At 47.0% G+C, this 72089-nt stretch overlaps 1 protein-coding gene and 1 pseudogene across 1 annotated transcript; one reads left to right on the top strand and one right to left on the bottom strand.

The window, feature by feature from the left end:
• The first annotated feature begins 20958 nt into the window (after window positions 1-20958).
• Window positions 20959-22221, top strand: LOC119304984 (probable aquaporin TIP3-1). Its single transcript, XM_037581640.1, has 3 exons — window positions 20959-21216; window positions 21357-21604; window positions 21704-22221. The coding sequence occupies exons 1-3, from the start codon at window positions 21063-21065 to the stop codon at window positions 22091-22093; spliced, it is 792 nt and encodes a 263-aa protein (XP_037437537.1). The 5' UTR covers window positions 20959-21062; the 3' UTR covers window positions 22094-22221.
• A 22820-nt stretch (window positions 22222-45041) lies between these two features.
• Window positions 45042-47736, bottom strand: LOC119350365 (annotated as a pseudogene).
• Between the last annotated feature and the right edge of the window lie 24353 nt (window positions 47737-72089).

Genomic DNA, 72089 nt, shown 5'->3' with positions numbered 1-72089 from the left:
ACTCAGCCCATGAATTGCTGGAGTTAGAGGGTGACCCCTTCGGCCAAGTTAAGCCGGCCCATCCAGCATCATGGTGAAGTATTTGGCACATACAACATCGTTAACATCCAACATCTCCATGGCCAGCTCATAACTCTCAATCCAAGCCTCCGGAGGCTGATCAACTGTGTAATTAGGCACCTTACAAGGACCCTTAAAATCTTTGGGCAGATGCTTGTTTCGCAGAGCCGACACTAGACAGGGCACTCCAATTGACCTAGAGGTCATCCCAGCATCTATAGACACAGAAGGATTTAATTGATGTTGTCGATGAGCTGCTAATTGGGTCGCCAACTCCGCCTCCAGACGTTCTCTAGCCTGATCCGTGTGGGCCTAAACATTATTATAACCACGGGGCGGGTTACGACGCCGTTCGCTGCTGGAAACTGTCGGTGACTCCACACGTCGGCTGTAACTTCGGCTCTAACGCGGAGTTGAATGGATTCGCTTGCGGCTACAGGAGTAAGCCGCCTATTGAGATACCACCATATGAAGAAGTTCCACAGCATTACGGGCCTCTATCGCCACAAGGCCTTCAATGGGAAGAGCCGCCAACTGTGAAGCCGCATCAATCATGTTATCCAGCGGGTTGGAAAAATGTCTCGGAGGTGCTGATACTCGCTGAGGAGGGGTTAAATCTATACGAGGTGGGTCTATTATGCGGGGCTGAGCTGCCGCTCCGGTCACAGGCGCCTCAGCGGCCCAAGTCGCGTCGGGCGGGTTACATGGCCCTGCGCCAGGCATAGTAAAGCAAACGACCCTGGTGCCTCCTTCATAGGACAACATTTGATGCATTCTAATCCAGGCTTAAACGAAAGGCCTCCGCGCATATCCGCTGTGTCTCAGCCTCCAAGGCGGCTTGCTCTGTTTCCATCCTGACATTCTCCGCATTAAGCTCCTCTCTGGCCTAGGTTACCTCATCTTGCAGCTTCACAACCTCCACATTATGTTGTGCTTGAGTTGTCGGAGTGACTTCTGCGGCTATCAGAGTCGCCAAAGCATCCAAGATCTCAGATAAGACCTGAGCCGGCGGGCGCGCAGAGCCGCTCGCCCCGGTCATCGAAGCATCCGTTGAGCCGGAGGTCATAGCTGCGATGGTTGATGAGTTCAGCACCTGTTGCATACCAGCCATGAAGATAGCAGCCCTGCTTGGCGGCTCATATGAGTCCAGAATAATGTCACCATCGGAGTAGCCCCCAAGCCCGCCGTCTTGCAGTCGATAAATTGACTCAGTTTCGCCGGTGGAAGACTCATCACCTCAGTAGATGGCAATCTCTCCACCAGACGCAGAACCTTCCTTAAGATCCGCTCCATGAATGAAGCCAAGGAAGGCGCGTTTCCGGGCGGGTTGGACCTTGGCGGTTCATGCGCACCGAGCCATCTCAATGTTGTCAGTGCAGGCGTCCAGCTCAGGCAATGACTCGCTGATCTTGCCGATGAAAACATGAATTCCGCCTAAGGGGACTAGGTTCCCGTACTCGATTGAATCTACCTTGGGACCCCAGCCAGCATCGCCGATGTAGATCTTGCCGTGGCGGCTCTTGGTCATCCGGCCCAAGGCGTATCCCTTTATTCTGAGAAGCTGCCCTTCAAGAACTTGAAACCATCGTGCGAGGGCCCCTCGGTTGGCACAAACTGTCGTGGTTTTGTCACGATAGATGCCCTAGTGAAAGGACTTAGGTGTGGAGCCATCACGACTAGGTTAGCTTGAAGGGGTTGAACGGGACAAAGGACACAAAGAGTTTACCCAAATTCGGCCCCTCACGATGGAGGTAAAAGCTTACGTCCTGCTTCTAGTTGTTTTGCTTGAGTTTCGATTACACATTACTGTAGGATGCTACTAATGTGACACTATGATCAAAGACCCTTCAAGAAACTGTGTGCGATGCAATAATCGCAAACGGTGGTGTCAGAGAACCGTCAAAATGTCCAAAACGTTTGCGATGACAGATGCATCAAACACCGTTCAGATTTTAGTTGCATGTGCAATGTAGGGCATACAGTTTAGTTCAATTAACTGTTTGCAATGAGGAGGAACAAAAGAAAACGGGCAGCCAGATGAAGGGATGTGCGGTACATAGCATACGGTTCACTCGGATGAACTGTTTGTGATTAGGCAACATAAAAGAAACGGTCAGGCAGATCAAGGGGTGTGTGCGATATACAACATGTGGTTTACTCGGATGAACTATTTGTGTTGAGACAAGAGAACAGAAATGGTTCAATATAACATGATGTGTGTGATACGCGGCAAACAGGTCTGTAATCAGAAATGTGTGGGAAGACCGACAACAACACAGACGATTCCTGCACATTGAAGCTATCTTTTGGAGATTATTTTGTCTGCCATGGATAATTTTGGTTGATGTTTAGCCTGTTGTGCTTAACATGCTTCTCGATGTCCCTACATAGGACAATTTTGGGAACAACTGCTGTTTTCCATCGAGGTTAGTTTCATCCCATGGCTTATATATGCTCATTGTTCAGGATATCGGTAGCTGGTACTATATAGGCCGGGGGCTGATAAGGGACTAATCGGTGAATCGGACTTTTAACTGAATATATCTGCAACCCATTTATCGTTAGGTTAACTAGGGCCATATGTAATATATCTGAGGCTACATAGCAACATGCACTGTACTTTAATGTCTACATATGCAATCCTAGGCTACATAGCAACAAGAGTGTTACCTTAATATTCTGATGATGTCTAGATACACGTAGAAGAGCAGCAACAACAACAACAACAACAACAACAACAACAACAACACAGCCCTGTTTGGATATTCAACTTATCTTAGAGGTTAGAGTTAGTTTCTAGCTCATGACTAACCCTGAACTAACTCCATCGAAAGAGGTGTTTGGATGACAGGATTAGATACTTAGATTGACAATAAATGCACTAGGAGAACTAGCTCCAATTAGCACATCTTGGGTTTGATAGTTTTTTTGGGTGCGTTATAGATGCAACTAGCTCAAACTAGCCCTCGTGTTTAGATATACTTTAGGGTTATTTGAGCTCGAACTAGCTCAAACTAACTCTAACCCATGGATACAGCAGCAGTTAATCAGCCGATAATTTATAAGAATGCAATAAACTCCTTCCGGCCATAATATAAGATTTTAATTCATCTAATATGTGAGTATATTGGATGTTATAAGATATTATATAAGAGTGTTATACTACATCATTGTGCAATTAGTGTTTATCTTCTAATATTAACTTGGTGCTTTTAGGTACATATGCCATTGGTAAAGATCTGCGCTTCGACCCTTTCTGCGTATGGGGAAATGAGATATCGATGAACCAACATCAAGTGAGGAAGCTGATAAAGATTGTTAGTAAAATGGGTCAAAAGATGGCAATTAAACTATTTGTTTACACTTTATCCAGTACAACAGCGAACTGCAAGATGGTAAGGAAGAACTCTGCAACCTTCTTTTTACTGCCCATAATGAGTTGTGTTAGATGACAATGTCTGAATCTTTTTTCCTTTGCAGTGGTTCCCAAAGCAGTTTACTAAAGATTACCTCTCAAACTACATGATTGGTGGGCATGCAAAGGTTAAAGATTTCTACCAGAACACGATGATTATCTAGATGTTTCCATGAAGACCGTGAAGGGTGGGCGGTCGGTCATCACAATGGGTTGGACTAGAGTCGTGCGTGCCTTCTGCATGGAGGAGGGCACACTATGGGCATTCCGCTTCACCTTGTTCAGCAACCAGAATGTATTTCGCCTCTTTCTTTACCGTCTTTAATAGTACAAGTATATAACTATGGTTCATCATTCTTTATTTGGTTCTTATGTAATTCTTGATGTGTACCTATAAATCAAATAATTCATTGGTTGTCTGAACCTGATGGATATGAATAAAGCTATATCATACATTCAATTTCAATTTGATATAGAAGCAATTAAATTACGGTGAAATTACGCTCTCCAGGTTGTTACGGCACACACGGTTGGTAAAATACAAACATTTGCGATATACACCATAATCCGAGATGATTCAAAGAGAGGAAACGTGTGCAAGCGTGCACACAGTTGCCGTTTGCAAAGCGTGTGTGATGTCAGATAATATCACAAACGATGTTGGCAAACTAACCGTTTGCGATAGTTTCCTTATCATACACGATTTGCAACTATGAATTGTTTCTGATGAAGTATGCATCGTAAACGTTGCACCACAGAATAGCGTGTGCAATAGTTGTCGTGTACGACGATGTTATGACGGTCCGGCATTTCGTAATCCTATCCGACACTCGTACAATGATTAGCTAATCTACTTAATTAGTTATCGCATACGGTTTGTGAAAAGTGAATGTGTGTGATTGTATGCTTATCATACACGTTCTATAATAGTGAACCATTTGTGATGGGCGGGGCATCGTAAACGTAGCACCACAGAATACCGACTGCAATGGCAATCCACAAATGAAAAGGAGTACTGTAGGGTCCCCATCCCCGACGGTTTCTGGGTCGTGTGGGAAGGACCCCCTAATTGCCCACACTCACTAGGTGACGGTTCCAAATGCCGTTGTGGAAAGGGGTTTAAAACCATTTGTATAGCACCGACACGTACCAGTGACAAGGGAGTGAATACGCTTGACCTAGTTCTCGATTGCTTGTTTCTTGAGTTAACCCGCCACCGGGTCTCACCTTTATATACACAGGACCCGGAGGCTTACAGAGTCCCGGCCCGCTCACACACCGTGGCCGGCTCGGTTTCTAACTAATCATGCCTTACAAGGCAAGTCATCATGCGGCGGCTCGCAGGCCCAGGTCTTGGGCTTTCACCAGGCCTACCTCCATGAGCCGCTGTCTTCACACCTTGGGCCTCCTTGGGCCGTCTTCATATTCAACCGCCAATGGTGTAACCCGCCCCCCTCTGGGCGGGTCACACCTCGGAGCTATATCCCCAACAGTGTACCTTGTGGATGACACACCCAGGACTATTTCAGAAGCCTATGCATCTTCTGATGCTGACTACTGGAAGGAAGATGTCCACAACAAGATGGATTCCATCTTAGCTAATGGAACCTGGGAAATCACTGATCGTCCTTATGGGTGCAAATCTGTAGGATGTAAGTGGGTATTCAAGAAAAAGCTTAGACCTGATGGTACGATTGAAAAGTACAAAGCACGGATTGTGTCCAAGGGTTATACCCAGAAAGAAGGTGAAGACTAATTTTATACTTACTCACCCGTGGCTAGACTGACCACTATTCGGGTGCTACTATCACTAGCTGCCTCATACGGTCTTCTCGTTCATCAAGTGGACGTTAAGACAGCTTTCCTCAATGGAGAGTTGAAGGAGGAAATTTACATGGACCAGCCACATGGTTTTGTAGTACCTGGTCAGGAAGGAAAGGTGTGCAAGTTATTAAAGTCTTTATATGGTCTTAAACAAGCTCCTAAGGAGTGGCATGAGAAGTTCGAAAGAACATTAACTGTTGCAGGCTTTGTAGTAAACGATGGTGACAAGTGTGTGTATTATCGCCATGGTGGGGGCGAAGGAGTTATTCTTTGTCTGTATGTCGATAACATACTGATCTTTGGAACCAAACTTGATCTAATCAAGGAGGTTAAGGATTTCTTATCTCGCTATTTTGAGATGAAGGATCTAGGAGTAGCTGATGTTATCTTAAACATCAAGCTGTTGAGAGATGAGAATGGTGGGATTACACTGCTTCAGTCTCACTATGTGGAAAAGATCTTGAGTCGCTTTAGGTATAGCGATTGCACACTTCCCCCAACTCCATATGATGCTTGTGTGTTGCTTCGAAAGAATCGACGGATTGCTAGAGATCAACTGAGGTATTCTCAGACTATTGGCTCGCTTATGTATTTGGCGAGTGGCACGAGGCCTGACATCTCTTTTGCTGTGAGCAAACTGAGTCGGTTTGTGTCAAAATCGGGAGATGATCATTGGCATGCGCTTGAGAGAGTTTTGCGCTACTTGAAAGACACTGCGAGCTATGGGATTCACTACACCGGGTATCCAAGGGTACTGGAGGGTTATAGTGACTCAAACTGGATATCTGATGCTGATAAGATTAAGGCCACAAGTGGTTATGTTTTTACACTTGATGGTGGCACTGTTTCCTGGAAGTCTTGCAAGCAGACCATCTTCCCGAGGTCAACTATGGAAGCATAACTCACAACATTAGACATTGCCACTGTTAAAGCAGAGTGGCTTCGTGAGCTCTTGATGGACTTACCTATATGAATTTGACTATTAGTGTTGCAGTCTGTGAGAATAGGGTGTTCTCTAATAAATTCATGAAAGGCCCTGGAGTATGACGTATATGCTCCACTCGTGGGGAAGCCTTGCGGCAGCCCAGTATTGGTCAAGAATTTGTGTGAAACTAGTCTCACAGAAAACTTGTAGTTCAAGACATAGTCCACTATTCAAGTTGTGATCTAGTCTAGCATGAACCTCTAAGTGGTAGTTCAACTTTACAGTCTCCAATGATCACCCGCATATAAACAATGATTTGGAACTAAATGATGAGATGTGCCAATGAGACTCTGTGGGGGATTGTTGGAATTTAATAGTAGTCCTTTGGCCCAAAGCTCAACCAAAATTCTGAAATTCTCTTGGCCCATTCATGCATAGCTTGTGAGTGGTGTGAGTGGGACTAAAATTTAGTCCCCCCCCAGAAGTTGAGAGAAACTTGTACCTCTTTATATGACGAGTTCTTGTACCACTTGTATGAGCATGAGAAGAGGAGACTTACATGTGCGCTCCTCCTCCTCGCTCGCCACGACGCGCCGGGTTGCGGGAATGAGCCGGGCCGAGGACAGAGCTATGCACGTTGTCTATATTTTTGCTGCTTGGGAATAATTAACAAGTCATTAATGGACGTGTTAATTGCTCAGTCGCTTCCTGGGCTTTCTCCACGACCTACCCCACTACAACAAGAACCCCCCTTCAGCAACACATCAATGCGTTGTCGTATGTTCATATATGCGTTGCTAAGTCTACACCAACGGATTAATATGCGTTGTCGTTGGTGGCGTTGGAAGGATCTACAACAACATATATGCATGAGTTGGTAAACGGTGTGTAGAAGCGTTGTTATGTGGCAACATATAGACCTAGAGCCCAACAACGCTTCATATGTGTTGGTGGCGACCCTAGATCATTGCAACAACTAGAAGCTTCGCTAAATAGCCGGAATAATTAATTATTTTTTATATGTTGCCATCCATAGTTATTAGGTAATGCCGACAGTGCATAGGAGACACAATATAATAAATAAAAAGATCTCATATATTAAATCAAGCATTTTGTATTACAAAGAACATGGTCCAAAGATTAAAAGAGATGAAACTATCTAGTAATAGCCCGATCCTTGACCTTGCAATCTACTATAATGTTTGAAACATTGATGCTAAGAATGACATTCTAATTATCTTGTAGTGGCTCACTTTGCAATCAACATCTGAGCCATGCATCGTCAATTTATCTTGGTCATCTACAAAAATATGAGATTAGTTAGTTACAATACAAAAATCAGGTTAATAGAGAAGTAAAATGTAAAGGAGTACCATACAAATGTTATTTACCAATAGTAAGATTTATATATGGATCTAGTTAATAATCTGAATATAAGAACGTCTTCAAAATGAAATTTGTTAAACAACACTACAGATTATGCAGCCTATATCGAGTACAATTTGTTTTGGATCTTACATCAGCTCGAAACTAATATGAACTATCACTATATATTTTTAGTTTCTAGTCTATTAAAAAGGACCAAAATGCAAAAAAGCAAACTACAGATATTTGCAATGTCAGTACAATCACCCAGCAAAGAAATAACAATAATACACACATGCGAAAAGGTCATCACCATGCTATGAAGTACAAGCACAGAGACTTAGTCTTCTTCCTTACTTTGTAAACTAAGCGCTCTTATATTAGTTTACATAGGGAGTACTGTTACTTATAGTGTCAAACAACTTTCATATTACAAGTTCAGGTGGGGACATCATGACACACTCTCTTAACTAAAATGGAACCCCAAACAGCTCAAGGTTGAATGTAAGTGCAGAACCATCATGTAGTAACAAGTCAGAATTGGTTACCCCTGCTCTAGCTTGGAGATCGAGGGGTGGAGGATCAATGTCCTTCTGGTTGATCACCATGAAATTATTGTCACTTCCTGATTAAAACCTGAATGCTACAGAAACATGTGAGCACAATACTTGCCAAGAGAGAGAGCATGGGTGCACGCTAAGCAAAATACCATATTTCTCAATACAGTGATCTTCTTGACACATTCATCAACTTGTTATCTCTCTCTAGAAACCATCTTTTCTCTTCGTTCAATGTTTGAGCAGAAGATCCTGCATTTATTTCAGTTAGAAACTTAAGTATCTGTTAAATGGTTCACTTCAGTTATGCGACTAAAATAGGAAATCTTAGTAGGTTTGAAATTAGCATGTGCTGCTGCGTGGGCAGGGACAAGTCTTAGTGAGGATGTGATCCATGGTTGTTGTAGCTTGTAAGATGCCGCCGACAAGGAAAAACAAGGATGGGTGGAGTCAGCAGTGAATATTACCATGTAGTCATACTAATACAGAATTGTAGATGCACGAGAGATAGAATATGACCTGCTATAGTTGAGGAGGACGGATGCGTCGTGCTTGAGTGGTCCCCAGCTGTGCGTAAGAACAACGGCGACATCTGCATCCGCAGCCGAGCAGAGGAACGGCCGCGGAGATGCCTTCCCGAACGCAACGAGGATGGGCGGCGACGCCGTGTGTGTCCATAACACGCGGGGAAAGTGGCGAGGGAGGAGGGCCTGGCAGAGGTTCCTCAAAGAACCGAGGGCGAGGGGACGACGGCCGTGGTGGGAACCCTCGCTGCCTGTTGTGTCTCGATTTTTTTTGGCCTTTGGTGTGTCTCGGTTAGGATAAAGGCAAAAGAGCAAAACACTTCGTGCGCGAGAGGTTAGCGTCAAAAGAGAAGGAGGTGGGTACGGAGTGGTTAGTGCTAAGAGGGGATGGTGGGATGTTCAGCCAAACAACACATTGTATTATTTCGTTGTTGGACATACGTTGCTAAAAGGGGTTTTTTGTTGTAGTGCCTGGCCCGTATTATATAGTCAGGCAGACGTCTAACCTAGCCGTTACCGCATCGTATGGTTTCGCACCATCGTTCCAGATCATTGCGCCGTCGCGCAAGTCTTCTCCATCCCTCCTTTCAACATGCACCGCGAGAAGGGACAGCAGGCCTCCAGAACCCCGCCTCTCGTGATCTTGTATGGGAGAGGGTCGATCAGTTTTTTCAAGAGCGCACCTGTGCGACTGCTGGCAGCTACGACTTCGCCAATGACGACCTCTTCCCCGACCTCGGCAACCTCTTCCTCAACTAGATGGCCGGCAACGTCAACGCCAACGGTACTGCTCCCGTCGCATCGTATGTAATTATGTCCTTGTTTGAGTTTGTGCTATTCAGGTTTCTATTTTGTGCCCTAGAATTGATCTGTCCATCTACTATGCTAATCCGCAAGATTAGTTTAATCTCTGTTATTGTTGTCATGATTTACTTTCTGCTTATTCAGATTAAATCTCGTAGTAATTTGCTCATATATTCAGCATATACATCGTGACATTGAGCACTCAATCAACGAGTGTCTCCATGAATCTTCCGTACCACAAATACCACATGCAGTGGATGGTGACATATATCTGTGACATCGGACATCTTTGGTAGGCAGAGATTGTTTAGCTGATCGCCAGAGAAACATTCTGATTTTACCTTGTACTTGAGTATTCCACGTCAACTTTCAAGCTCGTTCTTCACCAAGTGAGCTCGAAGAACCAGTCATCCTATAAATCCAAGCCTCTCGCGTGTACTTGATAGTTATCTTAATGGTAATCATCATTTTTTTCTCGAATACGCCGAGCAGCGTATCATTGCATTGATAGGGGAAAGAGAATTACAGGGGGTGGGTGCCTGGCCTCGTACACACGAATGGCGAGCCTGCGACACCTGGAGGAGTAGAAGGAATGGGGTTGCTCAGCCCCAAGACAAGCTAAGGCTTAGGTTACAAGCGTATGCGTGTTCATCCCTCGAACTCCTGCCGTGGCCCAGGAGCGAGCTTCGTCCTTGATTGCTTGCATAAGAACCGGGGCGGACGGAGTGATCTTGTCAAAGATGACGGCGTTCCTGTGGCGCCAGATCGACCATGCCATGAGCGCAGCAATGGTGGGAAGCCCTCGTCGCCAAGATGTCGGCGTGAGCAGAAGAGTCGAGGAAAGCCAGTTGAAGTAATCGACGGAGCCGTCCGGGGCTCGAGTCTCCGGGGAGCACCATGAAAGGATTTCATGCCAGGTAATTCACGCGAAAACGCAGCTCACGAGGATGTGTCGCAATGTCTCGGGCTCTTGGGAGCAAAGGAAGCACTCCGTCTCATGCGGCAGACCACGTCGGGCGAGGCGGTCCGTGGACCAGCAGCGGTTTAAGGAGGCGAGCCAGATGAAGAACTGCACGGAGGTTGGAGCGCCGGTTTTCCAGGTGAGACGCCAGAATTCCGAGGTAGTAGAACCGTGGAAGAGCGTGTTGCAGCAAGAAGAGGTTGAGTACTCTCCGTTTTCGGTCCAACGCCAGTGGATGCGGTTAGGTTGAGAGGACAACGCAGCATGCCGCAGGCGACGCCAGGTCTCCACGTACTGGACCGTGGCGGCCGGTCCCAAAGCTCCTTGGATGTCTAAAATCTAGCGCCGATCAGAGAGAGCAGAGGCAACCGTCCAGGTGCGTCGCAGTCGGCGGGGCACCAGGGCCACCAAGGCGGGGACGGAGTCCATGAGCGACTTGCCGTCAAGCCATGGGTCTTCCCAGAAACGGCAGGTGGTGCCATTGCCAATGGTCCAGGACGTGGAGGCAATAAATGGTCCAGGACGTGGACGTGGAGCCAATGGCCCCAACACGGCGGCCTCGCGCCATGCGGTGGCCCACCACAGCCGCCCCGCTCACGCCGGCCGCCCGTCCATCTACACCAACATCGTCCCCGGCTGCGTCGGGCGCGTCGGCTGCCTCGAGCTCGGGCATGGCTGATCCGTTGGTCGCTCATGCCTCGCTGCCCGGTCGCTGGCGCTGCTTTGGCAGCCCGGGTGCCGGTGCTGACGCGCTCGTCCACACGTCGTCCCACGCTGTCCGTCGTCGCCGGTTTGATCTCGGACTCCGCCGCCACCCCGCCTCTACAGAGCGGCGTCCCCCGACCTCGCCCGCGATCGGCTTGATCACTCGCTCATGGCCGCGATCCACCCCATCTACGCCAGGTGCCCAACCTGGCCCGTCAGTTGCGTGCGCCTCCGCAGGTCCCGTGAAGATCGTCCCCGAGTTCAGCGCGCCCCTCCACCGATCAAGCATCGGGCTGCAACTGCATCGCCCCGTCAGGTAGCAACGCCGCCGCCTGGTGGTTCTCCAAGTGGCTACATCGACCCGTGTGCTGCCGCTGTGTCGCCCCTTTGGACCACAGTACCGCGGCCGGTGGTCTACTGCCGCCCCGAGTACATTTGTTCCAGGCCGTTTTCATGGTTGCACCGACCCTCGCGTTGCCGCTGCGTCGCCCCGTCGGGCCGTAGCGAGTGTGGCACGCGGTCTCCACCGCTGCCTGAGGCTGTCCCCGCGGCTGCATCGACTTGTTTGCCGCCGTTGTGGTGCCCCTTCGGGCCATAGCGCCACGACCCACAGTCCCCGCCGCCGCCCCGAGGTCTTCCCGCCATCGCCCTGACCTCCCTGTTGCCGCCGCGTTGCCCCTTCGGGCTGTGGTGTCGTGATGATCCACAAGTATAGGGGATCAATCGTAGTCCTTTAGAGTGTCGACGCCAACGAGGAGTATAAGGAAATGACAAGTGGTTTTCAGTCTGCAAGCATTGAAATTGTTGGCAATAAGTAGTTTGGTAGCAAGATAATTTGTAACGAGCAAGTAACGGCAATAGTAAATAAAGTGCAGCAAGGTAACCTAATCCTTTTGTGGCAAAGGACAGGTCAAAACAGTCTCTTATAATAAGCAAAGCGTTCTTGAGGGCACACGGGAATTTCATCTAGTCACTTTCATCATGTTGATTTGATTCGCGTTCGCTACTTTGATAACTTGATATGTGAGTGGACCAGTGCTTGGGTGCTATTATTACTTGAATAAACCTCCCACTTATGATTAACCCCCTCACAAGCATCCGCAACTACGAGAAAAGTATTAAGATAAAACCTAACCATAGCATTATATGCATGGATCCAAATCAGTCCCTTACGAAATAGCGCATAAACTAGGGTTTAAGCTTCTGTCACTCTAGCAACCCATCATCTAATAACTACTCCACAATGCATTCCCTTAGGCCCAAAGATGGTGAAGTGTCATGTAGTCGACGTTCACATAACACCACTAAGGGAATCACAACATACATATCATCAAAATATTGAACACATATCAAATTCACATGATTACTTGCAACATGACTTTTCCCGTGACCTCAAGAACAAAGGTAACTACTCACAAATGATATGCATGCTCAAGATCAGAGGGGTATTAAATATCATAATGGATTTGAACATATAATCTTCCACCAAATAAACCATATAGTGATCAACTACAAGATGTAATCAACACCATTAGTCACCCACAAGCACTAACCTAAGGTTCCAGTACAAAGATTGAACACAAGAGATGAACTAGGGTTTGAGAGGAGAGGGTGTTGTTGAAGATGTTGATGGAGATTGCCCTCCCCAAGTTGGGAGAGTTGTTGGAGATGACGATGACAATGATTTCCCGCTCCGGGGAAGTTCCTCCGGAAGAGTAATATGTACAACTGTCCTATTTTTCTTGTCATTGAACAAGAATTCAAAGGCAAGGAATCAATACAAGACTTCCGACCAATATTGTTTTTGTGTTGAATATAGCATATTTTACTGCTAGAAACCTGGGATTTGTGAAAAAATGGTCGATTAGTCAACCGGTAAAATCATTTAATCATTCGATTTCCATTTAAACTCTAATCCCCAGCCGACCGAGACACGAACGATAAGCAATATCCTCAACAACGTCTTAATGATTATTCATGTTAGGTGTAGTTGTACATGTTAACATTTTTAAGTTGGCAAACATTTTTAACATGGCATGAACATTTTTTAAATGCTCGATGGAAGTATTTTTAATTTGATTGTCGCTTTCTTATGGTTTAAACTACTCTTGTAATTCATTCTTCCATAGATTTTTTTGTTTTTCTCTCTTCAATTCATTTCATTTTGATAACACCACACCTAGCCCTTTTGCTTAGAAAGAAACATGTCCTTCGTTGTTTCAATTTTTCTTCATTTTTTTGAGGTAACACCACTTCTAGAATTATTTCTGCCTTAGACTTTTTTTCTTCACATTTCTTCATTTAGGGTAACCACACTCCCACGTTTCTAGTTTAATTATATTAAAATGTATTCTTATTTGTTACCTTTTTTATTTCTCAGTTGAAACATGTTCTTTTCTTTTATTTTTTCCTTTTTAATTCTTTATTGTTCATTTCACTAATTTGAATGAACATTTTTCTTTGTCAAAATATCTATATTATTTTAATTTGCATGTAATATATTGATTTGGATTTTTTAATGCAATAGATAAGAATTCCCTGTTATCTTTTGGATCGTCAAAAATATACGTGGCAAAGCAGCATGGTGATGGTTATGATGTACCTTTTTGCATGTATCACGTGTGGTCATGCTCATGCAGGAAGAAATATATTCTAGTGCTAGTAGTACCTGGCTGGAGCAGCCATGTAGTTGTTTGCTGGGCTTTGATTGGTCGGGTTTAGGGCATTTTTAACCGATCCTCTAAAAGTAGTGGAGTATTCGGCAAAGTAAATATTTAGTGGAGTATATTTACTCAATTAAGTTTTAGACGGACCTAGCCGGTCTCTTATATTTAACGGAGTACAATTTTGTTTTCTCTAAACTTCACAATTCTAGTATAAATTGCAACTACATATTAGCACCCATATAGAAACTAAACATAAATTTGAATGTTGAAGCAAATCACGAGTATATTTTACAAACCGAATTCAAAGTCAACAAACCAAATTATTAAAATTTAAACACGTCAAATGGTTCAAATGTAGCAAATAGCATGTGATAGAACAACTAGGACTCGCTAAGACATTGCCACTGATGCTCAACAAGATCTTGTCGGAGCTGAGCATGAACTTGGCGGTTCTCAATCCTGCAATGCTCCTCAAGGAATGCCAAGATCTTGTTCGTATTATACTCTGGCTCAACCGGAGTCCCGTTGATGATGTACCAAAAATTCTTAGGCATATCTCTCTAGTCTTCAATGATCATTTTATGCAATATGATGCAACAGGTCATGATCTGCCGTAGAACCTTGGAGTTCCAGTACTCGGCAGGTCCACGAGCAATTGCAAAGCGCTTCTGAAGCACACCAAAGGCTCTCTCAACATCTTTCCTAACAGCTTCTTGACACTGGGCAAAGTGAATGTTTTTGTTACCTTTTGGACGCGGAATTATTTTGATCAGGTGGCCCATGGTGGATAGATGCCATCCACAAGATAGTAAAACATTGAGTAGTTGTACCCGTTGACTGAGTAGTTGCAAGCAGGAGCTTCACCTTTAATAAGCCTAGAAAACGGCGGTGATCTTGGCAACACATTCAAGTCATTGTGAGAGCCAGGCAAACCAAAAACTGAATGACATATCCAAAGATCTTTTGATGCAACTGCCTCAAGAATGATCGTTGGATCGTTGCACTGGCCTTTGTACAAACCGTTCCACCCTGCAGGACAATTCTTCCATGTCCAGTGCGTACAGTCAAGTGATCCAAGCATCGCTAGCCATCCTCCTACTTCACTCTCAGTCATTAGCCTATGGTGTTTTCCTCGGTTGGTGCTCTCAAGTATTCCCGGCCAAACACAACGATCACTACTTTAGTGAATCTTCGAACAACCTCCAAGATTGTGTCTTCACCAATGCGGACATAGCCATCGACTGCATCGGCCGAACACCCATATGCTAAGACTCGAACGGCTGCAATGAATTTCTTCAGAGGGCTTGCACTTATCTCTTCACATGCGTTTCTCTGAAGCTTGAACCAATCATCATATCTCTAAGTACTTCTCCGGATAGGTTGGATTTTGGTCAAAGTAGTCTCTCACGATCTTCGCATGACCCTCCGCTCTATCACTGTTGATGTGTATGCGGCCAAATTATGATACTCTCCTTGGCCGGCGAACATCATCATTGAAAATCATGCCTAAAAACGGTGTCAAAGTCATCGTCGCCTTCTTCCTCTTCGGATGACGACGAGTCCTCCAAAGCCATCTCCCTCAACCTCTTCATCTACAATTCAAACGGCTAGGTTCAATCCAAACGGCTCAGTTCATAAAGAAATGATAAAAAACTCACCTAGGCAAATCTTCGAACACTTGCGGTGCTGGTGGTGCACCGACCGGCCGATGTCATTCTAACCAAACAGGCCGGAGGCGGCGAGAGGGAATGACCTATAGAAGTGTGCAATCATTGTGAGATGCGTCAGCCGGTAGAAAAAGGAGAAGCAAAGAAGCAATCCGACGAATCAACAATGGCGACGGCGTTTCACCTTGATTCCAACAACCGTGACGGGGGCCGAACGGGCTTGACGTCGGGCAGAAGGGTGGCACAGGGCAGGGAAGGCAACGAGGGAACGGTGAGGCCGACGGGCTATCGCCGGGAGTCGCGCTGATGGATTTGCAAGGGCGTGGGGCGATGCGAGGGAGAGGCACGACTTTTACTAAGCCGCCACACGGTAAAGTAAATTTAGGAAGAAGTTTGAGGAAACTACGGCGGATAAGGGATCGTCTAGATGCCGGTTAGAGGAGTAAAACAGAAATTTTACTTCTCTAATTGGTTATAAGGGACTATAGTAGTACTATGTTAGCAACACACTAGTACAGAGATCAATTGCTCAAGGATTTGAACTACAAGCCATGTATTCGCTAAGGTCTAGCTAGTACAGAGAAGGAGATGAACACGAGAGGAGGAAGATCCAGAAGCAGAGGAGGCCGAAGCCGTCCCATTCCTAGTCGCGTAGTCTGTAGCCCGTTCACTTGTATTTGTAGTCGCTGCCTTCCGTTGCTTTCCAGTAGCCCAGGCCCAATAGGTGCACCCAATGGTCTAGCCCATGACGAGAGTAGGGTCGGTCGCTAACATTCCCCCTTCCTTAAAATCCGGCTTGACCTCAAGTTGATGTCATGTCGAACCTCCTGGATCCCATGGTACTTGATGCTTCATGACTTCGTCGAGGTTGCGGTGGGTGCCGTAGCTGATGCGGAACTTGGCGAGGTTGAGGAAGCAGATCACACCGACTTGCTCAAGGAAGTAGTCATCGCTGATGTTCACTTGGTCACAAAAAACGTCAAGGTAGTAGGGTCGGTCAACACAACCATTGTCGGAGTAGAAAGCTGGAGCTGCAAGATCCCTCCTTCCTGTTACTTTAGTTTGAGCAAAAGATCTGAAGAAATAGAGAAGGGCCCAGATGCTTGGATCCCATGACAACTTCCCTTGACAAAACTCAAGGTCCCGGAAGCTCCTCATGGCAATAGAAACAAAGAACTAAAATGGCAAGTTTTTGCTGTGCCAGCACAACACACTAAGTAAAGTGACCATGTAAATTCCCAAGCAACACATTCAAAATCATATTGTGTAGCAGCTTCCAACATGAGCCTTTTGCAATTTAGGCAACTGAACTCCACCAAGAGGATATGTTGTACTAGGACATCACCTCGGTGCCACGGAAAATACAACTCAGGGTATGTTGCGGCAAGAGCTTTTTGCTCGGACTGGTTGACAACATCCGAGTTTTTCAAGTTAAACGACCATGCAATCTTCCATTGGATATGATCCGGACCAGACTGAATAACATGCCCAGTTTTCAGCATCATCTGGTCCACACTTAAATATCTTTAGAAACTCAAATCCTTGTCATGCAATGGAGAAAGCATGCCTAGTTTGAAGTGTGTCCAGAACGCGATGGTAACAATAACATATGCAGCAGGAATTGATAGACTGTCACCTGGATCCAAAGTCAATTGCGAAGCTTGGAAAGTTAGCACCCAAGGAATCACAATCGGAAGCAAGGCATTTGGTTGAGCCAGTACAGAATAATGAGTCAATTTTATGAAAACTGGACATTGGAAGTTGCAGGCCTCGTTAGTAGACACTGAATAGAACACCCAAGCAATCCTCCATACCATCAAGTAAGAAGCACTAGCATGAGAAGATTTACTGATCACCATCTTAACAGGATAGCACTTAGACATGGACTGCAGATATGTATTGTCAGGAACAGAACATGCATGGGAGTAATCAGCTGGGATACTGACAGTGATGTTGAAACTAGATATCTGCCATGAGCTCATTTCTGTGGAAGAAAATGCAGTGGTCTGTAGCATAACCAAACATGCAGTAATAGGTCTATCTTCACTTATCCTCCAAATCATTAGTTGCATGGAATGGTGACCAGGAACATGCCGCACCGGTGGAGACCAGGCTTTCAACTCAATTGAAGTCCATGAACAACTGAGGGGTAGAACACAAATAGTTGCAGTTACTTCAATGCTAGATAGGTACTTGGGACCAGAAATTGCTTGCTGTCCAGGATTCCAGGATAATGTCAGTAATTCCTCCGAACTGTACCGGATACCGACAAATAAGCCAGTCGTGACAACATGAGTTGTAACAAGTAGCTTGCTACTTGTGTCAAATCCATTTGTGTGTGACCACTTAGCCCATCCTCCAGTCAACAGGTAGAACCTAGAACAACCAAAACTCCAGTCTCCTACATCCCATGGCCATTTTAGTAACTTATAATTCATACTGGGAATGGGTTGATCTGCCACTAATACTACCTTGTGGAGCCTTTTTTTGAGACTTGAAAACTCTCCACTGACCCAAATATTGCTGAGCACTAAGATTGCCAATAACAAACAAAGCATCCAATTCCTTTGAAGCTACGATGACATGTGGTGCAAGTCTAATTATCGAGGCAGATTCCCGTTGAAACAAATTTTGAGTTGGTGATCATGTAAGTGGTGACTTGTCCTGCTCCTTGGTGACATTGATGTTGTTGTTATTGTTGAGCAACTGGAACATGTTGACCTTCTGGACATGAGCACTCCTCAAAACTGCAGCACTTAGTGGCATAATACAAGAGCAGAAATAGGCACACGCTATTCTCGTGGGCGGACATACGCTGAGTGCAGATTCTGGTGATTCCATGCTGGTGTCTTGGTCTAAACTTTCTGTAGAACACCGGGAAGACGCTGACATAGGAACACTTTGGAACACGCTGATGGCACGTGTGTACGGCTTGAAGTGGAGATCATCCAGGCAAACCAATGGGGTGGCAACACTTGGAGCGAGTTTGATTGCTGTTGACACCTCCACAGCGACAGAGACAACAGTTGTAGCATTGTCCCCTCCTGGGCTCGCGGTCGAGCAGGTGGCGGCCGACGCGTCAACGGAGTCCATGTCACCTGATGTAGAGGTGGGGTTTGGCATTGAGATGTCCATGGCCATTGCATCCGCTGCCCCTGGCGCTGGAATGATGGTGGTGGAGTTCGCCGCTGTTGAGCAGGCACCCGAGACATCCAGTGCGGTGGTCGGCGTCAAGGTCGAGGCCGCTGGCTCAAGACCGACATGGTAGCGCTCGACGGCGCTGACGGTGACCTTGGACGAAGCTGGTGTTGCGGCAGAAGCAGGCGCCGACACTGACATGATGGCGGCGCGGCTTGGGCATTGTGTCAAACATGTGGTGGGCATCCAAGCAGCGAGGACGTTGGTGTCTTTGTTCTCAATTGTCTGGCGCGGCGCATCCTCTTCCTCCTATTGTTGTTGTTGCTGCGCGAAGGCTGATGTCGATCTCTGAGCAGAAACCACCACAGATGCATCAGTAACAGATGTGTTTTCGTCCGCCATAGACACAGTTGGGGTCGATGTAGTCGTCGGCGCATGGTCTACGTACCCGTGGTACCCCGCGCATGCAGACTGTAGTGCTGCTGCAACGGCAGCCGACACCTCCGATGCTACCGCCGCCGACACCTCTGAAGCCACCTGCGCCGCGATGGCTGTAATACGGGCGCTAAACTCGGCGCGATATCGTGCCCGCTTGTCCCGGTCCATCCACTCGGCAAGGCATCGCTGCTGCAGGTCCTCCACCGACGTGAACGCTCGATCACGGCGGCCAGCCCAAGCTGATCCCCGTGACATGGCTGGAGATCGATTAAGGTGTGGAATTTTGTGTGGATTTTGCGTGGAGGAATCGGTTGGCTCTGAATACCAATTGTTAGCAACACACTAGTACAGAGATCAATTGCTCAAGGATTTGAACTACAAGCCATGGATTCGCCAAGGTTTAGCTAGTACAAAGAAGGAGATGAACACGAGAGGAAGAAGATATATAAGCAGAGGAGGCCGAAGCCGTCCCATTCCTAGCCGCGTAGTCTGTAGCCCGTTCACTTGTATCTGTAGTCGCTGGCTTCCGTTGCTTTCCAGCAGCTCAGGCCCAATAGACACACCCAATGGTCTATCCCATGACAAGAGTAGGGTTGGTTGCTAAGAACATCTCTAGCAGACCCCTTAAAATCGCAAACTGTAAAACTGGGATGAGGGTTGGTAAAAAAAATACATTTTAAGGGTTTATTTTAGCTACGACTGAACAGATACCATAAAACAAACTGTAAAACTGAGATAAATAGGTCCTTCCTCAAGTCCGGCCGATGCCGCCCCTTCCTCCAGTCAGCCGCGCTGGCCACGCCCAACCCCGCCGGTCGCGTCCCGTCGCCCGTCGGCCGCACCCCGTCGTCCGCCTGTCGTGCCTCGTTGCTCGTCGGCCGCGCCCCGTCACCACGCCAGCCGCGCCCAGCCTCGCCGGTCACGCCCCGTCGCCTCCGACGTCCGCGCCTTGCTCTATTGCCAGCCGCGCCGGCCGAGCCATGCCCCTTTGCCTGCCGCGCCGGGAGGATTCCGGCGGCCAGGCTGAGGCCATGGGAGGCCATGACAATGTGACCTCATCCAATTCGAACCGGCGGCGATCGATTGCAGCGTCTAGCGGCCTTTTCCGGTGTGTGGTGATGACTTCCGGCGAGTTTAGGGCGGATTCCGGCAAACTCCGCGACGGTGTGCTTGCTCCGACGAGGTTTGACCGGTATAGGGGGCCCTTAGATTCGGCCTTCAAACCTCCAAATATAAGGGTTTCGATTGTGCATTTTCGGTGACCCTTAAAAAATTTACGGGTTGGACCACTTTTACGGTTTCTGTAGTGCACAATTTTTTTCGACCAAAACTGTAAAACACAAAAATTATGCGGGTTTGACCACTTATACGGGTCTGCTAGGGATGCTCTAACATACTACCTCTATTCTGTTGCTGGGCTTTGATCGGGCTGTGTATTGTAATCAACTGAAACTTAACTTGGGTCAACGAGCTACGTTGGATGTGAATCAGACGTTCCAGAGTAAAATTGACTGATACAAAGAAAAAAAAAATTCAGGCACCTGAGCTACAGGCGCTCTGCTCCCGCACAAAGAAAACTTCGTGCGTAAGGCAAGGCAGAGCACCGCACCTACCCGCGCCGCAGTGTCTTGCATGCATGTCCATGACCTGGCAGGTGATGCGAGGAGCCTGGCCACCGGATAAGATTAACACGCCGAGCGAAGCCGCCGCGGGTCACATACACTACACGTACTACATATGGTCGCGCGCGGTGGGTGCACGCCGCACACGCAGGGCTTGGCATGCACGGGCAACCGAGCCTCCTGACCAGACGTGAGACGTGCCACCGCTCTGGGGCGTCCTCCCGCACACGTGTAGCTGCCGCGGCTCCAGCCGCGGCCACGTTATAAGCCACGCGCGCACGCGGCGGCCATCCTCACAACTCACACACTACTTTCGTTGGCAAGAAAGAAGCGTTGAGTTGAACAGAGAAGAGCGGCTTGCTTGCTTTGGTACGTACGTACGTCGGTCAGGATGAGCACGGCGGCGCGGACGACGGGGCGGCGGGGGTTCACCATGGGGCGCAGCGAGGACGCGACGCACCCGGACACCATCCGCGCCGCCATCTCCGAGTTCCTCGCCACGGCGATCTTCGTCTTCGCCGCCGAGGGCTCCATCCTCTCCCTCGGTACGCACCCTACCTAGCTACGAGCACCCATCCGTGCATCGTGCATGCCCAGTTTCCACCGCACCGTGCATCTATGTAGACTAGCTTGGTTAAGTATCGACGGTCTTAAGACGTACGTGTATGCGTCTGTGTGCTTGCAGGGAAGCTCTACCATGACATGAGCACGGCGGGCGGGCTGGTGGCCGTGGCGCTGGCACACGCGCTGGCACTGGCCGTGGCGGTGTCCGTGGCCGTGAACATCTCCGGGGGCCACGTCAACCCGGCCATCACCTTCGGGGCGCTGCTCGGCGGGCGCATCACCCTCGTGCGCGCCCTCTTCTACTGGATCGCGCAGCTCCTCGGCGCCATCGTCGCCTCCCTCCTCCTCCGCCTCACCACCGGAGGCATGGTACTACTATCTTTCTTCGATCATCCTTGCGACGACTATCTATCTAATTAATCGTGGCATAAGCTAATTAATTAATTAATCTTGTGATGGTGTTCGCAGCGGCCGCCCGGTTTCTCCCTGGCGTCGGGGGTGGGGGATTGGCACGCGGTGCTGCTGGAGGCGGTGATGACGTTCGGGCTCATGTACGCCTACTACGCGACGCTGATCGACCCCAAGAGGGGCCACGTGGGCACCATCGGGCCGCTCGCCGTGGGGTTCCTGCTCGGGGCTAACATACTCGCCGGCGGGCCGTTCGATGGCGCTGCGATGAACCCGGCGCGGGTCTTCGGGCCGGCGCTCGTCGGGTGGCGGTGGAGGCACCACTGGGTCTACTGGCTCGGGCCCTTCCTCGGCTCCGGCATTGCTGGGCTCCTCTACGAGTACGTCGTCATGCCGTCTACCGATACCGCCGCCCACGCCCACCAGCCACTCGCGCCGGAGGACTACTAGCCGCCACCGCCAAAGCTGCTGCTTCAAATCCTTAAAATCCAACACCTGCAGCTATCCTTTATCGCATATACGTAGTATGTTTGCTTGTTTCTACGTACGGTACTTTGTGGTTAATAATGGAGGGTGGCCCTGCTGTGCATGGTTGCCCCGTTCGTGTATATTTCCTAGGTGATGTTTGCCCCGTTTGTGTAGTAATAAATTCACTGCCTGCAATATATCTTCAGTTGTGTTACTGTTTTTTTTAGAATTGGGGGGGACCTGAATATATTGCTCAAAGGGCTGCTGTGGCAGTGAATACAGAATTACATAGGCATGGTGCAACGTGCAGAGAGGTAGGAGCGCCATGAGAAGGCGTCCTCCTTGTCTTGTGAATGCACAAGACGCACAAAACGATGAGACCAGAGATCCAAAAGCAGTAATAAGGCTCCTAAGGGTTATTACAGAGTTTTGACCGACCAATCTAAATACCATGTCATTACGTGCTTCCCAAATCATCCATAGTAAAGCCAGGAGAAACCGAAGGCCAAGCCGTGGTCGGGAGGTGAGGAGGAGTAGTGGCGTCCCATAGGTCTGAGATTTTGCTGGTTGGAGGTAGGAGCCCAAGTCAGTTGTCGGGAGGTGAGGAGGAGTAGTGGCGTCCCATAGGTCTGAGATTTCGCTGGTTGGAGGTAGGAGCCCAAGTCAGTTGCCAAATTCTCTCGACAAGAGGGCACGTGATGAAGAGGTGGTTGGAGTCTTCGGATAGCCTAGCACACCAAGCAGTTGCCAAATTCTCTTGGCAAGAGGGCACGTGATGAAGAGGTGGTTGAAGTCTTCGGGTAGCCTAGCACACCAAAGGCATATATCTGAATCGATTATATGCTTGTGTGCAAGGTTGATCCTAGTGTTGAGACGGTCTTTGAAGTATGCTTATGTGCAAGGTTGATCCTAGTGTTGAGACGGTCTTTGAAGAGTAGCGAAGAGAAGCCATGCGAATACTTTGAGCTTCCGAGAAACTTTAGCATTCCATATGAAGGGAGCAATGAGATCGTTGTCTGGTCGGGCCATGAGGGCACCGTATGCATGCTTGGTGGAGAAGGCAATGCCATGTCGCAGGAACCGTTGGTCTTCCTCCGCCGATGGCATAAAATCCTGCAAAATAGCCACAAGCGACACTAGCTCTTGTTCTGCCGTGAGGGAGAGGCGGTTACGGAGGTTAGCTTGAATACCGTAACGCAAAATGTTAGCCACTTTAGCCATCTCTAAGGTGGAGTGTGAGAATAGGCGGGGGAAGCGATTAAGGGAGTTCGGGATTAGGGGGTATCCGGACAGCCGAACTATATACATCCTCTGGATTATTGAAGCGTGAAGACACAAGACTCAAGACTCCGTCCCGTGTCCGGATGGATCTCTCCTTAGCGTGGAAGGCAAGCTTGGCGATCCGGATGTTGTATTTCCTTTCTTGTAACCGACTCCATGTAAACCCTAGCCCTCTCCGATGTCAAAACCAGAGAGGTTGATCCTTAGAAGGCTGATCACAATTGCAATCATACCATTATAGGCTAGCTTTTAGGGTTTAGCCTCTACGATCTCGTGGTAGATCTACTCTTGTACTACCCATATCTTCAATATTAATCAAGCAGAAAGTAGGGTTTTACCTCCATCGAGAGGGCCCGAACCTGGGTAAACTTTGTGTCCCTTGCTTCCTGTTACCATCAGCCTAGATGCACAGATCGGGACCCCCTACCCGAGATCCGTCGGTTTTGACACCGACATTGGTGCTTTCATTGAGAGTTCCTCTGTGTCGTCACCGCAAGGCTCGATGGCTCGTCTCGTCATCAAGGACGACATTACCTCGGGGGGAGCTCTGGCTGTAGGCCAAACTCTCCGACTTGGTGGCTTTACCATGGCTGCCCTATCGGCGGTTGCGCCGACGATGGCCTCTCGGGTCATCAAGCATAACCTTCACGTCAGTTCGGAACTCGTCGAACAGATGGATCCGATGGAGATCTCCTTCCTTAATGAGCTCTTGGATCGCATCGCCGCTCTGGGAGTCGCTACAGACTATGACCTGATCGGGCTTAAACCCGACCAAAGGGACATCAGATCCCCGCCGGCCACCCATGAGATAGCGGTAGTGGAGGAACCATACGCGGATTGCCCCTCAACTTTGAGGACAAATTATATTCGGATCACCGAACTACTTGAGTCGAACACCTGCCCAAAGGAAGACATGACCCGGGTCTCGGACTTAGAATCAGGCATTGGGCCGAAGAAATCGGGCAGCACTCCGGATCCCGAGCTGTCAGGCTCGAAACCTCCCACGCCCCTGGGTGTTAGATCGGATCAAGATCCGGATTCAGCTAACAACACCCACCTGGACTTAAACCGTCTCTCCCGCATTAGGCAAGAGCCCCAGGAGACTGTACATCACTACTGGGCCAGATTCCTCCTTGCGCTTAACAAGGTCAAGGACTGTCGCGAGGAGGACGTAGTCTCACTCTTCTACAAAAACTGCACGGACAAAGGACTCCTTAATGCTATAAGCCGTCGTGACATAGTATACTTCGCGGACTTGGCAATCATAGTACATAAGTATTGTGTGATGGAAAGCGCCTGAAAAACCCAAACAGAATTTTGGGACAGTATGGCTCTCACCAGGACCTTTGTCCGAACTAAATGGGCAAACTCTTGTAAGTCGGCCGATCCAATTCACAAGAAACCAAAGCACACCCTAGGGCGGGGAACCGTATTGGAAGAATGGCTCGATGGGCCATGTAAACTCCATAGTGCTCCGGACACAGCACCAACCCATAGCCTTAGGGCGTGTTGGATACTCCGGTAGGTTGTGAAAAGTGGCGAGGATCTTCTTTCAAGCCATAAAGCAGAACAACATCCCGCCAACAAACACAATATAGCACTAACAGTCTTCGAGACTTTTGCCTCAAACAATAGGCCCACGCGAGCTCATCGAAGCTCCGCTGAAATTGGCCATGTGGCCAAAATAAGAACGACACTGCTATAACTTTCAGTGCCAGTGACGAACCTCGATTCCAGACTGTCCAGGCATCGACCGTTCTGGTCCTCAGCCCAATCGTGGACGGCTTTCGGCTCACTAAAGTACTCATGGACGGAGGAAGTGGATTAAACTTGATCTATGAAGAAACACTCAACAAGATGGAAATTGACAGAAGTCGTATTGAACAGAGCGGCACAACCTTCAGGGGAATTATCCCTACTCGAGAAGCACGGTGTGCGGGAAAAATCACACTCGATGTGGTATTCGACACCCCGAAGAATTATAGGTCCGAAGAAATCACACTCCAAGTGGCTGCTTTTAACAGCGGATACACACCCTTCTAGGGCGGGACGCGTTTACAAGCTTTCAAGTTGTACCCCATTATGGGTACATGAAGCTTAAAATGTCCGGACCCAATGGAATCATCACTCTATCCAGTGATCCGGACGTCGCACTTTGCGCCGAAAACAAAACCGCAACACTAGCCCTGGAAGCATTATCCGAAGCCCTAGCAGCCGAAGAGTTAACAACACTATGGGCCACAGTGGACAGGGACGACGTGATACTCGACAAGCGACCCAAGTCCACCTCATTTAAACCCACAGACGAGATAGTCAAATTCCAAGTCCATCCAACGGACCCCACGAAGACAGCTTCCATCGGGACACAGTTGAGCCCCGCGATGGACGCCGCACTGCGAGATTTCTTACGCGAGAATTGGGACATTTTCGCCTGGCACCCATCGGACATGCCAGGCATCCCACGCAGATTGGCCGAACACAGCCTCAATATATTAAAGGGATACAAACCGGTCAAGCAGACTCTAAGACGGTTTTCTGAGCCCAAAAGGCAAGCCATGGGGGAAGAGCTAGCCAAACTACTTGAGGTCGGATTCATCAGAGATATCAAACATCCAGATTGGCTGGCAGATTTGGTAATGGTACCAAAGAAGGACAAATCCTGGAGCCTATGTGTCGACTTCAAAGACCTCAGCAAGGCTTGCCCCAAGGATCCCTTTCCCCTCCCTCACATCGATCAAATCATCGATGCCACAGCTAGACACGACTCGCTGTGTTTTCTTGACGAATACTCTGGATACCATCAAATAAAGATGGCAGAGTCTGACTAAGCTGCAACAGCTTTCATAACGCCATATGGCCCTTTTTGCTTCAACACTATGCCTTTCGAGCTTAAGAACGCCGGCGCAACCTATCAACGCATGATTCGAACATGCTTGGAAAAACAAATCGGCAAAACAGTGGAGGCATGTGTGGACGATGTGGTCATAAAAACAAGACACGTCAAAACCCTAATAGATGACTTGAGGCTTACATTCGATAACCTCCGGACATACGACATCAAGTTGAATCCGGAAAAATGCGTTTTCGGCGTCCCCTCGGGGAAACTGCTGGGCTTCATTGTTTCCAATAGAGGAATTGAAGAGAATCCGAAAAAAATCCGAGCTCTATTGCAGCTGGCTATACCAACAGACCTCAAGCACATCCAGAAACTAGCTGGATGCGTGGCCGCTTTGAGCCGCTTTATCTCCAGGTTAGGAGAAAAGGCATTACCTCTTTACCTCTTCCTTCGGCGCACCGAACACTTCGTGTGGACGGATGCAGCCACGGCCAGACTCAATGAAATAAAGACCTTACTGGCCAGTAATCCAGTCCTAACAGCGCCAAATATCGGCGAGCCTATACTACTGTACATAGATGCAACACATCAAGTGGTAAGCGCAGTGCTCGTCGTCAAACGAGAGGTGGACGGATACAAATTCCCGCTTCAAAAGCCGGTTTATTACGTATCCATGGTCCTCACCCCATGCAAATCCTAATACCCACATTATCAAAAAATAGCGTACGCGGTCTTCATGGCATCCCGAAAGCTGCGACACTACTTTCAAGAGTGTTCGATCACGGTGGCCTCCGAAGTACCGCTCAATGACATAATAAATAACCGCGACGTATGGGCCGGATTGCTAAATGGGCTATCGAGCTCCTTCCATTTGACATAATATACAAACCGCGGTGAGCCATCAAGTCGTAAGTACTGGCTGACTTTGTCACCGAATGGATAGAAGCCGAACTCCCTAAAGAGTACGACGCGTACTCCAACTGGATCATGCACTTCGACGGCTCTAAAATGCTGGCCGGATTGGGAGCAGGTGTCATCCTGACGTCTCCCACCGGAGACACGGTCCAGTACGTCCTCCAAATATTATACACAGACTCCAACAATGCAGCCGAATACGAGGCTCTGTTGTACGGTCTTCGGATGGCAGTCTCTATGGGCATCCAACGCCTGGAAGTGCGCGGGGACTTGAACCTCGCAATATCACAAATAAACGGAGACTTTGATGCCAAGGAACCGAAGATGGTGGCCTACAGTAATGCCGTCCTCAAAATGTCAGCTCGGTTCGAGGGGCTCGAATTCCACCATGTGGCTCAAGAAAAAAATCAAGCGGCGGACATCCTCGCCTGCATCAGCGCTAAACGTGACCCTGTCCCACCTAACATATTCCTGGAAAGGTTATTCAAGCCATCCGTAGTATGGGAAGGGGAGTCCGGCAATACTAGCACGGATCTGAACACACCCCCAGATTCCGAACCATCAGACACAATCGGAGGCTCTGCCACCAAAATAACATCTTCGGCCCACGAAAACATGGTCGTAATCGCCCCGTGGACCGAGCCTGTCTTGGCCTACCTAAATAGGCAGGAGCTCCCCGAAGACCAAAATAAAGCACGCTGCATCGTCCGGCATTCTAAAGCCTACAAAGTCCACGAAGGGGAACTCTACAAGAAAAGTGCTATCGGAGTACTCCAAAGATGCATCTCCGAAGAGGAAGGGCGGCAGCTCTTGGCTGAAATCCATGCCGGACTGGGCGGACACCACGCCGCGGCTCGAGCACTAGTCAGCAAGGCCTTCCGTACAGGCTTCTATTGACCAACGGCCCGAGCAGACGCACATGACCTTGTCCAACATTGCGTTGTTTGCCAGCTCTTTGCCAATCAGAGTCATATGCCCCCTACCGCTCTCCAAACAATCACCATAACTTGGCCCTTCACGGTCTGGGGGCTGGATATGGTCGGACCTCTTAAAGGGGGAAGCCATAAGAAAAAATACTTATTGGTCATGGTGGACAAGTTCACCAAATGGATAGAAGCCAAGCCAGTCAAAACGGCCGAATCTGGACCAGTAATAGACTTCATATCTGGGGTCGTACACCGATACGGTGTCCCCCACAGCATCATCACTGATAATGGCTCAAATTTCACAGCCGATGAAGTAAAAACTTGGTGCGGAAAAATGGGCATTAAGCTTGATTACGCTTCCGTCTACCATCCCCAAACAAACGGCTAGGTAGAGCGGGCAAATGGTCTCATTATGAGCGGCATCAAACTCAGACTAGTGCGATCCTTGACAGAGTCGGATACGCACTGGGTCGAAGAGCTCGACTCCGTACTCTGGGGGCTGCGGACCACGCCGAATCGCACCATCGGATATACACCATTTTTATGGTATGCGACGTGGAAGCAGTACTACCCTGCGATATAATACATGATTCGCCACGCGTACACATGTACGAAGAGAAGGAAGCCGAGTTAGATCAGCAGGATAACTTGGATGCCCTGGAGGAGGAGTGCGACGTTGCAAAAGCCCGCTCCGCATTCTATCAGCAGCAGGCTCGACGATATCAAAGAAGAGAAGTGCGGGCCAAAACTTACAATATTGGCGAGCTCGTTCTACGCCTACTGGAGAAGAAGAAGGATAAGCTCAAACCCAAGTGGAAAGGTCCCTTCGTCATTGACAAAGTTCTCATCGGCGGAGCGTACCGCTTACGTAATGCATCTGATAACAGACTCGAGCCAAACCCATGGAACGCGGCCAGACTCCGGAGATTCTACGCCTAACGCCGAACTCAATGTTCGTCTCCTTACCCCTCCTTTTTAATTATGCTCCACCCCTTTTCCTTTCTCGACCTTTTTCCTCTTCACACAAAGTATTTAATACAGTGCAGACTCCCGGATCACTCCGGCCGCACTATGTGTGTAAGCAATACCTGGGGGCTTCCTATACGGAAGCTAAAAACAATTACTCAAATGGCTTTTCTCCCATCACATATGAGTTTCTTTTTCCATATGTGCCTTTTTTTCACCATTATATGCATCGATATGACTTAAGATGTGGCCAAGCCGGGTTGCCTGGCTCTTGTGTTTATGCCCTACATTCCTGTTAATTCGGCTAGGGCATAAGGGGAGCACCTCTGCGATTGTTACTGCCGGTTCAGCCGGATGTGTACCTCAGACTGGGTGAAGCCGAAAGCTAGTTTTCTTAAGAGAATATTCGATCGGTGAACAAAAGATGTATTCGTTTATTACAATGTAAATCCCCAGAAATGTTGTATCCTGCGCTACCGTTCGCAATCCGGACATGTGCATTGTCGCATGCGTACCCAGGGAAAGGAACCCCTAATGGAACTATTCTCCCTGAAAGATGTTTCTTACTATCCATGCAATATAACATAACTAGTTTGGTCCTTGTCTGTTCAAGCACTTATGACCGCTACGCCTTGTTTCCACGCATACCCCGTTTTTGTATAACTGAGTGGGTATTCGGACACACCCCGGATTGTAGGATCCGGGGGCTGAAGCGAAAAGGTCCGCCATGACAAATGATTTTAATCCGGCTAGGGACTAATTATGTCCATTGAATTACACAGTCACTTGGACTGACTATATTCCTCCTCTATACCACCCAACAAGCTATCTAGCTTACAACCTGTTGAGAATACTTAGCGGCTAACGCTACCTAGTCATATACCAGACTAACGGGAATCTCTTGCCCATCTGGCCCCGCCGGTCCTACTTCAGCCATATGGTTCGGGTCCAGCTTGGTGTAGAGCGTCTTCACCATTGCCCAGGCTACTCTTGCACCTTCCGGCAGGCTGATACCTTCCACAATCGGAAGCGCCACCGTGCTCCTTGAAGCATATCCACAAGCTCCCCCATGCCATTCGGCAGTAAGCTTGATGGCCACAAGGCCTGGGCAACGCCCTACATCACTTGCCGAGCTCGCTCGTGCAGTTGTGAGAGGTCTTGTAGTACATCGCCCGCAGATGAGGGCATCTCCTCCTCAGGGCGACCCGTTAACATTCCTGCAAGCAAAATTCTTTCAATATACTTCCTCGCCGAACTATCATACAGTTCGTCTAGGCACTCACCATAAATGCCACGTCGAAGCCTTTTATTCTCCTTCACGGAGTCCGCCAGCTGGGCGCGGACGTCTTTTAATTCTACGTCCAGCTGGACATTGGCATCTTGAAGATTGTTCTTCTCCTGCCGAACTTGTGTGAGAATGCGCTCGCCAGCCCTTAGCTGCCTTTTGAGATGCGAGTCGTCATCTCTTACGCCCTCTGGATTCACCCCGGGATTGTCTGCAGAATTTTTTGTTAGATTTGTCATATCAGCCATTTACTAACTGGTGCATCTTCGCACAATGAAGACAAATGTTACCAGATGAGGCCTTCGGGGATTCCTCTAACTTGGCAACCGTGTCCCGCAGCTGGGCCTTGCATTCCTCCAGCTCCCGAGCCAACTGCTCATTCTTATCTATAAGGACCTGTGCATAAATTGATCCTTAAAACAGTTGTCCCAACCATTTCAAGTCTCAGGGGCTACTGCTATACATGCTTATCAAAATTTCTTACCCGTATATCTTTGGTATACTGGTCCGTCGCTCGGGCAAGCCCGCCTTGAGCTGCTCGGATGTATGCGTCCCCTGAATTGAAGGCATTAAAAGCCTCTTCGGAGAAGATGTTGTTCCGAAGCACGGCCCTCCGGCGCCGGTGATTCATGGCGCTCTCTACTCCGGAGTTCATGGCCGATAGCATATCCGCGTCCTCTGTCGGAGAACTATGCGACACTTGCCCCGTGTCCGCCTCCGCTCTAGAAACTGGCTCTGGAACCCGGCTGGTGGAGGCGTGATTGGCGGGATCCCCGGATATAGTCCGGCTACTCTTTTTCCTGCCAGGACATGAAGGGCGCTGTTATACTTCAAATACCATAATCGCAGGACATGTTTTTGCTTTACCTCTGTAGCGGTGTGTCGACCCTCACCGCCTTCCTCTTGATCCTGCCCGATCCGGACGCCCGTGTTTGACGAGTCCCTAGGGGCTCGGCCCCGCGCTCCGACCGTCGTCTTTGCAAACAGCACGACGCCTCAAGGGTAAGGCATGATACCTGAGGGGAGTCCTCTTCGGAGGATAGGGTTTTTAGTTTGGCTTACACGCGACACAGGGAGTAGTTCAGGATAGTCGGCAATAATGGCCACCGAGGCACCATCACAACTCGCTTGATAAAATACCCTGTTGACGAGCTCCACAGTAATATCCGGATCTTCTTCGAGTCCTGGATCTAGGGCCCTTCCGGGGTCCTCGGGCTGCGGGGAGGGGCTGAAGATTCCTTTACGGCCCTCCTCAGGTCCTGCTCGGAAACATTGATGCGGGTAATCTTAGCAGAGAATGCTAAGGTAAGTGAAGCAGGGAAAGGAATGACGACTTACCCACTCTGGGGGGTTGTACATGGAGAATCCGTCCCGTGGTTTAATGTGAAGAAATTCTTCCTCTTCCCCTTTGTATAAATCGGACAATATCCTTGCCAGAGCAGTGGCGGAGCCCAGACCCTTACGACCGCAGCGGGTGGCGTCGTCTTCCCCGTTGAAGTGCCACATGGGCTTCCCCCGATATTGAAGCGGTTGCACTCCCCGCATTATGCATATTGCCATGACCTCGACTATCGTCAGTGCAGATTTGGCCAGTAACTTTATCCTGCTCATCAGGAAATGTATTTCCCTGGTATCCTCCTCTTGGGCGCCCCGGGGGCGCCAGCTTAGACATGCCTTCGGCGGGGCGTTACTGAACTAGGGGAGACCTGTCCGGACTGGATCTGGAAGGGGAACATCATCAATATAAAACCACTCTGAAGGCAAGTTCTCTGGTGCCTTCTTGGGAGTGCCGGATAGGTATCCGGTCTCGGCAATGCGCCATACTTCGGCCCCGCCCACTTGACATAGGGATTCTCCCTGAGTGCGGGGGACAAGACAGAACAACTTCTTCCATAACCCGAAGTGAGGTTCGCAGCCTAAAAACAGCTCGCAAAGGGCAACGTACCCCGCTATATGCAGCACGGAGGCAGGGGTAAGGTTGTGCAACTGGAGAGCCTAGAACTCCAGGAGCCTGCGAAGAAACGGGTGGATGGGAAACCTGACGCCCCTTAGCAGATGCGGGATGAAACATATTCGCTCCTCTGGAGATGGATTAGGAGATCCCTCCGCTTGTTCCCTTCCGTTATAGGTGCTATTCCGGCTCGAACGGGGACCATAAACGCCGTTGGGAGAAACCCTTGGGTTTGCAGCTTTATCAGACGGCTATGAGGAACTGAACACTCTTCCCAATCCCCCGACTTGGAGCGAGGAGAGCGAGCAGAAGAGCTGCGACAACCGGCCATGTTGGAATGGTTTTTTCCGGAACGCTCTGTTGGATGCTTGCTCGAGGGGGAGAGTGAGGTTTGGATCTGAGAATCCCCGTCTCTTCAAATAGACGGTTAGCCCGAAGGATTGAGGGTGGCGGGTGCAAAAATACCCCGGCTCCTCGCATTCGCTCGACACGTGGAGACGGTCATTATTGAGGCACTAAAGCCGAGGAGTACAACATTGATGGAGTGCCGGACACTGTTCGTCGTAACAGGTACTTTGGATCATTCGGAGATGGAACCCGCCCTGCAATGCTGAAGACAAGACTGCGCGCCGGACTCATTGTCATTGAAGCTTGGTTCAGGGGCTACTGAGGGAGTCCGGGATTAGGGGGTATCCAGACAACCGGACTATATACATCGTCCAGACTATTGAAGCGTGAAGACACAAGACTCAAGACTCCGTCCCGTGTCCGGATGGATCTCTCCTTGGCGTGGAAGGCAAGCTTGGCGATCCGGATGTTGTATTTCCTTTCTTGTAACCGTCTCCATGTAAACCCTAGCCCTGTCCGGTGTCTATATAAACCGGAGAGGTTGATCCTTAGAAGGCCGATCACAATTGCAATCATACCATCATAGGCTAGCTCTTAGGGTTTAGCCTCTACGATCTCGTGGTAGATCTACTCTTGTACTGCCCATATCTTCAATATTAATCAAGCAGGAAGTAGGGTTTTACCTCCATCGAGAGGGCCCGAACCTGGGTAAACATTGTGTCCCTTGCTTCCTGTTACCATCAGCCTAGATGCACAAATCGGGACCCCCTACCTGAGATCCGCCGGTTTTGACACCGACAGCGATGGCAAGTGGTTGTGAGACTAGCCAAGTGTCGAGCCAGAAATATGTATGTGAACCACTATTTGTGAGCACGAAGGATATATTTTGTAGAGTAGGGATTTACTGTGAAATTGTGCGGCACAGAAAAGAGGTTTGGGGGGGGGGGACTAGAGCGTTAGGGTGTTGAAGGTCAAGCAACTCCATCCAGGGTGTTTGTGCAGTGGAGAGTGCTTTGGCTGCAAATTTCACAAGGAGGCAGTTGTTTTGAACGTGTATGTTTTTGAGCCCTAGACCAATGATATTTTTTGATAAACATACATCTTTCCATGCAACAAGACATTGAGCACCTGAGCAAGCATCGTCTCCTGCCCAAAAAAAACTCCTTCTCAGGGAGTCCAGAGTTTTGATTGATTTCTTTGGGATGCAAAAAACAGACATAAAATAGGTGAGGATTGAATCTAGCACCGCAGAAATGAGGATGAGCTGATCACCTTTATCAAGAAGTTTGGCACGCCAACCGATAAGTAGTTTCCTAGTTCGTTTGACTAGAGGGTTGAAAACATTGGTGAGAGGTTTGGTCGGGGCGAGAGGAAGACCGAGGTAGGTTTGCAGGAAGGAAGCGCATGAGCACCCCATGGCGAGGGTGATGGAGGCAGTCGTGGCTTCGTCTATGTGGAGGGTGGCTAAGGTGGTTTTGGAGAAGTTGATGGCGAGGACCGTGGCTTGTGCGAAACTATTTAGGATTACTTTAAGGGTTGAAGCAGCGGTAGGAGAGGCAGCTGCAACAATGAGCGTGTCATCGGCGTATTGGAGGACAGTGGGAGGCAGGTGGGAGAAGATGGGGTGGTGGAGAGTAGGATCAGAGTTCTGGAGGATGAGCTGTTGTAGAAGGTTGGCAACGATGAGGAAGAGGTAGGGAGAGGTCGGGTCGCCTTGTCTCAGCCCATTTTTGCATTGGATCCATTTGCCCGGGATCCTGTTCAGAAGTACGGCCATTTTTCTTGTGTGGAGAAGATTTTGAGTCCAGCTGCGGAAGATTGGAGAGAACCCGTGAACTGCCAGGATTTTATCGAGGGCAGGCCATGCCACAGAGTCGAAAGCCTTTCTGAAATCCAGCTTGAAGACCATCGTTGGTTTTTTATGAGAGTGGCAAGAGCTAATAAGACCGGCAGCAAAAACAAAGTTTTCGGTGATGTTTCTACCAGAGATGAAGCCAGTCTGGTTGCCATGAACTAGCAGAGGGATGTGCGGCTTTAGGCGAGAAGTGATAACCTTAGCGACAGCTTTGATTGGACAGTTTTGCAGTGAGATAGGCCTAAATGCGTCAGGCGTGGTTGGCGTGTCCTTCTTGGGGAGGAGGACAATGTGGGCACGGTTTAAGCGTTCGATGTCAGCTAAGCCTTGATGAAAAAGAGAGAAGAAAGACATGATTGAATTTTTGACTAAAGGCCAGAAGGCTCTATAGAAATAGGGTCCGAACCCGTCTGGTCCAAGGCTGGCTTGGGGGTTCATTGTGAAAAAAGCATGCTTGATTTCCTCTTCGGAGAAGGGGTCATCTAAGAGGTGGAGTCCAGGCACCGGATGTGGGTAAACAGAATTTAGGTCAAAAGCCCAAGCTATCGGGGCTGGAGTGCCAATTAGCGAGACGAAGAAGTCACGTAGGACCTCAGCTTTTTGCTGGTGGGCAGAGAATTCGGAGCCGTCCTAAGTAAGTGTGAAGATTTTATTTTTCCGTAGACGTTGAGAGGCAGACATGTGGAAGAACTTAGAGTTCTCACCACCATTAATGGAGCGCGAAACCTTAACACGTCACCGCCAGTATGACATTTTCTATTGATTGATGCATTTGAGAATGGAGACAATGATTTTGCACGTGAGAGATTCTGGTGTAGATAGAGGTCTGTTTTCCTCCACGAGGTCTAAGGCGGTGATGGCAGCATGGCAGCGAGCTTCGCGGAGGGGGGTGGGGATGCGCGAACTGTTGGGTAACGTAGCAGAAATTCAAAATTTTCCTACGTGTCACCAAGATCTATCTATGGAGAAACCAACTATGAGTAGAAGGAGAGTGCATCTACATACCCTTGTAGATCGCTAAGCGGAAGCGTTCAAGAGAACGAGGTTGAAGGAGTCGTACTCGTCGTGATTCAAATCATCGATGATCAAGTGCCGAACGCACGGCACCTCCGCGTTCAACACACGTACAGCCCGGTGACGTCTCCCACGCCTTGATCCAGCAAGGAAAGAGGGAGAGGTTGAGGAAGACTCCATCCAACAGCAGCACAACGGCGTGGTGGTGATGGAGGAGCGTGGCAATCCAGCAGGGCTTCGTCAAGCACCACGGGAGAGGAGGACGACTTGGGAGAGGGGGAGGGCTGCGCCAGAACTTCGTCTGAAGCTCCCATGCGTCTCCCCACTATATATAGGGGTGGAGGGGCTGGTTTCTTGCCCTCCAAGTCCATTGGGGCGTTGGCCAAGGTGGGAGGAAAGAAATCCCATCATTTCCTTCCCCACCGATTGTTATCCCCCCTTTTTAGGGATCTTGATCTTATCCCTTCGGGATATGATCTTATTCCTTCTAAGGGGTGATCTTGATGCGCCTTGACTAGGGGTGTGGGGCCTTGCCCCCACTACCCACGTTCATGTGGGTCCCCCCATGCAGGTGGGCCCCACTCCAAAACCTTCTAGAACCTTCCCGGTACAATACCGAAAAATCCCGAACATTTTCCGGTGGCCAAAATAGGACTTCGCATATATAAATCTTTACCTCCGGACCATTCCGGAACTCCTCGTGACGTCCGGGATCTCATCCGGTACTCCGAACAAGATTCGGTAACCACATACAAACTTCCTTTATAACCCTAGCGTCATCGAACCTTAAGTGTGTAGACCCTACGGGTTCGGGAGACATGTAGACATGACCGAGACGTTCTCCGGTCAATAACCAACAGTGGGATCTGGATACCCATGATGGCTCCCACATGTTCCACGATGATCTCATCGGACGAACCACGATGTCAAGGACTTAATCAATCCCGTATTCAATTCCCTTTGTCTACGGTATGTTACTTGCCCGAGATTCGATCGTCGGTATCCAATACCTTGTTCAATCTCGTTACCGGCAAGTCACTTTACTCGTTCCGTAACACATCATCCCGTGATCAACTCCTTGGTCACATTGCGCATATGATGATGTCCTACCGAGTGGGCCCAAAGATACCGCTCCGTTTACACGGAGTGACAAATCCCAGTCTCGATCCGCATAAAACAATAGATACTTTCGAAGATACCTGTAGTGCACCTTTATAGTCACCCAGTTACGTTGTGACGTTTGATACACCCAAAGCACTCCTACGGTATCCAGGAGTTACACGCTCTCATGGTCAAAGGAAGAGATACTTGACATTGGCAAAGCTCTAGCAAACGAACTACATGATCTTTGTGCTAGGCTTAGGATTGGGTCTTGTCCATCACATCATTCTCCTAATGATGTGATCCCGTTATCAACGACATCCAATGTCCATAGCCAGAAAACCATGACTATCTGTTGATCACAACGAGCTAGTCAACTAGAGGCTCACTAGGGACATATTGTGGTCTATGTATTCACACGTGTATTACGATTTCCGGATAATACAATTATAGCATGAATAAAAGACAATTATCATGAACAAGGAAATATAATAATAACACTTTTATTATTGCCTCTAGGGCATATTTCCAACAGTCTCCCACTTGCACTAGAGTCAATAATCTAGTTCACATCGCCATGTGATTAACACTCACAGGTCACATCGCCATGTGACTAATACCCAAGAGTTTTAGGTTTGATCATGTTGCTTGTGAGAGAGGTTTTAGTCAATGGGTCCGAACCTTTCAGATCCGTGTGTGCTTTACAAATCTCTATGTCATCTCCTAGATGTAGCTACCACGCTCTATTTGGAGCTATTCCAAATAACTGTTCTACTTGGAGCTATTCTAAATTGGTGCCCCATAATACGTATCCGGTATCTCTTCTTAGAGCTATCCGGATAGGTGTTAAGCTTGCATCGACGTAACCTTTACGACGAACTCTTTTACCACCTCCATAATCGAGAAAATTCCTTAGTCCACTAGTTACCAAGGATAACTTTGACCGCTGTCTGTGATCCATTCATGGATCACTCTTGTACCCCTTGACTGACTCATGGCAAGGCACACTTCAGGTGCGGTACTCAGCATGGCATACTGTAGAGCCTATGTCTTAAGCATAGGGGACGACCTTCGTCCTTTCTCTCTATTCTGCCGAGGTCGAGCTTTAAGTCTTAACTTCGTACCTTACAACTCAGGCAAGAACTCCTTCTTTGACTGGTCCATCTTGAACACCTTCAAGATCATGTCAAGGTATGTGCTCATTTGAAAGTATTATTAAGCATTTTGATCTATCCTTATAGATCTTGATGCTCAATGTTCAAGTAGCTTAATCCAGGCTTTCCATTGAAAAACACTTTCCAAATAACCCTATATGCTTTCCAGAAATTCTACGTCATTTCTGATCAACAATATGTCAACAACATATACTCATCAGAAATTCTATAGTGCTCCCACTCACTTCTTTGGAAATACAAGTTTCTCATAAACTTTGTACAAACCCAAAATCTTTGATCATCATCAAAGCATACATTCCAACTCCGAGATGCTCACTCCAGTCCTTAGAAGGATTGCTGGAGCTTTGCATACTTATTAGCATCTTTCGGGATTGACAAAACCTTCCGGTTGTATCACATACAACCTTTCCTCAAGAAAATCGTCGAGGAAACAATGTTTTGACATCCTATCTGCAAGATTTCATAAATAATGCAGTAATCGCTAATATAATTCCAACAGACTCTTAGCATCGCTACGAGTGAGAAAATCTCATCGTAGTCAACTCCTTGAACTTGTCGGAAAACATCTTAACGACAAGTCGAGCTTTCTTAATGGTAATTCTTACCATCATTGTCTGTCTTCCTTTTAAAATCCATCCGTACTCATTTGCGTTACGACCATCGAGCCGTTCTGCCAAAGTCTTCACTTTGTTTTCATACATGGATCCTCTCTCGGATTTTATGGCCTCAAGCCATTTATCGGAATCCGGGCCCACCATCGCTTCTCCATAGCTCGTAGGCTCATTGTTGTCTAGCAACATGACTTCCAAGACAGGATTACGTACCACTCTCAAGTAGTACGCATCCTTGTCATCCTACGAGGTTTGGGAGTGACTTGATCCGAAGTTTCATGATCACTATCATAAGCTTCCACTTCAATTGGTGTAGGTGCCACGGGAACAACTTCTTGTGCCCTGCTACACACTGGTTGAAGTGATGGTTCAATAACCTCATCAAGTCTCCACCATCCTCCCACTCAATTCTTTCGAGAGAAACCTTTCCTCGAGAAAGGACCTGATTCAAGAAACAATCCTTTATTGCTTTTGGATCTGAGACAGGAGGTATACCCAACTGTTTTGGGTGTCCTATGAAGATGCATTTATCCGCTTTGGGTTCTAGCTTATCAGCCTGAAACTTTTTCACATAAGCGTCGCAGCCCCAAACCTTTAAGAAACGACAACTTAGGTTTCTCTAAACCATAATTCATACGGTGTCATCTCATCGGAATTACGTGGTGCCCTATTTAAAGTGAATGTGGTTGTCTTTAATGCCTAACCCATAAACTATCGTGGCAGTTCGATAAGAGACATCATGGTATGCATCATATCCAATAGGGTGCAACTATGATGTTCGGACACACCATCACACTATGGTGTTCCAGGCGGTATTAATTGCGAAACAATTTCCACAATGTCTTAATTGTGTGCCAAAACTCGTAACTCAGATATTCATCTCTATGATCATATCATAGACATTTTATCCTCTTGTCACAATGATCTTCTACTTCACTCTGAAATTACTTGAACCATTCAATAATTCAGACTTGTGTTTCATCAAGAAAATATTCTTAACATCTACTCGAATCATCTTTGAAGTAAGAACATAACGATATTCACTGCATGCCTCAGCACTCATTGGACTGCACACATCAAAATGTGTTGCTTTCAACAAGTTGCTATCTTGTTCCATTTTACTGAAAACGAGGCTTTTCAGTCATCTTGCCCATGTGGTATGATTTGCATATCTCAAGTGATTCAAAATCAAGTGAGTCCAAACGATCCATCTGCATGGAGTTTCTTCATGCGTATACACCAATAGACATGGTTTGCATGTCTCAAACTTTTCTAAAACGAGTGAGTCCAAAGATCCATCAACATGGAGCTTCTTCATGCGTTTTATACCATTATGACTTACATGGCAGTGCCACAAGTAAGTGGTACTATCATTACTATCTTATATCTTTTGGCATGAACATGTGTATCACTACGATCGAGATTCAATAAACCATTCATTTTAGGTGTAAGACCATTGAAGGTATTATTCAAATAAACAGAGTAACCATTATTCTCCTTAAATGAATAACTGTATTGCGATAGACATAATCCAATCATGTCTATGCTCAACGCAAACACCAATCTCGATGGTAGAGGGAGCATGTGATGCTTGATCATATCAACGTTGGAAACACTTCCAACACATATCGTCATCTCACGTTTAGCTAGTCTCCGTTTATTCCGTAGCTTTTATTTCGAGTTACTAACACTTAGCAACCGAACCGGTATCTAATACCCTGGTGCTACTAGGAGTACTAGTGAAGTACACATCAACACAATGTATATCCAATATACTTTTATCGACCTTGCCAGCCTTCTTATCTACCAAGTATCTAGGGTAATTCTGCTCCAGCGGCTATTCCCCTTATCACAGAAGCACTTAGTCTCGGGTTTGGGTTCAACCTCGGGTTTCTTCACTGGTGCAGCAGCTGATTTGCCGTTTCATGAAGTATCCCTTCTTGCCCTTGCCCTTCTTGAAACTAGTGGTTTCACCAACCATCAACAATTGATGCTCCTTCTTGATTTCTACTTTCGCGGTGTCAAACATCGCGAATACCTCAAGGATCATCATATCTATCCCTGATATGTTATAGTTCATCACGAAGCTCTAGCAGCTTGGTGGCAATGACTTTGGAGAAACATCACTATCTCATTTGGAAGATCAACTCCCACTCGATTCAAGTGATTGTTGCACTCAGACAATCTGAGCACAAGCTCAACGATTGAGCTTTTCTCCCTTAGTTTGTAGGCTAAGAAAATTGTCGGAGGTCTTATACCTCTTGACGTGGGCACGAGCCTGAAATCCCAATTTCAGCCCTCGAAACATCTCATATGTTCCACGACGTTTTGAAAACGTCTTTGGTGCCTCTACTTAAACCATTTAACTGAACTATCACGTAGTTATCAAAACGTGTATGTTCGATGTTCGAAACATCCACAAACGACGTTTGGGGTTTAGCACACTGAGCAGTGCATTAAGGACATAAGCTTTCTACCGTTCGCATAATTGCTACTATCAACTTTCAACTATATTTTCTCTAGGAACATATCTAAAACAGTAGAACAAAAAGCGCGAGCTACGACATAATTTGCAAAAGGTCTTTTGACTATGTTCAGGATAATTAAGTTCATCTTATGAACTCCCACTCAGATAGACATCCCTCTGGTCATCTAAGTGATTACATGATCCGAGTCAACTAGGCCGTGTCCGATCATCACGTGAGACGGACTAGTCATCATCGGTGAACATCTTCATGTTGATCATATCTACTATACGACTCATGCTCGACCTTTCGGTCTCCGTGTTCCGAGGCCATGTCTGTACATGCTAGGCTCGTCAAGTTAACCCTAAGTGTTTTCGCTGTGTAAAACTGTCTTACACCCGTTGTATGTGAACGTAAGAATCCATCACACCCGATCATCACGTGGTGCTTAGAAGCGACGAACTGTAGCAACGGTGCACAGTTAGGGGAGAACACTTCTTGAAATTTTGTAAGGGATCATCTTATTTACTACCGTCGTCCTAAGTAAACAAGATGCATAAACATGATAAACATCACATGCAATCAAATAGAGTAGTGACATGATATGGCCAATATCATATAGCTCCTTCGATCTTCATCTTCGGGGCTCCATGATCATCTTGTCACCGGCTTGACACCATGATCTCCATCATCGTGTCTTCATGAAGTTGTCACGCCAACGACTACTTCTACTTCTATGGCTAACGCGTTTAGCAATAAAGTAAAGTAAGTTACATGGCGTTGTTCAATGACACGCAGGTCATACAATGAATAAAGACAACTCCTATGGCTCTTGCCGGTTGTCATACTCATCGACATGCAAGTCGTGAATCCTATTACAAGAACATGATCAATCTCATACATCACATATCATTCATCACATTCTTCTTGGCCATATCACATCACATAGCATACCCTGCAAAAACAAGTTAGACGTCCTCTAATTGTTGTTGCATGTTTTACGTGGCTGCTATGGGTTTCTAGCAAGAACGTTTCTTACCTACGCAAAACCACAACGTGATATGCCAATTGCTATTTACCCTTCATAAGGACCCTTTTCATCGAATCCGTTCCGACTAAAGTGGGAGAGACTGGCACCCGCTAGCCACCTTATGCACCAAGTGCATGTCAATCGGTGGAACCTGTCTCACGTAAGAGTACGTGTAAGGTCGGTCCGGGCCGCTTCATCCCACAATACCGTCGAAACAAGATTGGACTAGTAACGGTAAGCATATTAAACAAAATCAACGCCCACAACTACTTTGTGTTCTACTCGTGCAAAGAATCTACGCAATAGACCTAGCTCATGATGCCACTGTTGGGTAACGTAGCAGAAATTCAAAATTTTCCTACGTGTCACCAAGATCTATCTATGGAGAAACCAGCTACGAGTAGAAGGAGAGTGCATCTACATACCCTTGTAGATCGCTAAGCGGAAGCGTTCAAGAGAACGGGGTTGAAGGAGTCATACTCCTCGTGATTCAAATCATCGATGATCAAGTGCCGAACGCACGGCACCTCCGCGTTCAACACACGTACAGCCTGGTGACGTCTCCCACGCCTTGATCCAGCAAGGAAAGAGGGAGAGGTTGAGGAAGACTCCATCCAACAGCAGCACAACGGCGTGGTGGTGATGGAGGAGCGTGGCAATCCAGCAGGGCTTCGTCAAGCACCACGGGAGAGGAGGACGACTTGGGAGAGGGCGAGGGCTGCGCCAGAACTTCGTCTGAAGCTCCCATGCGTCTCCCCACTATATATAGGGGTGGAGGGGCTGGTTTCTTGCCCTCCAAGTCCATTGGAGCGTTGGCCAAGGTGGGAGGAAAGAAATCCCATCATTTCCTTCCCCACCGATTGTTATCCCCCCTTTTTAGGGATTTTTATCTTATCCCTTCGGGATATGATCTTATTCCTTCTAAGGGGGGATCTTGGTGCGCCTTGACCAGGGGTGTGGGGCCTTGCCTCCACTACCCACGTTCATGTGGGTCCCCCCATGCAGGTGGGCCCCACTCCGGAACCTTCTAGAACCTTCGCGGTACAATACCGAAAAATCGCGAACATTTTCCGGTGGCCAAAATAGGACTTCCCATATATAAATATTTACCTCCGGACCATTCCGGAACTCCTCGTGACGTCCGGGATCTCATCCGGGACTCCGAACAACATTCAGTAACCACATACAAACTTCCTTTATAACCCTAGCGTCATCGAACCTTAAGTGTGTAGACCCTACGGGTTCGGGAGACATGTAGACATGACCGAGACGTTCTCCGATCAATAACCAACAGTGGGATCTGGATACCCATGATGGCTCCCACATGTTCCACGATGATCTCATCGGACGAACCACGATGTCAAGGACTTAATCAATCCCGTATTCAATTCCCTTTGTCTATCGGTATGTTACTTGCCCGAGATTCGATCGTCGGTATCCAATACCTTGTTCAATCTCGTTACCGGCAAGTCACTTCACTTGTTCCGTAACACATCATCCCATGATCAACTCCTTGGTCACATTGCGCATATGATGATGTCCTACCGAGTGGGCCCAGAGATACCTCTCCGTTTACACGGAGTGACAAATCCCGGTCTCGATCCGCATAAAACAATAGATACTTTCGGAGATACATGTAGTGCACCTTTATAGTCACCCAGTTACGTTGTGACGTTTGATACACCCAAAGCACTCCTACGGTATCCAGGAGTTACACGCTCTCATGGTCAAAGGAAGAGATACTTGACATTGGCAAAGCTCTAGCAAACGAACTACACGATCTTTGTGCTAGGCTTAGGATTGGGTCTTGTCCATGACATCATTCTCCTAATGATGTGATCCCGTTATCAACGACATCCAATGTCCATAGCCAGAAAACCATGACTATCTGTTGATCACAACGAGCTAGTCAACTAGAGGCCTACTAGGGACATATTGTGGTCTATGTATTCACACGTGTATTACGATTTCCGGATAATACAGTTATAGCATGAATAAAAGACAATTATCATGAACAAGGAAATATAATAATAACACTTTTATTATTGCCTCTAGGGCATATTTCCAACACGAACGTGCCCATTTTTGAGGCGGGAACGAGATTTTTGAGCGCGGCGACGAGGGAAGCGGGTGCGTTGGATGGCGGGGAGGGCTGTGAGGCCCAAATTTGGCTGATGATGTCACTGCAGGGCCGGAAGCTGGCCTAGCCAGGCACAAATTTGAAAAAATTAGAGCGTGGGATGGTGGTGGTGACGTGGATGAGGAGTGGGACGTGATCGGACGTGAATCATGTGCGAGAGGAAAGCGAGGTGTTAGGGAAGGCGTCCGCCCAAGCAAGGTTAAAGAAAACACGATGTAGCCATTCTAGGGTGGGGATGGCTCGATTGTTCGACTAGGTGAACCTGCGATCAAGTAGGGGCAGTTCGATGAGAGCTAGATCATCTAAGATTTGGTTAAAAGCATTGGCTTCGGCGTGGTGGAACGCAGGGTTGTTTTTTCAAAGGGGAAGCGGATGCAGTTGAAGTCACCAGCGATAATCCAGGGGGTGTCATCGGGTTGTGAGATGGATGAGAGCTCGTTTAAAAATGCTTGCTTGAGTGATCGTGATGATGGAGCGTAGATGTTGGTGATGGCAATGTGTTGGGCACACGCAGTTGATTGTAGGAGTAGGGTAGAGGAGAAGGTTAGATGTGAGTAAGAAACGACTTGAAAAAAGGCAGAGTTGATGGCAGAGATAGTACCACCCGCAGACCCGACCGCTGGTAGCGAGAAAGCTTGATCAAGTGTTCGTGCCAGAAAGGATTTTAGTTTAGAATCAAGGAGAGTGTCGAGTTTTTATTCTTGCAAGAGGGTTATATGCGACTTAGTCGTCACCAGTTCAGAGAGAACATCGGAGCATTTACCGTTATCGCCAAGACCACGTACGTTCCAGGAGCAAATTAAGAAGGCGTCATTACTCATAGAGTTTGCTACAACACCAACGAGCAGAGGCGGGGTACAACAGGCGTGCATGCACAAAAGCTACGGGCGGAGACAAGAGTAGCAGTGGTACAAACAATAGAGGTCTCGACAACCAAAAGTACAGGGTAACGGGAGCTACATGCGGTGAAACTAACGGTGGCTGAGACGGCCGAGAACACGCCACCGGGCCAAGAACATTAGGAGTGCAGATCATGGAGCTTCGTCGTCACCAGAGGCAGAAGCCTCGGTCCCAAGGATGGCATCCACCTGGCCGTTGTCGGCGCCACAGAGGAACGCAATGGCCACAAGATCTTCGGCGGAGGCAGGAGGGGCATCAGACTCGTGGAGGCGGGCCTCCTGGATGGCGTGGTCAATGGCCGTGCCGACGTCCACAGCAGAAAGGTGGGCCGCCTTGGCCTTGACGGCTTTGGCGAGCATGGGGGAGTACTTGGCCTCCTTGCCAGCCAGCTGTGTGCTCTGCCATAGCTTGTCTCTGGAAACGGACTGATCGCGTGCCATATTACGGCGCTCCTTGCGAATGGTGCACTCGTGAGTGTCCAGATCCTGCAGAGGGAGACCTGCATCCACGACGATCATAGTCAGTGGTAGAGAGGCAGAGGGCATAGGATTTGATTGATTAAGGGCGGGCGGGGGAGCGGGGTTACCAGCAGCACGTGATGACTCCCCAACAGAGAATGTGAAGGTGGTTGGAACAGCAGGTGCATCTGCAGCTAGAATAAATGCGGTGAACGCGGACGCAATGGACGGCATCAGCGGGCCCGCAATCAGATGGGCGGCGGGCGACCCAAGGCATGGGCTAGGTGGCACCATAGAGCCCACCTGGACAGCCGGGTGGATGACAGGTGGGGTATGGTCCACAGGAGGGGGTGCATGCACCGCCTCCAGTGAGTCTGAGGGCACACCATGCAGGAGCGGGGCGTGCATGTCATCGGAGGCAGCAGAATCGTCATCGGAGATGATGAGTGGCTAGCGCATGGTTCCGGGAGGAGGGAAAGGAAAGGCCAGTGCAGATCGGTCTGAGACAGAGCCAAGAGATGCGACAAGTGCACGGGAGGCGACCGGCCTAGAGCCGCCATAGGTGGGGTCGACGCGCCACCCCGCACGTACCACAGAAACAACAGGGGCGGGGTGATCAAGGGAGGACTAGACGCGGGGCATGCAAGCGGGCCATCCAAAAATGGCACATACAGAGAGACAGGGAGGGGTTCCTGGGGGCGCGCGTCAACTCCGCCCGCATACGGCGAATCCGGCACATCATACGGATGTTTTGCAAGATATGGTGTGTCTGCAGGCGCCGCACAACCATCATTATGCATGGAGCAGGGCCCAGGCGCATGCGGGGTAGGGTGGACGTGCGGCGAGCGTGCGACTGCGGGGGACTGCTGTGGCGCATGGACCTGCAATAGCTGATGAGCGAAAGGGCCAATGATGGAGTCCGATCGAGGGGGCAGAGAAGGGCATGTAAATTTGGTGTAATGATGAAAGAAACGACTACAGTGAGCGACGGCCGGCTCAAGCTGGTCAAAGAGAAAGAGTTTAAACCCCTCAAAATCAAGGGACCCATGTTTGAGAATTTCAATTTTGATTGTGTGGGAGAAGATGCCAGACTTAAAAATGTGCTCATGAACTTTGACTGCCAGAAAATCTTGTTTGACCAAAAAACAGTGGTTTAGGATAGACTCAACTAACAGTTCATTAGGCCTAATAGCAATAGGCAAGAAAGTAATCCAAAACAGGTGCGTGTGTTGAGTATAATGCACGTGTGGTGTAAGCTGGGTAAAGAGATTAACATTAAGCATACGATAGAAAGGGCTAATACCAGGCCGTTGACGATGCTCCTTGGGTAGATAAAGAGTTGTAGATGCAAGTGGCAGTAGAGCAGGATCAGCCGCCGACGGCGAGGGGGACGCGGAACCAGCAAACGATAGCAAGGCAACCCCAGAAGGCAAGCAGCAGGTACCCCCATAGGCAGAGGCCATGGGAAGCGGATCATCATGCCCAGCTTGCGGAAGTCACCCATGGAGGCGATGAGCGATGCACCATCAGGCGAGGCAACGGTGAAGGAGAAGCACGAGTCTCCGTCATCTGTTACGTTGAAAAGGTGGTGAACGCTGCCAAAGAGGCCGGCGAGGATGAGGCTCATCGTGGAGGCATCAAGAGCGAAAGGGAACTGGATGACGCACGCGTACATGCGGCATCCGTGTTGCTGGTTTGGTGGATGAATGGAAACAGGCGATCGACACTGTGCCCAGGCGACCCTTTTGAAGTGGACGCCCAGGTCGTCGGGGATTTGGAGCAACTGTGCAATTGTCATGCATGTAGCGGCAGAGCGAGATTGAGGTGGAAGTGGGGGCAGGGTTCGAGCGAAGGAGAAGGAGTAGTTGCGGCAACGGAGAGTGGTTTGAGCGAGGATGATCTCTGCAACACCCGCAGAAGCGACGTGGAAACGGAAGACCAAGGGAGAGCATTGTGCGATGAAGAAGTGAGCAGCCGAGCCACCCAGGGCGGCCTGGAGCAAAGTGGCGACAACTATGGCGTCGAGGTGGCGGTTGGAGTAGCCGAAGGTGATGTAGAGCGGGGTGGCAAGGTGGACGACCCGGGTGGTGATGTCGAGGCGGAGGTAGTAGCAGCAATCATCTTCAAACTCCAGACCCATGGCATTGCCGCAGCCCAGGAAGCAGCGGAGCGCAACCTGCCCGACCTTGACATAAGGTAGGTCGAAGAATGGCGAAGGTGGTGGAGCTACTGATGGAAGGTGCGCATGTAGGGGGTTGGTGGCAAGAGTTAGGTCAGGCGCCGGGACGGCGGCGTGTTTGGTGGTTGGGGTTTGTCCGGAGGCCGGCGGGGCGGCCGATGAGGAGGACGGAGCGGGAGCAGGAGCCATCATCGCCCCCCGCCTGACAGTTTTGTCGTGTTACTGGTTTGTGATGCTGTGTGGATTACTTATGGCTAGTGCAGTGCTAGTTCTTTTTGGGGTGGGGAGGTGTATTAGAGCATCTCCAATAGGAGCGTAGCCTAATTTTTTAGCGCTCCTTAAAATATGGCTTGGCGCTATAGTTCCAGCGCCGGAATAGCATTTTTCTCGCGCAGCAGGGCGCTAGTGTCGGGGAAACCGATCATCTATGAGGTCACAAAGATCCCTTCTACGTTCGGCGGGGGGTTAGTTGCACGAAGAGTAGGCCAAGCCGTTAGCACACATGAAATTTTTTTATCTAGGTTCGGGCCGCAGAGATGCGTAATACCCTAGTCCTCCTTTGTCTGGTTATATGTGTGTTCTTGAGCTTTTGAACTAGCTATGGTGCGTGCTTTGTCCAAAAGTCCGAATCCTCTCTCTGTGCGTCTTGGGCCTTCTTTTATACACAAAGGGGTTGCCACAGTGGCACACAGGAGGTGGCAAGCTACAGTCGTACGAGCTTATCGCTCGATCAACGCAGGACAAGCACATCTAATGCATTGCCTACGTGTCCTCTCTCTTTATTGGGGTCGACAACGGAGGCCATCTCATCCTTCGCCGCTCCTCCTCGCCTTGCCATGCATCCGGGCCGACGAGGCATGCAATGCCACGCTGGCCAACTAGCTGCTGTGTTGGCAAAATGGCAAGCTTCCACGAAGATCTGCATGCCGCCATGCAGGCGCCTGCCTAGTTGGCACGCCTATCGTCTCACTGGAGTGGTGGTGAGGTGGCGAAACCTTGCCAGGCACGGGTCTGGTCGCGGCCCAGCGATCGTCCCCGGCAAGGCCTGCCGGAGGCCTTGGAGTCGTCCCCGGCAAAGGTCTTGCCGGGGGTCTTCGTCTTCTGATCTCATGTGGATTCATGGGCCGCCAATCTTCATGATGGACTGCATGCTATCATGCATGTTCTCTCCAGATCTTGGTCTTAACGTTGTTGATGGTGTCAGAGCTCTCAACCCCAAGGGTGGTGGCCCTGCTGGTCCCTTCGCATGCTGCCCAGGCAAGGAGCTTGTCGGGGGCCTCACAGGTCGCCTCGGCAAGGCTTGTTGCCAGGCGTGGCCCTGCGAGCCTTTTGCTGTTTGTCACTTTGAGCGTCTGTTTTGATATTCTTTGTATCTGTCTTGCCTCCTGCCGTTCTCCTCTGCTTTGTCAAGCCCTGTTGTAGGTGTGGCTGCGACCATCCGTGCACAAGTTAGGGGTACTGAAGTACCCACACTTTTGTACACCGACAGGAGCCCCCGGGCCTGGGCCATACATAAGCGCAAGGAGTAGTTGGGACAGGCCCAAAGCAGTGCACGGGCGGGCTTGGCAGAGGCGAACCACCACGATCTTTCTGTCAATTGTGCTTCCCCACAACCTGCGTTGAGCGCGTGACGTGGGGGTCACGCACGGGACGTGCGTGGCACGCATGCCCACCCCGCAGTAAATGGTACAGAGCTGGCCTGCGCCTTCCCCATAAAAAGGGGAAAAACCGCAGGGGCACTACTCATTAACCTTCTCTGCTTCTCCCAATCTTGGAACCGCCGTTCCTCTCTTCTTCCCCAAATCTGAACCTGAGCTCCGCGCCCCTGCTGCCACCGCCACATATCCGTTGCCTCTCGATCTGTTGCTTCTTCTCATTCGCCATGACGCCTAAGGCTAGCAAGGGCAAGGGAGCGGCCAAGGCCGCCGCGGGGAAGGTGCCGGAGAGTGATCTGGTAAAGATGCGGAAGAAGCATGCCCTCTTCTCTCCAGCGATCGACATGCTCATGCTCAAGGACTAGTTCCTGTGTTTGTGGGGGAAGGAGACGACGGGGCATCGCGCCACGAAGGTCATCCCCGCTCCCTTCGCCAAGCCTGACCTGGATATTTATCCTTTCTTCGTCGATTACTTCTCCTATGGGCTCTGCCCCCCTTTCTCAGATTTCTTCAATGACTTCATGCACACCTATGACTTCCATCTCCTGGACTTCACGCCGAAAGAAGTGGTGTGCATGGCCCTTTTCGCCCACCTCTGCGAGGGCTTCATCGGATTCCACCCTAGCACGGCGCTCTTTCGCCACTATTTTGTCCCCCGGGTCCAGCAAGGGGATGCCATTACTGGCTCCGTTGCTTGGATCCCGAGGCCTCTGTGCAAGGGAGTATACCCGGATGGTTTCCAGAAGGAGCAATGGGATCAATGGCGAGGCCGGTGGTGTTGGATTGTAGAGAAGGAGCCACGACTGTTTTGCGAGGTCCATCGGAGTCCGCCGATCCACAGCGATGACTGGAGTGACATCGAGCCCGACGATGGGAAGCTCACGGTCGCCACCACCAGGATCCTCCGCCTCGTCTCTGCCGACCTCACGCTGGAGATGGTTGGGAGCGACTTCATCCGTCGCCCTATTGCTCCCTTGCACCAGAAGGGGAGGTCGGACTGGGATTTCAGGAACGCAGCGGATATCATGAGGCTCCGCCCTAGCTTAAAACACAACTTCACGGTGATGCAGCACGTGCCCGTCTGCCAGAGGCTTTTTTAGCTCAACATCAACAAGGACGGCAACGCTGAGCGAACCGGCAAGGCCGCAAAGGCTGGCAAGACCGGCCACCCGTTCAGGTTGCCGGCAGGGTGCATCCTATGAGAAATAACTCCCGTCTGACCGAGATCATTGCCTCGATGCCCACCTTCAACACCCACAGCCTGGATCCAACCTGGGCCGAGCCAAAGACGGAGTTGGTGCAGCAGTTCTTCGACAACTTGTCAGAGGGCACTATCCGTGATGAGCCAGAGCTCATCCGCTCCACTGATAACCCGCAAGTATATAGGATCAATTGTAGCCTCTTTCGATAAGTAATATTATCGAACCCAACGAGGAGCTAAAGGTAGAACAAATATTCCCTCAAGTTCTATCGACCACCGATACAACTCTACGCAAGCTTGACGTTCGCTTTACCTAGAACAAGTATGAAACTAGAAGTACTTTGTAGGTATTGTTGGATAGGTTTGCAAGAATATAAAGAATGCGTAAATATAAACTGGGAGCTGTTTAGATAAAGAAGTAATAAAGTAAATATAGCGAGTGTGGAAAAGTGGTGGTAGGAGTTGTGAAATTGTCCCTAAGCAATTGACTACGTTACTAGACCGGTAATCACTATTGCAATTCTATTTGAGGGAGAGGCATAACCTAACATACTTTCTCTTCTTGGATCATATGCACTTATGATTGGAACTCTAGCAAGCATCTGCAACTACTAAAGATCATTAAGGTAAAACCCAACCATAGCATTAAAGTATCAAGTCCCCTTTATTCCATACGCAAACAACCTACTTACTTGGGTCTGTGCTTCTATCACTTACACCACCCACCATAAGCAAATCATAAACATATTGCAAACCCTACAGCGGGAATCCCTCACGCTTGCGCGACACGGAGAGCACCATAGGACAGCACCAATAATAAAACATGCAACTCAAACCGATCATAGCAATTCATCAATCACCGGTAGGACAACGAAAATCTACTCAGACATCATAGGATGGCAATACATCATTGGATAATAATATGAAGCATAAAGAACCATGTTCAAGTAGAGGGTACAGTGGGTTGCGGGAGAGTGGACCGCTGAATATAGATGGGGAAGGTGATGGAGATGTTGGTGAAGATGGCGGAGGTGTTGGTGACGATCGTGGTGATGATGATGGCCCCCAACGGCGTTCCGGCGCCACGGGAAGCAAGGGGGAGAGAGCCCCCCTTCTTCTTCTTCTTCCTTGACCTTCTCCCTAGACGGGAGAAGGGTTTCCCCTCTGGTCCTTGGCTCCCATGGTGTGGGAGGGGCGAGAGCCCCTCTGAGATTGGATCTATCTCTCTGTCTCTCTCTGTTTCTGCGTTCCCTAATTCTGCCCCTTCATCGTTTCTTTTATATCCGGAGATTCATAACTCCGGTGGGATGAATCTTTCGCCCAGATTTTTCTCATAAATTAGCTTTCTTGCGGCAAAAGAAGAGCGTCAACCGCCTTACGGGGTGCCCAGGAGGGTCCAGGGCGCGCCTGCCTCCCTGGGGTGCGCCCCCTGTCTCGTGGCCCCCTCGGGAACCGTCTAGCGTTGATTTTTCCTCCCAAAAATCACAAATATTCCAAAATAATTCTCTGTCTGTTTTTATCCCGTTTGGACTCAACTTGATATTGGGTTTCTGCGAAACATAAAACATGCAACAAACAGGAACTGGCTCTGGGCACTGGATCAATATGTTAGTCCCAAAAATAATATGAAAAGTTGCCAAAAGTATATGAAAGTTGAATAATATTGGCATGGAACAATAAAAAATTATAGATACGATGGAGACGTATCAGCATCCCCAAGCTTAATTCCTGCTCGTCCTCGAGTAGGTAAATGATAAAAAGATAATTTTTGATGTGGAATGGTACCTAGCATAATCTTGATCATATGTCTAATCATGGCATGAATATTAAGACACGAGTGATTCAAAGCAATAGTCTATCATTTGACATAAAAGCAATAATACTTAGGGCATCCCAACAAACAATCATGTCTTTCAAAATATCAATGCTTCCAGAACGTTATCCTTACAAAATCATATAGTCTTGTATTCTCGCTTTTCTTAACACAAGGTACCCGTCATGCCTATCCCAGTGTCAGCCACGCAATTGTTTCATACTTTAGTATTCTCAAACTTTTTTCAACTTTCACGCAATACATGAGCGTGAGCCATGGATATATCACTATAGTGGAATAGAATATCATGGTGGAGGTTATGTGGAGAAGACAAAAAACTGAGAAATTCTCACATTGACGCGGCTAATCAACGGGCTATGGAGATGCCCATCAATTGATGTCAATGCGAGGAGTAGGGATTGCCATGCAACAAATGCACTAGAGCTAGAAGTGTATGAAAGCTCAAACTGAAAACTAAGCGGGTGTGCATCCAACTTGCTCAATCATGAAGACCTAGGGCATTTGAGGAAGCCCATCGTTGGAATATACAAGCCAAGTTCTATAATGAAAATTCCCACTAGTATATGAAAGTGATAACATAGGAGACTCCCTATATGAAGAACATGGTGCTACTCTGAAGCACAAGTGTGGTAAAAGGATAGTAACATTGCCCCTTTTTTTACTTTTTTGAATGGGCTTCTTTGGCCCCCTTTTTTATTTAGGCTTCTTTGTCCTTTCATATTTTTTTCATGGGGCAATGCTCTATAATGATGATCATCACACTTTTATTTACCTACAACTCAATGTTACAACTCGATACTAGAACAAACATATGACTCTATATGAATGCCTCCGGTGGTGTGCCGGGATGTGCAATGATCTAGCGTAGCAATGGCATAAAAAACGGACAAGCCATGAAAACATCATGCTAGCTATCTTACGATCATGCAAAGCAATATGACAATGAATGCTCAAGTCATGTATATGATGATGATGGAGGTTGCATGGCAATATATCTCGGAATGGCTATGGAAATGCCATAATAGGTAGGTATGGTGGCTGTTTTGAGGAAGATATAAGGAGGTTTATGTGTGATAGAGCGTATCATATCACGGGGTTCGGATGTACCGGCGAAGTTTGCACCAACTCTCGAGGTGAGAAAGGGAAATGCACGATACCGAAGAGGCTAGCAATGATGGAGGGGTGAGAGTGCGTATAATCCATGGACTCAACATTAGTCATAAAGAAATCACATACTTATTGCAAAAAAATATTAGCCCTTGAAACAAAGTACTACACGCATACTCCTAGGGGGGAGGTTGGAACGCGTCACACGAACACGTCGATGTGTACCCGCGGCGCCGAGGGAGATGCTCCGCAACTCACACCGCGGGAGGCCGACTTCCAGTGCGAGACGCAAGACAGCAAGCCGGCGCTTTTGGGACCCGAAACCCCACACGCCCGGGAGGGACCCCGTCTGGGCAAGCGGCGGGTATGGGCTGCCCTAGGTCGACCTGATCGCCCCTAGGGCCCCCAGGTTTGCCACCCTGCAATGAAGAAGAACGAACGAAGAACGAGGAAGAAGAAGAACTAGGGTTAAGGAGAAAAGATAAAAGATAAAAAGTGGTAGATTGATTGATCGATTGTGTGTTGTTCAATCGGCCGTCACCCTTTAGGTATATAAGAGGCGTCTGGACTTGCCGTGCAAGGAAAAGGCTTGGATTCACTTCCAAAACCCTAGTCAAATTCGGATTGGTTTTGTCCGAACTTTCCAAAACTGTTCGGTTTAAACTGGCTGCACCTTGCGGATCTTTTTTGTGGTGGTAAACGATCTCGGATGGAAACGATCCCAAAAGCAATCTTGACCGTTTCGACGAGACAAACAACTTTTATGTTGAACATTATTTGATCAAAGGTCATCTTGAGGGTCAAATTGGTCGCCCAAAACAGGCTATCCCTCGCGCTACCCATCAGATAGGGTGTCTGGTGGGGCGCGCCAGTTTTTGCCTCCTGACAGGGATGTATTCCGATGGCTCTAACTTTTGCATACGAACTCGGATTGGAACGATTTTTATATCAAAATCTGTCGTTTCGACGAGACGAAGACAATCTGTGTAGATAATGTTTCCATTTGAGGTCGTCTTGAGGGCTTAATTAGCCAAACTGTACTCTGAATATAAGATCTTAGTATTTTGAGCATAGTTTCGGCCTTCGAGATGAAATCGGACTGCGATGACCCAAACTTCAAAGATGTTCATATCGACAATATGGAACTCTTTCATGAAGATCACTTCTCCATTTGAGGTCATCTTAAATAAGTTATTGACCGTGCCAAAATCTGGTGTCAACACATGCCCCCCTATTTTTCGGCAAAGTTTGTGTGCCGAAAAATAACTTCCGCATAGCTTGTTCTAAGGACGATGTCAACACTCCATCGGCCATTTTGCATATTCTTAGGACGACAAGTATATATCGGCCATTGCTTGTTTGAACCTCTTGATGCAAACTTGGGTGAAAACTTCTCAGCTTCTATAACAATCCGGTGATAAGGTTCCATAGATCAAAACCATCCTCCAAACCATATTGTTCACCCTTTCGCTAGGATTTTGCAGATAATCAAGAATGAACTTCCTTCAATCCTTACTTCGCCTGCATAAAAGTTTCATTAGTGGACGAAGCGGTGGGCTTCGATTCAGCCTTACCTATGTTGACAAGACCTAGCATCGGCTATTGATAGAAATGCAAAACACCATGGTTAACATAGTAGCCGGACGCTTACTGTGCCAACTCTTTCGAATTGTCATGCCTAGATATATGAATAATTTCAAAGCAACCCAAGGTAAATCTTACATCTAGACATACCAAAAGATAAACTATAAGTGATCCGTTAAAACATTGATAACCCTTGGATATTTGTTGCACTACTAATAACGAATCACCGGAAGCCTCAATATGTATAGCACCTATATCAAGGCAAAGCTCCTATCTGAATGACAATGCATATTCAGCTTCGATGATTGTGCAAAAATATTATAAGCGGCCTGAGGCTTCACAAAATAGCTCCATATGAAGATAAATAAGCAACACCAACACCTTGGCCATTGCCACAAATTTACCGTCGAAAATAATCTCCATAGTACTAGAAAGACAAGGGCAATATCAATGAACATGTACCTCGTTTTGGCCTCTAATTGAACTAAGGACGATGTTAGGATACTACATCAGCCATGCTTTGACATATTCTTAGGGCGATAGATAAATACCGGCCATCAACATAATGCCCATGTAGAATTCATTCACCAAATCATGTATAGCCGAAATAAACAAATGAAATAGCAATCAAATATTTCGGCCCTTTGGATTAGCAAGAAAAAATGTAGCTAATAAAATATATAGAGATTTGGTAATACCCTCTCATGATGCAGAAAATTATGTCGCTTCCATGGATTAAAATAAATCCAGGGAGGGTAATTTATCATACTCGATGATGAATTCCATGGCAAAGGCATCAATGATATGGTTGAAGAATATGGATGATGTGCTAACCGAAGATTTTGATGGGGTGATGCAAACCTTTGGCTTAACTGTTTTTGGCTTCCATCCTTCTCTTTCTTCACTTTTGTAACACGTGTTGCAATAGAAGGTTGCACATCACTTTCATTTTGAGCGCTCCTCTTCGGAACCCATGCCATGTTCTTCTTTTTCAGCTCTTGTGCACTAAGTTTCTGTAATTCCTTCTTTCGCCAATACGATAAACCGAGTGGGCATCTCGGCTGTGATTTTGTTTCAACAAATGGCAACTCTTTTGGGGCCTTGTGCACCCTCAACTTCTTTTCTTCAGATTTGGCACTCTGATTTTTATCAATTGATTGTTTTGTCTCATTGCCTTTAGTAGCCAATGTCAACACTTTAATTGGCTCTTTTTCATTTGAGATCAAATCTAAAATTGCACTCTTACGACCATCTCTTTTAATGCGGTAAACCTGCTTGACCACCTCTTTCTTCTTCCTTGAGCTCTGGACCGATTCCTTATGATTGAAACGGTCTTTGACGCGTGATTGTTCAAATGTTGATCTTCTTTGAGCTGCATAGTATTGGTGAGATGGTCTAGAATAAGATGTAGAATGTGCCCTTGTATCATACCTGTCCCATGATGTATATGTATCTATATGAGCATAGGGAGGCATCCACAGCATTGGCATTGACGGCCCAAAATAAGGATATGAATATGTTGCATTAAAATTATCACTTTGCCAATACCAATCCTCATATTTGCACCTTGGGGGTGATCTTGGTTTCTTTGCATGATTTGGCCGATAAGCATTCTTCTCTTCACTCTTCTTTTGATATTTTTCCAATAGTTGTGCGAAAGTGACTTTCGGCTTTTTACCTTTGTGCTTACGTCGGCCTTTGTTTTCTTTGGTTGTGCTTGCACCGATCTTTGGATTTGCTTGCTGCCCCCCAGTACTTGGTATCTCTATTGTAGCTTCGATGGAATTGTCACCCTCAAGATTATGTTCATTATGCTCTTCAACAACTTCTTTACTTGACATCTTGATCCCATCACCTGTAGTTTTTACCTTCTCTTTAAATGTATCGGCTTGAAGCAGCCGATGCAAAAACATTTTGCCATCAGGACCAATCGGAATAGACTGGTCATCTCTTGGTGTTTCAACAAACTTCAATCGTCCTTTTTCAATGGCCGATTTAACTATTTGACGGAACATGTTGCAATCCTCAAAATTATGCTTGAACGAATCATGCAACTTACAATGCATTCGTCCTTGGATAGATGGCTCAACATGGTGACCAAGAATTCTTATGTAATTATTTTTCAGCAATAAATCAAATATTTGGTCACACATGCTTGAATTTAAGGTAAACTTCTTGTTTTCTAGCCGATCTTGCTGTGTGAACGGCTTTGGAGATAAGCAAACGAATGGTTCAGATTTGGAATCTCCCCATTCGGCTATACATTGTGTTTTCCACTCTATCTCCGGTGTCTTTGGATAAGATATTATATTATCATCGGATTTCTCAAAAGAAATTAACCTTGGCTTTAAACTTCTGAAACGAAAATATTTAGAACACACATGTCTCAATTGAGACCAAGTGCAAGCCAAGTACGAAATAAGCAAAGCTACCCAACTAGATACGAACTTTAGATAAAGCAACAGGAAAAGCTTTTGGCTGTAACAATAAGTCATTATCGGTCTTTATAAATGGCGCAATGTGTTGACCGATATGTTCCATAACAAGTCTATTGCTAACAAGTAAATTACCCTTCTTCATTGGTCTTTCAAAATTACTTATGAGGATATTTCTTATAGATGCATCAATAATGAAGTTGCGACCAAATATGAAAATAGGAAAATTACTCTCTATGCATACCTCTTCAAATATGTTGAGAGAGCATGATGGTGGTGCCACTTGAAGAACATCTTGCTCCGTCTTTGGATGTCTCCCCAACACCTTGTCATCATCTTTTTCTTGATTCCATGCATCATTGCTTTGAAGATCCATGTCAGTCGAACTTTGTTCGTCTACTTGTTCTTGTCCTTGAGGCTTGTCAATTTCTATGGCACGAAACTCATAGGGCAGGAAGTAGGTTCCATTGACTTCGGAAAAATCAAGTATGGTTGTTTTGCTATGCCTTCCGTGCCCTTTCTCAATAATGCTTGCCTCTTTGGATTTGATGGTCTCAGAATATATACTACTTGATTCGGCTTTTCTAATAACCGAATTTTCTTTGTTACCTGAATCAACAACTTTATCTTTTTGAATTTGCAAGGCTTCTCGCTCTCGTCTAATTTTAGCCCACATCTCAGCTTGGCGAGCTTTAAACTTTTTCATCTCAATTTCCATCCACTCGTTATGAGATTGCCCCCTAATACTTTGAGACTCTTTCGGCTATGAGGTGCCGAAACTTTGCGATTTTTTAGGTGGTACACTGGATGGTACAGCACTGGGCGACTGCATCATTTGCACAATTCTAGCTTTTACAGCAGCAAAATCATGAGGCTTCCCGCCTTCTATTAGTTCCTAGCGAATAGAGTTGCACAAATCCCAAGAGAATGTAAGCTTGTTCTCAATTACCCAGTCTGGATATGGTTGCCCCCAATGCTTTTAGACTCTTTCGGCAATGAGATGTTGCCGAAATTCTGTAATTGTGTAGGGGGGACATGATATGCCACGGTAGTAGGTGAAGGCATTTGTTCTCCTGCAGAAGTTTTACTTATTCGGCCGTGACCATGAAGGTGCTGAGCCGAATTATGGACATCAACAGTTGCGTATGGTGCCAAAAAATTAGTAGCATTAGGTGTAGCATATGATGTTTGAGGGTAATTGGCCAAATAACTAATAGTAACATGGCCAATTCCCCTCTCCACTGGCACATTTGGATTAGCATACTGCAAGTTATTTGCCGATGAATAAAAACTTGAAACACTTTGTTGCATACCATTGGAAGTTCCTACATAGGGTGTCTCAACTTGATTAACCGAACTCATCATGTTATTCATCGGCATATGAATTTGTAGGGTTGCCGATGCATGGGAGTTGGGATACGTACGTTGCATGTTGCTAAAATTATATGAAGTAGAATCATAGAGATTTTGTTGCATCGGCCTTGCACATAATTAGATGCATGATTGATAAAGCTAGGGCTAGCCGATACATTATGCTCATTAGATGATCTAGCAACAACATATGCATTATTTGCATCTACATATGTGAATTGGGTATTCATATTACCTTTGTAGATTGCAAACCCTAGATGACGATCTCTTCGTAGCAAGAACGGGCCGGAGACCGTTCAAAGTTTCATCCCCAGCGGAGTCGCCAAAAAGTGTGTTGACGCTGGAACGCGTCACACGAACACGTTGATGTGTACTCGCGGCGCCAAGGGAGATGCTCCGCAACTCACACCGCGGGAGGCCGACTTCTAGCGCGATACGCAAGACAGCAAGTCGGCGCTTTTGGGACCCGAAACCCCACACGCCCGGGAGGGACCCCGTCTGGGCGCGCAGCGGATATGGGCTGCCCTAGGTCGACCTGATCGCCCCTAGGGCCACGAGATTCACCGCCCTGCAAAGAAGAAGAGCGAACGAAGAACGAGGAAGAAGAAGAATTAGGGTTAAGGAGAAAAGATAAAAGATAAAAAGTGGTAGATTGATTGATCGATTGTGTGTTGTTCAATTGGCCGTCACCCCTTAGGTATATAAGAGGCGGCTGGACTTCCCTTGCAAGGAAAAGGCTTGGATTCACGTCCAAAACCCTGGTCAAATTCGGATTGGTTTTGTCCGAACTTTCCAAAACTGTTCGGTTTAAACTGGCTGCACCTTGCGAGTCTTTTTTGTGGTGGTAAACGATCTCGGATGGAAACGAGCCCAAAAGAAATCTTGACCATTTCGACAAGACGAACAACTTTGATGTTGAACATTCTTTGATTAGAGGTCATCTTGAGGGTCAAATTGGTTGTGCAAAACAGGCTATCCCTCGCGCTACCCATCAGACAGGGTGTCTGGTGGGGGCGCGCCAGTTTTTGCCTCCTGACAGGGCTGTATTCCGATGGCTCTAACTTTTGCATACGAACTCGGATTGGAACGATGTTTATATCAAAATCGATCGTTTCGACGAGACAAAGACAACCCGTGTAGATAATTTTTCCATTTGAGGTCGTCTTGGGGGCTTAATCATCCAAAATGTACTCTGAATATAAGATCTTAGTACTTTGAGCATAGTTTCGGCCTTCGAGATGAAATCGGACTGTGATGACCCAAACTTCAAAGATGTTCATATCGACAATACGGAACTCCTTCATGAAGATCACTTCTCCATTTGAGGCGATCTTAAATAAGTTATTGACCGTGCCAAAATCTGGTGTCAACACCTCCCACATATTATCATCTCTATATCGCAAAACTATTGCAAGGAATCAAACTTATCATATTCAGCAATCTACAAGTTTATGTAGGATTTTATGACTAACCATGTGAATGACCAATTCCTGTCATCTCTCTAAATTGATATAAGTGAAGCAAGAGAGTTTAATTCTTTCTACAAAAGATATGCCCACGCTCTAACAAATATAAGTGAAGCAAAAGAGCATTCTACAAATGGTGGTTTTCTATGTGAAGAGAAACAGGCAATCCAAACTTTAAATGATATAAGTGAAGCACATGAAGCATTCTATAAAGCCATACTCAAAAGATTTAAGTGGGGTGCAATGAGCATTCTATAAAATAACCAAGGACTATCTCATACCAGCATGATGCATAAAAGAAAAGTGAAAAGTAAATGCAAAAGATGCTCCAAGACTTGCACATATCGCATGAACGAAACGAATACAAAAACATACCGATACTTGTTGAAGAAAGAGGGGATGCCTTCCGGGGAATCCACAAGCTTAGATGCTTGTGTCTCCTTGAATAATTACTTGGGGTGCCTTGTAAATCCCCAAGCTTGAGCTCTTGTCTCTCATCCTTTTCCTCATATCGAGACCTCCTTGATCAAACACTTCATCCACACAAAACTTCAACAGAAAACTCGGTAAGATCCGTTAGTATAATAAAGCAAATCACTACTCTAAGTACTGTAGTAAACCAATTCATATTTTGTTTTTGCATTTTGTCTACTGTAATATAGCTTTTCCATGGCTTAATCCACTGATATAAATTGATAGTTTCATCAAAACAAGCGAACTATGCATCAAAAACAGAATCTGTCAAAAACAAAACAGTCTGTAGCAATCTGAACATTCACCATACTTATGGTACCCCAAAAATTCTACAAACATTAGGAAAAATAAAAAATTTGTATAGCATGACAGTGCAAAAAGAATCAGAACCATTTGACGTTCCAGTAAAAACTGTAAAATCGCGCACTCCAACTAAAGTTTCTGTTCTGCACCATACAAACCAACAAGCATTGTAAACATCCTAAAGGCAAACCTTAGCACATTATTTTTATAATACAATGGAACTGTACAAGGGGATAATTATTTTTGATGAAAAGTTTCTGTAATTAAGATTCACAAAGTTTTCGTAAGCATGAACAAAGTTCAAGGAGCTCTCCCACTTCAACAATGCTTATCTCTCTCACTTTCACTTTCCTTTCTTTAAAATGTTTTGGGTTCCCCTCTTTTTTTTAAACTATATGAAAGCACTCAACAGAAATAAATGACTCTCTAAAACTTCTGGATTGTCTCCCTGGCAGCGCTTTCTTTAAAGCCATTAAGCTAGGCATATAGTGCTCAAGTAATGGATCCACCCGGATCCCAAGGTATATCAAAGCCAATTTTAATTAACAATGATTTGTAATTTAGTAGTGAGCACAAAGTAACATATATCATGCAACAACGAAGTCTAACTCTCTTCCTATGCATCAGCATGTCATAAAAGAACAATTCATGCACACATAGTAAAGGCCAATACATAGTATAAACAGTTTCTTGCAATTTTATCATATTGGAAACATAGAGAGGTGGAGATATAGTTCCTCTCTCATAATAATTGCAAGTAGGAGCAGCAAGCACATGCATATTATATCTATCAAAATCATCATGTATAGTAGTAAAACGCAACCCATCAATATAATCTCCAATAAACACAAACTTCTTTGATATAGTGTAGTTTGTAGAATTCAAAAAGATAATAGGACTATCATGCGTGGGTGCAATAGCAACAATTTCATGTTTAACATAAGGAACTATAGCAAGTTCATCTCCATAAGCATAATTCATATTGGCATCTTGGCCACAAGCATAGCAAGCGTCATCAAAAAGGGATATTTCAAGAGAATCGACGGAATCATAACAATCATCATAGCAATCATCCTTCGGTAAGCACGAAGGGGAATTAAACAATGTATGAGTTGAAGAGTTACTCTCGTTAGAAGGTGGGCACGGGTAGCTAATTCGCTCTTCCTCCTTTTGTTCTTCGCTCTCCTCATCATCTTTTTCATCCAATGAGCTCACAGTTTCATCAATTTCTTCTTCCATAGACTCATGCAAAATATTAATCTCTTCTTGGACAGCGGAGATGTCCTCAATATATGGTTTAACATGCATTGGAAGCATAATTATCATTACAATATTCAAGTATGGCAAAATTTTCAGATTTGTGGAGAGTAGCATCATACTTTTCAATCAAAGAAGCAATTTCATAAGCACCCTTAAAAGCAACAAATTCTTCAATTTGTTGAACATCTTAGTAATTGTGAACACCCTTAGCATACGAAGTTACGATTCCATTATCAATAAACTCACATTGGTAGGGAAGGTGTTTCTTTGGGTTTTCAGAACAACAAGTAACATCATATATTTCACATAAATTCCAAGCATAGCATTGCAAATGATGAATTTGATCCAGTAAAAGTTTCCCTTTTTCAGATATACGGTGTCGCACATAACAAGCATGCTCATCTAAAGATTTGCCCTCAACTAAGCTAGTTGGGGTTTCAGCACGAGCACAACGGGATCGAAGATGATCCAAGTAAAAAGCTTCAGGAGTGTGATAGATTTTGAGTGGTTCTTCAACCATTGGTTCAGTAGGTACAACTAATTTTTTTGTTATTTTGTGTTTCCTACCCATAACTAAATATAGAAAACAACTAAGAACAACAAATAAAAATTACTTAGTGATAAAGCAAACAAGCACACACGAGAATATTCACCCCGCGCCATGACTCCCCAGTAACGGCGCCAGAAAAAGGTCTTGATAACCCGCAAGTATACGGGATCAATTGTAGCCTCTTTCGATAAGTAAGGGTGTCGAACCCAACGAGGAGCTAAAGGAGAACAAATATTCCCTCAAGTTCTATCGACCATCGATACAACTCTACGCACGCTTGACGTTTGCTTTACCTAGAACAAGTATGAAACTAGAAGTACTTTGTAGGTATTGTTGGATAGGTTTGCAAGAATATAAAGAACGTGTAAATATAAACTAGGGGCTGTTTAGATAAAGAAGCAATAAAGTAAATATAGCGAGTGTGGAAAAGTGGTGGTAGGAGTTGTGAAATTGTCCCTAAGCAATTGACTATGTTACTAGACCGGTAATCACTATTGCAATGCTATTTGAGGGAGAGGCATAAGCTAATATACTTTCTCTTCTTGGATCATATGCACTTATGATTGGAACTTTAGCAAGCATCTACAACTACTAAAGATCATTAAGGTAAAACCCAACCATAGCATTAAAGTATCAAGTCCCCTTTATCCCATACGCAAACAACCTACTTACTTGGGTCTGTGCTTCTATCACTTACGCCACCCACCATAAGCAAATCATAAACATATTGCAAACCCTACAGCGGGAATCCCTCACGCTTGCGTGACACGGAGAGCACCATAGGACAGCACCAATAATAAAACATGCAACTCAAACCGATCATAGCAATTCATCAATCACCGGTAGGACAACGAAAATCTACTCAGACATCATAGGATGGCAACACATCATTGGATAATAATATGAAGCATAAAGCACCATGTTCAAGTAGAGGGTACAGTGGATTGCGGGAGAGTGGATTGCTGAATATAGATGGGGGAAGGTGATGGAGATGTTGGTGAAGATGGCAGAGGTGTTGGTGTAGATCGCGGTGATGACGATGGCCCCCGACGGCGTTCCGGCGCCACCGGAAGCAAGGGGGAGAGAGCCCCCCTTCTTCTTCTTCTTCCTTGACCTTCTCCCTATATGGGAGAAGGGTTTGCCCTCTGGTCCTTGGCTCCCATGGCGTGGGAGGGGCGAGAGCCCCTCCGAGATTGGATCTATCTCTCTGTCTCTCTCTATTTCTGCGTTCCCTGATTCTGCCCCTTCACTGTTTCATTTATATCCGGTGATTCGTAACTCCGGTGGGGTGAATCTTTCACCCAGATTTTTCTCATAAATTAGCTTTCTTGCGGCAAAAGAAGAGCGTCAACCGCCTTACGGGGTGCCCAGGAGGGTCCAGGGTGCGCCTGCCTCCCTGGGGCGCGCCCCCTGTCTCGTGGCCCTCTCGGGCACCGTCTAGCATTGAATTTTCCTCCCAAAAATCACAAATATTCCAAAATAATTCTCCGTCCGTTTTTATCCCGTTTGGACTCCGCTTGATATTGGGTTTCTGTGAAACATAAAACATGCAACAAACAGGAACTGGCACTGGGCACTGGATCAATATGTTAGTCCCAAAAATAATATGAAAAGTTGCCAAAAGTATATGTAAGTTGAATAATATTGGCATGGAACAATTAGAAATTATAGATACGACGGAGACGTATTAGCATCCCCAAGCCTAATTCCTGCTCGTCCTCGAGTAGGTAGATGATAAAAAGATAATTTTTGATGTGGAATGCTACCTAGCATAATCTTGATCATATGTCTAATCATGGCATGAATATTAAGACATGAGTGATTCAAAGCAATAGTCTATCATTTGACATAAAAGCAATAATACTTAGGGCATCCCAACAAACAATCATGTATTTCAAAATATCAATGCTTCCAGAACGTTATCCCTACAAAATCATATAGTCTTGTATGCTCCCTTTTCTTAATACAAGGTACCCCTCATGCCTATCCCGGTGTCAGCCAAGCAATTGTTTCATACTTTAGTATTCTCAATCTTTTTTCAAATTTCACACAATACAAGAGCGTGAGCCATGGATATAGCACTATAGGTGGAATAGAATATCATGGTGGAGGTTATGTGGAGAAGACAAAAAGTGAGAAATTCTCACATCGACGCGGCTAATCAACGGGCTATGGAGATGCCCATCAATTGATGTCAATGCGAGGAGTAGGGATTGCCATGCAACAGATGCACTAGAGCTATAAGTGTATGAAATCTCAAACTGAAAACTAAGTGGGAGTGCATCCAACTTGCTTCCTCATGAAGACCTAGGGCATTTGAGGAAGCCCATCGTTGGAATATACAATCCAAGTTCTATAATGAAAATTCCCACTAGTATATGAAAGTGATAACATAGGAGACTCTCTATATGAAGAACATGGTGCTACTCTAAAGCACAAGTGTGGTAAAAGGATAGTAACATTGCCCCTTTTTTTCTTTTTTTTGAATGGGCTTCTTTGGCCCCCTTTTTTATTTAGGCTTCTTTGGCCTTCCATATTTTTTTCATGGGGCAATGCTCTATAATGATGATCATCACACTTTTATTTACTTACAACTCAATGTTACAACTCGATACTAGAACAAAGATATGACTCTATATGAATGCCTCCGGTGGTGTACCGGGATGTGCAATGATCTTGCGTAGCAATGACATCAAAAAATGGACAAGCCATGAAAACATCATGCTAGCTATCTTACGATCATGCAAAGCAATATGAAAATGAATGCTCAAGTCATGTATATGATGATGATGGAAGTTGCATGGCAATATATCTCGGAATGGCTATGGAAATGCCATAATAGGTAGGTATGGTGGCTGTTTTGAGGAAGATATAAGGAGGTTTATGTGTGATAGAGCGTATCATATCACGGGGTTTGGATGTACCGACGAAGTTTGCACCAACTCTCGAGGTGAGAAAGGGCAATGCACGGTACCGAAGAGGCTAGCAATGATGGAGGGGTGAGAATGCGTATAATCCATGGACTCAACATTAGTCATAAAGAACTCACATACTTATTGCAAAAATTTATTAGCCCTTGAAAGAAAGTACTACACGCATACTCCTAGGGGGAGGTTGGTAGGAGTTAACCATCGCGTGCCCCCGACTTTCACGCAAAGATAAACAATCAAAATACAATGCGCGCCAATTTGGTTACATAGTTTATAGACCATATGGGCATGCTTCGGGAATCACAAACCTTAACACCAACATACTTACTAAACACAACCATCTACTAGTACCTCCCACATATTATCATCTCTATATCGCAAAACTATTGCAAGGAATCAAACTTATCATATTCAGCGATCTACAAATTTATGTAGGATTTTATGACTAACCATGTGAATGACCAATTCCTGTCATCTCTCTAAATTGATATAAGTGAAGCAAGAGAGTTTAATTCTTTCTACAAAAGATATGCCCACGCTCTAACAAATATAAGTGAAGCAAAAGAGCATTCTACAAATGGCGGTTTTCTATGTGAAGAGAAACAGGCAATCCAAACTTCAAATGATATAAGTGAAGCACATGAAGCATTCTATAAAGCCATACTAAAAATATTTAAGTGAGGTGCAATGAGCATTCTATAAATCAACCAAGGACTATCTCATACCAGCATGATGCATAAAAGAAAAGTAAAAACTAAATGCAAAAGATGCTCCAAGACTTGCACATATCGCATGAACGAAACGAATACAAAAACATACCGATACTTGTTGAAGAAAGAGGGGATGCCTTCTGGGGAATCCCCAAGCTTAGACGCTTGAGTCTCCTTGAATAATTACTTGGGGTGCCTTGGGAATACCCAAGCTTGAGCTCTTGCCTCTCTTCCTTTTCCTCATACCGAGACCTCCTTGATCAAACACTTCATCCACACAAAACTTCAACAGAAAACTCGGTAAGATCCCTTATAGTATAATAAAGCAAATTACTACTCTAAGTACTGTAGTAAACCAATTCATATTTTGTTTTTGCATTGTGTCTACTGTAATATAGCTTTTCCATGGCTTAATCCACTGATATAAATTGATAGTTTCATCAAAACAAGCAAACTATGCATCAAAAACAGAATCTGTCAAAAATAGAACAGTCTGTAGCAATCTGAACATTCACCATACTTTTGTTACCCCAAAACTTCTACCAAAATTAGGAAAAATAAACAATTTGCATATCAAGACAGTGCAAAAAGAATCAGAACCATTTGACGTTCCAGTAAAAACTGTAAAATCGCGCACTCCAGCTAAAGTTTCTGTTCTGCACCGTACAAACCAACAAGCATGGTAAACATCCTAAAGGCAAACCTTAGCACTTATTTTTATAATACAATGGAACTGTACAAGGGGATAATTATTTTTGATGAAAATTTTCTGTAATTAAGATTCACAAAGTTTTCATGAGCATGAACAAAGTTCAAGGAGCTCTCCCACTTCAACAATGCCTATCTCTCTCTATTTCACTTTCCTTTCTTTAAAATGTTTTGGGTTCCCCTCTTTATTTTTTTTAAACTATATAAAAGCACTCAACAGAAATAAATGACTCTCTAAAACTTCCAGATTGTCTCCCTGGCAGCGCTTTCTTTAAAGCCATTAAGCTAGGCATATAGTGCTCACGTAATGGATCCACCCGGATCCCAAGGTATATCAAAGCCAATTTTAATGAACAATGATTTGTAATTTAGTAGTGAGCACAAAGTAACATATATCATGCAACAACGAAGTCTAACTCTCTTCCTATGCATCGGCATGTCATAAAAGAACAATTCATGCACACATAGTAAAGGCCAAAGCATAGTATAAACAATTTCTTGCAATTTTATCATATTGGAAACATAGAGAGGTGGAGATATAGTTCCTCTCTCATAATAATTGCAAGTAGGAGCAGCAAGCACATGCATATTATATCTATCAAAATCATCATGTATAGTAGTAAAATGCAACCCATCAATATAATTCTTAATAAACACAAACTTCTTCGATATAGTGTAGTTTGCAGAATTCAAAAAGATAATAGGACTATCATGCGTGGGTGCAATAGCAACAATTTCATGTTTAACATAAGGAACTATAGAAAGTTCATCTCCATAAGCATAATTCATATTGGCATCTTGGCCACAAGCATATCAAGCATCATCAAAAAGGGATATTTCAAGAGAATCAACGGGATCATAACAATCATCATAGCAATCATCCTTCGGTAAGCACGAAGGGGAATTAAGCAATGTATGAGTTGATGAGTTACTCCCATTAGAAGGTGGGCACGTGTTGAGGATATAGCTACTGAGTATATACCGGCCAGGAGGGCCCGGTTCACCCTAGACTATGCCAAAGCCCATGAAGATCCAGAAGATGGTGTTTTACTAATGAAGCTTAGAAGCCCGCAGCCCAAAGGTGGATTAGGGCCCATAGTGGTAAACTGCCATGACTATGTAAACTTGTAATGTAAGTTAGGAAAGGAGAGACCGAGCCGGACACTTTGTATGAGTCGGCCTCGGGACTCTGTAGACCGGCCGGGCGTCAACCTGTGTATATAAAGGGACGACCCGGCGGCGGTCCAGGGAGAACAAACAACAACTCGAGACTCAGGCAAGAGTGTTTTGCTCCCTGATCATCGAAACCCAATCAATCCCATCACAACTAGACGTAGGATTTTACCTTCATCGAAGGGGCCGAACTAGTATAAACTCTCGTGTCCCTTGTCCAGTTTAACACCTTCAAGCTAACCCGTTGTGATGGCTCCACGACTAAGTCCTTTCATGAGGACATCTGACGTGTTAATTCCACGACAGTTGGCGCCCACCATGGGGCTATCGCACGATGGTGTCGAGTTCTTGAAGGGCTGCTCTGAAGGACTTAAGGGGTACGTGATCGGCCGGATGACCAAAAGTCGTCATGGCAAGCTCTACATCAACGACGAAGGATGGGGCCCCGAGGCCGGCTCGATCGAGTATGGGTACCGGGTCCCCTTCAGCGGAATTCATGTCTTCATCGGCAAGATCGGCGAACCGGGCCCTGAGCCGGACATCTGCACCGACCTCGTCGAGACGGCTCAGCGTGCGAGTCCAGCCCGGGTTAAGCCCGCCGTGAAGCGTGCGTTCGTAGGATGTGTCCATGGGATCGAATCTTAACCGGTGTCTGAGGGCGAGACGGCCGTATATTCTGACGGTGAGTCATCCACTGGCGAAACCGAGTCCTTATACCAGATTCATAGGAGGGTGTTCGAAGGATATTCCGATGGCAACAGTATTCCGGATCTCCTTGAACCGCCAAGTCGGGTTGCTATTTACATGGCCGGAACGCAGCCCACGTTGCAGTCTTCGTCTACCACAGCGATGAATACCGGATCAGCAGCCACAGCAGGTGCCTCAGCGCGCCGACCGGCGCAGGTCCTCTCCGGTTTGATGGGCGCCTGGGTGACCTTGTTAACCGCGACTGTCACCCCGGATATGCGGGATCAGCACAATGCGGACGTGGCAAAACCGAAGGACCAAATAGCACAGGCTAAGGAGGACCTGGTAGCTGAGGATACTAGGATGGCTGAAGAACGGGCCGCTTTGGATGCCCAATCACAGCGGATACAGGCACAGAATTACCAGCTCATGATGGATCGGACCGCATCAGAGGATGTAATGCGAAGGAAGTACAGGTCACGTCTGCCGCCAGTTTACGAAGGGTTAAATCTCTTTCAAACACCAGGCGCTGGGCCGAGCAATCCGGCAGCTGCAAACCGAACTAAGGCGCCTAGGACAGCTCCGGATCAGCCACGAACAACGGAGCCACCCTGACAAACAGATAACCCGCCGCAAAAGGTGCCTACACCACTGGGTCACTTCTTGAGCCCTCTGGATAACATGATTGCCGCGGCCTCACATCTGGCAGCCATTCCGATGGAGGGCGATTCAATAGCAGCAGTTGAGATGCGGCGGGCGAGAGACCTTCTTCAAACCGCCGTGGTGCAGCAGCAGGCTTATTCATATAGCCAGGATAGAATTCATTCAACCCCTCGTCCGAGCCTGAGTTATAGCAGGCATATGGATGAACCGGAGGTGTCTAGCAGTGTGCGGCATCGCAATGCTCAAGATGTGGTGGATCATGGCAGAGCACGAAGGGATGCCGCTTTGGGTCATCATCAACCCGCCCCGGTTCAGCCCGCAGCGTCCGTTGACAGAGGCACCGGACTTGCTTTCAGTTCCTGGGGAGTGCCGTGCCTTATTCCGGCTCTCCGTAATGTGCATCTACCCAGGGATTTCAAGGGTCCACGCAAAGTGCCTAATTACACGGTGGATCAGCCACCTGAGGCGTGGGTCGAGAGTGATGAGATGGCAATGGAGAGGCTGGATGTAGATGAAGCGGCTTGCGCAAAGTACTTCATGATGATGTTGGAGGGAACAGCCCGTACTTGGTTGAAAAATCTACCAGCTAATTCCATCGAGTCATGGGATCAGTTGAAGGCCCAGTTTATAGCCAATTTTATAGACACGTGCAAACAACCCATGTCCATTGTGGATCTGGACGCTTGTGTTCAGGGAGAGAACGAGTCCACAACTCATTGGGTACGCCGGGTTTCAGAAGTTTTGCACTTGTCCGACCGGATTAACGCTGGCCAAGCGATTATCACACTGGAGCGCAATTGCCGGTTTAAGTCACTGAAGATGAAGTTGGGACGGCTCAAGCGCCACTGCAACGACATGGGAACCCTTATGGCAGCCTTGGTAAAGTATGCCGATTCTGATAATACCAAGGATCCTGATTCTGATAATAAGAAACCGGAGAAGGGAAAGAAGAATGGCGGTGCAAAGGGACAGTAGCACAGCCAAGGAGGCCATGGGAATAATGGTAAGCGTAAAGCGGATTCGGATTTTGTGGATAATGCTAACGTGCAGTGTCGTAAGGGTAAACCGCCCCAGAGCGTCGGGGCGATGAATCTGGAGCGCTTGTTGAATCAGCCCTGTCCAAAGCATGGGACCAAGGAGGCCCCTGCAACACATCTCTAGAAGGATTGTAACATTATGAAGGAGTTCAAAAACTCTGATCTTTTCCGGTATGATCAGGATCCGTCGGGCGGTTCAGGTCCAGGTTTTCATGGTGGCGGCGGTTCAAGCTCTGGGTTTCAGAATAATCATGGCAACCAGAATAACCAAGGTGGTAATAACCAGCAGAATAATCAAGGGAATCAGTAGCAGTCGGGTTACCAGAGTCACCCAAAGCAGTTAAATGGTGGGCAATATCATGTGTTCACCACCAGTTTGTGCAAGCGTGATCAGAAGCTTCACAAGAGGGCAGTCAATGCTGTTGAACCGGCAGTTCCACATTATCTGCGGTGGTCGGAACAACCTATTGTGTGGAGTAGGGAGGATCATCCGCCCTGGGTTGACAATCCGGGTCAACTAGCTCTGGTGGTGGCGCCTCAGGTGGGAGGTTATAAGTTCACCAAAGTACTCATGGATGGAGGAAGCAGTATCAATATTCTGTATTATGAGACATTCCGCCGCATGGTGTTGACAGATAAGAATCTTAAACCGTCCAACACTGTTTTTCATGGTGTGGTACCAGGTAAATCGGCATATCCAGTAGGTAAGATTGCTTTGGAAGTTTTGTTCGGTGATGAACATGACTCCCGGTCTAAGACATTGACTGTCGGTGTCAAAACCGGCGAATCTCGGGTAGGGGGTCCCGAACTGTGCGTCTAGGCAGATGGTAACAGGAGACAAGGGACACGATGTTTTACCCAGGTTCGGGCCCTCTTGATGGAGGTAAAACCCTACGTCCTGCTTGATTGATATTGATAATGTGGGTATTACAAGAGTAGATCTACCACGAGATCAAGGAGGCTAAATCCTAGAAGCTAGCCTATGGTATGATTGTTGTAATGGTTGTTGTTGTGTCCTACGGACTAAAGCCATCCGGTTTATATAGACACCGGAGAGGGCTAGGGTTACACAGAGTCAGTTACAATGGTAGGAGATCTACATATCCGTATCGCCAAGCTTGCCTTCCACGCCCAGGAAAGTCCCATCCGGACACGGGACGAAGTCTTCAATCTTGTATCTTCATAGTCTTGGAGTCCGGCTGACGATGGTAGTCCGGCTGACGATGATAGTCCGGCTATCCGGACACCCCCTAGTCCAGGACTCCCTCAGTAGCCCCTGAACCAGGCTTCAATGACGATGAGTCCGGCGCGCATATTGTTCGGCATTGCAAGGCGGGTTCCTCCTCCGAATAATTCATAGAAGATTGTGAACACCAGGATAGTGTCCGGCTCTG

This window comes from Triticum dicoccoides, chromosome 1B (genome assembly GCF_002162155.2).
Source record: "Triticum dicoccoides isolate Atlit2015 ecotype Zavitan chromosome 1B, WEW_v2.0, whole genome shotgun sequence".
Classification (NCBI taxonomy): domain Eukaryota; kingdom Viridiplantae; phylum Streptophyta; class Magnoliopsida; order Poales; family Poaceae; genus Triticum; species Triticum dicoccoides.
Note: the sequence above shows the minus strand (reverse complement) of the source record. Positions and strands in the feature narration are given on the sequence as shown.

Excerpts from the sequence above, each read along its gene's own strand:
- LOC119304984 (XM_037581640.1), top strand. The coding sequence starts at position 21,063 with ATGAGCACGGCGGCGCGGACGACGGGGCGGCGGGGGTTCACCATGGGG. Across the intron at positions 21,217-21,356 it reads GGGCTCCATCCTCTCCCTCG|GGAAGCTCTACCATGACATG; the intron begins GTACGCACCCTA and ends GTGTGCTTGCAG. Across the intron at positions 21,605-21,703 it reads GCCTCACCACCGGAGGCATG|CGGCCGCCCGGTTTCTCCCT; the intron begins GTACTACTATCT and ends TGGTGTTCGCAG.